General features: G+C 41.3%; 2 protein-coding genes across 2 annotated transcripts; both read right to left on the minus strand.

The window, feature by feature from the left end:
* Nucleotides 1–13,180: 13,180 nt before the first annotated feature.
* LOC110722468 (uncharacterized mitochondrial protein AtMg00240-like) lies at nt 13,181–13,621 on the minus strand. The gene has a single exon (XM_021901738.1). It carries the CDS (start codon nt 13,619–13,621, stop codon nt 13,181–13,183), a length of 441 nt encoding a protein of 146 aa, XP_021757430.1.
* Nucleotides 13,622–17,688: 4,067 nt separating this feature from the next.
* On the minus strand, nt 17,689–22,150 carry LOC110722396 (phosphoglycerate kinase 3, cytosolic). The gene is made up of 7 exons (XM_021901663.1): nt 21,994–22,150; nt 21,675–21,882; nt 20,222–20,299; nt 19,828–20,088; nt 18,727–19,044; nt 18,460–18,618; nt 17,689–18,285 (listed from the first exon to the last, which is right to left on the minus strand). The coding sequence occupies exons 2-7, from the start codon at nt 21,867–21,869 to the stop codon at nt 18,091–18,093; spliced, it is 1,206 nt and encodes a 401-aa protein (XP_021757355.1). The 5' UTR covers nt 21,870–21,882; nt 21,994–22,150; the 3' UTR covers nt 17,689–18,090.
* Between the last annotated feature and the right edge of the window lie 49,939 nt (nt 22,151–72,089).

Consider the following 72,089-nt stretch of genomic DNA (forward strand, 5'->3'; position numbering starts at 1 on the left):
TCATTCGACTTAGAGTCGTTTGAAAATTGCGAAGGATGCTTATTAGGCAAGATGATAAAACAACCATTCTCCAAGTTGGGAGAAAGGGCAAGTGACTTATTAGGTCAAATACACACGGATGTATGTGGACCAATGAGCACACCCGCAAGACAAGGTTACCGATATTTCATCACTTTCACCGACGATTATAGTAGATATGGCTATGTCTACTATGTCGAATAAATCTGAATCCTTTAAAAAATTCAAAGAATTTCAAAAAGAAGTTGAAAATCAACTTGGCAAGAAAATTAAAGCACTTTGATCGGATCGAGGTGGCGAATATTTTAGCCATGAATTCGACGATCACTTGAAAGAAAATGGCATTCTTTTAGAATTGACACCTCCCAGAACTCCTCAATGGAACGGAGTGTCCGAACGGAGGAATCGAACCTTGTTATACATGGTTCGATCAATGATGGGTCTTAGTGAACTCCCTATCTCTTTCTGGGGACATGCGCTACAAACAGCAGCACTAACACTGAATAGAGCTCCGTCAAAAGCTGTTGAAAAGACTCCATATGAATTATGGCCTAAGAAACCTCCTAGGTTGTCTTTTCTCAAGATTTGGGGATGCGAAGCATATGTCAAGCGATTAATTTCGGACAAACTTCACCCCAAATCGGATAAGTGTTTCTTTGTGGGATATCCAAAAGAAACCAAAGGGTATTACTTCTACAATAAATCCGAAAACAAAGTGTTTGTTGCTCGTGATGGTGTATTTTTGGAGAAGGATCACCTTTCCAAAATGACAAGTGGGAGGAAAATCGTACTCGACGAAGTTCGAGAGGACGAGCAACAATGTCAACCTGACAAAACTGACAATCTAGATACTTTGGAAGCATCTAAGAAGATTGGTCAAAATCAAACAGACAATGAAAATGTTCAACCGATTACCCTTCCTAGGTCGCAACGGCAAAGATCTCAACCAGACAGATACGTCGGTATCGTCTTATCCGATGATCAGGACATCCTAGTCATGGATGGTGATGAGCCGGCGACATACAAGCAAGCTATGACGAGCCCCGACTCTGCAAAATGGCAAGAGACCATGAAATCCGAGATGGACTCCATGTCTGAAAATCAAGTCTGGGACTTGGTGAATTTGCCCGAGGGTTATACACCCATTGGTTGCAAATGGATCTTCAAAGTGAAGACAGACAAGGATGGAAATGTATCAATATACAAAGCTAGACTGGTGGCAAAAGGTTATAGACAAGTCCACGGGATTGACTATGATGAAACTTTTTCACCAGTTGCAATGCTAAACTCCGTCCGGATCATCCTAGCGATTACTGCATATTACGATTACAAAATATGGCAAATGGATGTCAAAACCGCCTTCCTTAATGGAATTTTGGAAGAAACTGTGTATATGACACAACCAGAAGGTTTTGTCGATCCAGACAACGCTGGAAAGGTTTGCAAGCTAAAGAAGTCCATTTATGGACTAAAGCAAACCAGCAGAAGTTGGAATCTGCGATTTGATGAAGCCATTAGCAAGTTTGGTTTTATCAAGAATCCAGATGAGTCTTGTGTATACAAGAAAGTTAGTGGGAGTGATATTGCATTCCTAGTCCTGTATGTCGATGACATACTGCTCATTAGAAACAGCACAAAATTGTTGGATTCTGTAAAGGGCTGGTTGGGAAAGTGCTTTTCAATGAAGGACTTAGGAGAGGCGTAGTACATATTGGGCATCAAAATCTACAGGGATAGATCTAAGAGGATGATTGGATTAAGCCAGAGTACTTACATTGATAAGGTACTGGCTCGATTCAACATGGAAAATGCCAAAAGAGGGCATTTACCCATGTCCCATGGCGTAACTCTCAGCAAGAAACAGTGTCCACAGACACCTGTTGAGCGAGAAAGAATGAATCAGATCCCATATGCTTCGCTAATCGGATCGATCATGTATGCCATGATATATACAAGGCCACATGTATCGTATGCCCTGAGTGCAACGAGTCGATACCAATCGACGCTAGCTTCCAGACTGACAGAGACGACTTCAAGTCGATACCAGTCGATACAAGGCCAAAAACATCCTTAAGTACCTGAAAAGGAACAAGGATAAATTCCTGGTGTATGGACGCCACAAAGAACTGGTTGTTGAAGGTTACATCGACGCTAGCTTCCAGACTGACAGAGACGACTTCAAGTCACAGTCGGGATATGTATTCTGTCTGAATGGAGGAGCGTTCAGCTGGAAGAGTGCCAAGCAGAGCACCACTGCAGACTCTACAACTGAAGCCGAGTACTTAACCGCTTCAGAAGCTGCCAAGGAAGTTGTTTGGATTCGCAAGTTCATTAGGGGACTTGGTGTTGTACCCTCAATCAAGGGGCCGATAGACCTCTATTGTGATAACAATGCAGCTATCGCTCAGGCCAGGGAGCCGAGAGAGCACCAGAAGGTCAAACACGTACAAAGGCGATTTCACATGATAAGGGAATGGAAATCCGAAGGTGAAATCAGAATTTGTAAGATCGGCACGGATGATAATGTAGCCGATCCTTTGACTAAACTTTTGCCTCAAGTGAAACACAACAAGCACATTGAGGCAATGGGAATCAAGCATGTTGGAGACTGGCTTTGAAATTCCCTGTACATGTGTTTTAATTAAATAGGGTATTTAATGTAAGACACTGTATTAAAACCATTCATTAATGGAGTAATTAATTTTTGTGCAAAATCATCATTCACTCCATTACTATATAATTGTGGTTTAGAATTAAATAATGAGTCCATGCGATTTACGGAAATATTCAAAACAGGGTATCAAGACCGTGTCTTGGATAAAGAAACACCTGTTAAGTGAACATTGAATATTAAATCGAAAATTGTCCCTAATCGAGGTCATCTAATAGATGGACGATTGATGACCGCCATAGATTAGTGTGTAGTATGATTTACAGCACCGTTTCTTGTGCTGATGTGACAGTCATAAATCATTTGCACAGGTACAGTTTGGAACTGTACTGGATAAGACCTACGAGAGTACTTTAAGAAAATTTAAATTTTTCCATATGTACATTTCTCATTATGACTATCGGAACTTGTTTCCTCCGACCATGAGTACTGTGAAGTTTTCTTGTTTGAGTACTAGGCTCTTTGATGTTTCCAAACGTCTATCGTAACTGGGGATCATAACGGGAACACTCAGGAGACTATGTCCTCTTAGTAAGAAGAACTTACAATACAAGACTGGGATTGTCCCCATACTAACAATAGGGAAAATGTTTTGTTGTTTACAAGGCCGCTCGAAGAGCGAGACTGTGAAAATGCTTGGCCGTGCTCAGATGGATTTTAGAAATCATCTGCTTATTGACAATCGAACTCGGAGATCAAGAAACACTTCTGAACGTAATAAGGATGACAAAGAATCTTACCTTATAGTTCACGAAAAAACATTAAGTGACATAGGAAATGAGCTATACACTGTATGCACACTTGTCCGGAAGGACAAGTGGGAGATTGAAAGGAATGGTGTCCTTCCAACAAGTGTATTCTTTCGATAGAGGGTTCAGAATTATTACGGAGCTAATTCTTCAGTAAGGTCAAGTGATCGGAATGCCTAGGTGGAGGCCGCTTCCGATCAGTAATATCGAGGTAAAATTGATATTACAGCTTGATCTTAACCGAACCCTTCGCGTCGAACACAATCGAATCACCGATCCGAGACGACGAATTAATCCGAAAGGATTTAATGATTCAGCAGAGTTTTACGAATATAGACGTCGGAAATCGAGCCTAGGGCGTCGAGACCGAGCGTCGCAAAATCACAAAGCGACAAGTACGAACATAGCCCTAGCACCACACTGGCCTAGCCATGTGGATGTTAGGCTAGTTCAGGCTAGCATGCACCTAGCATGGCTAGGCGCAAGCCTAAGCACACTAGGTGTGCTAGGCAGCCCATCGCAAGTGCTATGCGCACCATAGCACACCATCGCAGCCCATCGCAAGTGCTATGCGCACCATAGCACACCATCGCAGCCCATCGCAAGCCAATGAGCATCACTAGGCGCACCATGCGTGCCCTATGATGGCCTGGTGCCGTAGCGGCCCTAGCACAATGCTGGGCGCATGGCAGGACCACACGAACCAAGCACAGCTAGTGCTAGGCACTGGCGCATGCGTGGTACGTGGTGCTTGGGCGAGGCATGTGCGTGCATGGCCGAGGCTGATGCGTGTGGCTGTGCGAGTGTGTGCGAAGGGGCTAGCAAGCTAGCAGCGTCAAGCCAAGAATGCATGGCTTGCTAGCAGCACGCATGCCAGGCATTGCGTGCGAGAGGCCAGCATGCGTGGCTCACGAGCAGCACGCATGCTGGGCCATGCTATCAATGGTGCGAGGCAATGGTGCGATGCATAGCACCAGCGCCAGCACGCACCAGCGCATTGCACTGGCACGCACCAGCGCCAGCACGTAGCACCAGCACAGCCCAGCAGCAGCATGCACTGGCTAGCTGGCTGGGTGCTGGGCAGCAAGGCGATGCTAGCTGGCACGCTAGCCAGCTAGCTAGCTCACCTTGACCCGGTTTTGGGCATTGTGTGTGGGGACCAATTCATGGCCTTGGGGATCAAGGCAATGGTCCCCCAAGCCTTGGTCCTCACTTGGCTTTCTCTATTATTGTGACATGTGTCAATTTGTGATTGAATTGATTAATCATTTAATTTTGGAATTAAATAATTATCATTTTACCAACTCTCCCACATTGATGGGAGATTGGAAATCAAGGGATCATTTCCCAATAAATACCAAGCTTGGGTACTAGGAAATGAACAACCTTGGGTGGAATTAAAAAGGCAATTCTAAGAAAGAGTAAACCTTTGATTCGTAAAACTCATAGTTATTTTTGTCCGGGTTTTGACTAACCTTCAAGACTTAGGATGCTCGGGTCGGGTCGAGGGTACGATCCGTCGGAGATCTCGTCTTTTCGGGATTTTGAAGTAAGAGCTCTTTGGAAGCGAAGCACGCGTCAAAGGTATAATTCTTAATCTTAATCTTGTTTGATTAAGTTTATTATGCTTGTTAATTGCTTTAATTAAGGGGCGGGTCTTGGTGGGTTTCCTTCCGCGTAGTGTCGGGTCACTACGAAACCCTACACTTGACTATTTACATCATTCAAAAATAATACTTCTTTAGATTATCTACATTCCAGGCTCGAGGCAAGGGTTGGCCGTCTGGTGTTTCCAGACGGTAGGTGCCGTCCCGGACTTCTTCATAGATTCGGTAGGGTCCTTCCCAGTTGGGAGTTAATTTTCCTGACTCATTAGCCCTACCGACTGCTTCCATTTTTCTTAGTACAAAGTCCCCCACTTTGAGTGGACGCCTGCGCACTCTTTTGTTATATGACCTTGTCATTCTCAGGTGGTAGATTTCATGGCGCAGGGCTTCACTACCCCTTTGTACTGGAAGTGAATCCAATGCCAGGCGCATGGACTCCCAGTTCGCCTCTTCGTCATACAACATTACTCGAAGCGTCGGCTCGTAGTGTTCAATTGGAAGAACAGCTTCTTCACCATAAGTTAGGAGGAACGAAGTTTCTCCAGTCGACCTTTTTTTAGTCGTCCTAATGGCCCAGAGAACATGTGGTAGTTCGTCTGCCCATAGGCCGCCTGCTCGTTCAATCTTCTTCTTAAGACCGTCTGAGATGATCTTATTGAAAGCTTCTACTTAGCCGTTTGCTTGGGGACGGCTGACTGATGCAAAGCAGTGTGAGATGCCTTGGTCTCCCAGCCAATTTTTGAGAACGGGCGTCTCAAATTGGGGACCGTTATCAAAAACCATAGACATGGGCACCCCAAACCGAGTGATGACATTTTTCCAGATGAATGAGATCACATCCTTCGTCTTGATTCCCTTAATAGCCTTTGCCTCTACCCATTTGGTGAAGTAGTCTACTGCAACAAGTATGTACCTCCTGCCGCCTGTAGCAGGCGTATAGGGACCAAGGATATCCATGCCCCACTAAGCAAACGGTAGTGGGCTATGGATGGCAGTGAGATCAGCAGCCGGTCGGTGAATTAGTTTGCCAAACCTTTGACACTTGTCACATTTTTTCACCATCTCCATGGCATCTGCTTTTAAGGTAGGCCAAAAGTAACCCTGCCGCCTTGCTCGTTGAGTAAGCGACCTGCCGCTTACATGAGAGGCGCAATATCCAGAATGCAGATCTTCTAAGACCTCTCGTCCTTTTTCTGGGGTAACACATTTCAAGAGGGGTTGAAGGTACCCTTTCTTGAAGAGTTCCCCTTTTCGTATCCCAAAACTGGACGCTCGCTTTTTCAATAAAGCCGCCTGGCAATGATCATCCGGCAAGGTGCCGTCTATTAAGTATGCCCTGATTGGGTCCATCCAGGTTGAACATCGATCTAGAATTCCAAAAGGATCTTCTTCAATACTTCTCTTCTCCATAACTTCCTAGAAGACAGTTCTTGGAGTATCACAGGAGGCCGAGGAGGCCAATTTTGAGAGAGCATCCGCCTGGTTATCCTAAGATCTGGGCACTTGAGTCAGATGAAACTCTTCAAGGGACCCGACTGCTTGTCGTACCGCCTGCAAATATTTAATCATGGTCGGATGGGTTGCTTCGTATTCGCCATTATACTGGCTCACTATCAATTGTGAGTCAGAGCAGGTGTCTATTCTTCTAGCCCCAACCGCCTTGCACATGCGGATACCGGCCAGTAAAGCTTCATAATCTGCCTCATTGTTCGAGGCTTGGAAGTTAAAACGTAGAGCATACTCATACCTGTCGCCTTCTGGCGACTGACATATGACGCCTGCTCCACAACCATTTGAGGTGGAGCTCCCGTCCACATAGACCTTCCAGACTTGGTCTGGAATTTGAGAATCAGAGGGCCGAGTCATCTCTACAATAAAATCAGCAAATGCTTGCCCCTTTACTGCTTTTCTTGGCTCGAATGTGATTTCAAGGCTCTGAATCTCTATCGCCCATTTGATCATCCGGCCTGACGACTCCATGGTTGTCAGTGGTCGCTTGATCGGCTGATCTGTGTATACGACGACTGAATGTGCCAAGAAGTAAGGCTTCAATTTTTTCACGGCCATGAAGAGAGCAAGACCGAATTTTTCCACTAAGGGGTACCTCAACTCGGCATTCTTCAACACATGGCTGACAAAGTAGACCGGGAGCTGGCAGCCGTCTCTTTCAGCAAGGGGGACGGCGCTTAGAGCATGGTCAGATACTACCATATACATGTAGAGCACTTCTTTAGGCAAGGGACTGACCAGCCTTGGCAAGGAATGCAGATGAACTTTCAGCTTTAAGAAGGCCGCCTCAGCATCCGGCCCCCATTCAAACCTTGCCTTCTTCTTTATTGCCTGGAAAAAGTAAAGGCACTTGTCGCCTGATCGGCTGAGAAATCTTCCAAGAGCTGCTAGACAACCTGTTAATTTCTGAACCTCTCGGACGGTGCGAGGTGACTACATGTCAATGACCGCCTGCACTTTCTCAGGGTTCGCCTCTATACCTCTTTGATTAATAAGGAATCCGAGAAACTTCCCAGACTCAACCCCAAAAACACATTTCTTGGGATTGAGCATGACATGGTGCCGCCTGAGTGTGGTGAATGTTTCTCGGAGGTCCGCCAGATGATCCGTCTGAAGTTTGGACTTAACAATCATATCATCTATGTATGCCTCGACATTACTTCCAATTTGGTTAAAGAAGATCGTATTTATCATTCTTTGAAAGGTAACTGGGGCGTTCTTCAAACCAAACGGCATGACCGTGTAACAATACAGCCCTTGATCAGTGACGAATGCCGTCTTCTCCTAATCTTTCTTCCACAAAAGAATCTGATGGAAGCCAGAGTAGGCGTCCATGAAGCTCATTAAAGCATGGCCGGCTGTTGAGTCGACCAGGTTGTCAATATTAGGCAATGGATAGCTATCTTTGGGGCATGCTTTGTTCAAATCAGTGTAGTCCACACATATTCGCTAGGTACCATTCAGCTTCTTTACTAGTACCACATTTGTAACCCAGTCAGGGAAGTAGCATTGCCGAATGAACCCTGCATCAAGCAGCTTTTTAACCTCGGCAGCAGCCGCCTGACTTCTTTCTTCACCATGGTTCCGCTTCTTTTGCCTGACCGGCTTCTTTTTCGGATCCACAGCCAATTTATGTACAGCCAGGTTAGGGCTGATGCCTGGCATTTAATGAACTTCGAATGCGAAAATATCTTTGAATTCCTTCAACACTTGGTGAAAATCCTCACCTAAAACTCCAAGAGCAGTCGTCCCAACCTTGACTGTTCGGTCAGGAGGTGAGTCGTCCAAGACAACATCCGTGTGGTCGCCAGCCGGCTGAGGGCGGAATTCGTCCGACCACTCCTTTGCCAGTGATTGCTATCTTTTTTCTTTTCTCTCGTCCCCCAATTGGGTAGCCTTCCTTTTCTTGCCGCCTGCCATTTGAGTAGGCGCATCCTCCTTGATGAGTTCAAGGTCAGTTCTTTCACCACTTGGGCCAGCAGCCGCCACAGTGGGTTTGATATCCGAGAGGTAACACTCTCGTGCCATCTTTTGATCTCCCCTTAGGGAGCCGACTGTTCCATCATCCCTCTCGAATTTGAGCAGCATAAGAGAGGGTATAATGACAGCTTTAGAGTTATTCAGGGTGGGCCGTCCCAATATTATATTGTAGGCAGACAGTTTTTCAACTACCAAGAACCGAACCACCATGTGATGACCCTCCCCTTTCTCACCCAGGCGGATGGGCAGATCCACTCGTCCCACTGGGTGTACAACACTTCCTCCAAACCCTACTAAAGGGTGAGATACCGGATGTATGCAATCAGTTTTGTACTTGAGCTTTGCCAAGCACTTGTTGCTGATGAGATCAGAAGAACTACCAGTATCTATGAGGATTCGGCCAACTCTTTGGTTGGCCACCTTACATTCAATGACAATGGGGTCATCATGCGGCCCCTTAACACCTCCTAGATCCTCTTCTGTGATGACAATTTCTGGGAATGAACTCTTGGCGGTCCGTCCTTGGTGAACGGAATTAACATCTAGCCGCCTGATATTGTCTTTGTTGCCCCTTATAGTGGGGGCGGCTTCTGAGAAGCCGTCGGCTATAGTGTAGACGACTACGTCATCATTATCAGAACTGTCGGTCGGCCGGTGATTCTTCTTAGCCGACTGCTTGTTCTTTGGGTGAGTATTCCCCTTGGACTTCTTGACATAGGAGTCAAGGTCGCCTTTTTCAGCCAGGCGGTCCAGGTAGCGCATAAGGCTAATACATTCATTGGTTTCATGACCATCTTCATGAAAATGGCAGAATTTATCCTGGTTCCGATTGCTTACAGAACCCTTCATGGGGGCCGGATTCTCGATTGAGATCCGGCTCTTGATTTCTTTGAGGATAGCTTGGCTATCCTTGTTGAACGCATACTTGGGAGAGTATAGTTTGAATTCTTTCTTCTTTATCTGGGCCGGCTGTCCAGATGAGTCGGCCGCCCAGACTTCTTTCCTCTTTTTCTCATCTTTATTTGCCGACTGCTTTTGTCGGCTTTCTTTTTTTGTCAGATCTCCTTCCATCTGACTGTTTTCCAGTGTTTTATAGATCAGTCGCCTGTATATAGGCTTCAGCTTCAATCAATGCTTCCTGGAGAGTCGCAACCCTCTTTCGGACCAAATCGAACTTGAAGGTCGACCCATCCTTGAGACCTCTGAAAAAGTCAGTGTAGGCTACCTCATCCGGCAACCCTTGTATTTGAATCATCATCAGGTTCAACCGCCTGATGTAGGAACGGAGTCCCTCCTTCTCACCCTGCTGAATTGTCCCTAAGTCAAGGGTCGTCTTCTTAGCAGGGATGTTCATAGCAAAATTGGAGGTGAACAAGTAGGCAAGTGTTTTGAAGTTATTCACACAACCAGTCGGCAGGTTGCCGAACCATTGTTGTGCAATTCCCTTGAGAGTGGCTGGGAAGCACTTGCATCAAGTGGGATCATCCAACCCTTGGAGGTACATTAGGCTGGTGAACGCCATTTAATGATCTTCTGGATTAGTGGTGCCATCATAGGCGCCTACTAAGACATTCTTCACCTTAGCCGGCTGGGCGGCCTCAATAATTTCCTTGGAGAAGGCGGACGACTGTTCTCCAAGTCTGAGCAACCGTAGTTGCCAGTCCAATGGTCGCCTGCCCTCCAAACAAAGGAGGTTGCAAGAAGTATTGTTGTTGCGGTACGTATGGTACATTTGGTACCGACTAATTGTTATGAGTTCCGGACCGACGGGAGGTACCGCCTGTCTGACTCTCATAATTTGATTGAGTATACCCCATGGAGGTATTATGAAAACTATCTTGAAAATCTGAAGTAGAGGCCGACTCTGACAGTCGGTCATTCTTCTTTTGCTCTAGCAACAGTCGAGCATCTGAATAAGTTTTCTTTGACCCATCCGCTTTTACATGACGAATGGGCTTTCTTTTCCCTGGTGAGGGAAAGCGATACTTTGTTAAGTCAATCACAGGCGGTTCCCACTTCCTAGAATTAGGGTGAGGAGTCGCCTCTCGACCCTGCACAAGTTTCCTTCTTCCAGACTGAGAAGGCTTTCTAGCCGACTGCTCCTTGGAGGGAACAGGCGTCTTCTTATTAATCAACTCTTGGATCTCTCCCTTGAACACCCTCATGAAAGTCATGAGTTCGTTCCTTGTAATGGGAGCGGATCCTTCAGCCGCCTGTTGTTGCTCAGGCGATGGGTCGGCTGGATTGCTAGGTCCAGCTTGGTAATCTACCCGTTCTTTCGTTTCGGTGTGACGGGTGTGTCGGGCCCTTAGGGTCCCATCTGAGGCCGTGTTGAAAGGAATGGTGTCCTTCCAACAAGTGTATTCTTCCGTTAGAGGGTTCAGAATTATTACAGAGCAAATTCTTCAGTAAGGTCAAGTGATCGGAATGCCTAGGTGGAGGCGGCTTCCGATCAGTAATATCAATGTACAATTGATGTTACAGCTTAATCTTAACTGAACCCTTCGGGTCGAACCCAATCGAATCACCAATCCGAGACGACGAATTAATCCGAAAGGATTTAATGAGTCGACAGAGTTTTACGAATACAGACGTCGGATGTCGAGCCAAGGGTGTCGAGGCCGAGCGTCACAAAATCACAAGCGACAAGTACGAGCATAGCCGTAGCACCACAACGGTCTAACCATGTGGATGCTAGGCTAGTTCGAGCTAGCATGCACCTAGCATGGCTAGGCGCAAGCCTAAGCACACTAGGTGTGCTAGGCACACAATCGCAGCCCATCGCAGCCCTAACATCATGCCTAGGCGCTATCGCAGCCCTAGCATGATGCCTAGGCACCATCGCTGACCATCGCAGCCTAGGCGCACCATCGCAGCACAGCAACGTGCTTGCCTGGATACTTAGGTGCGCATGGCAGGGCCACACACGCACCAAGCACAGCCATCGCAGTGTTAGGCACTGGCGCATGTGCATGTGCGTGTGCGTGCCTCGCATCAAGCACAGCCATAGCAGTGCTAGGCACTGGCGTGTGCTAGTGCGAGGATGCCTGGCAGCATCGCCCAGCACGCATGCTGGGCCCTTGCGTGCCTAGGCTTGCTGGCTGGGCTAGCAAGGCGTGCGAGGCATATGCGTGTACGAGAGGTGCAGCGAGGGATGCGAGTGTATGTGCAAGGGTGGTGCGTGTGGCTGGCAAGGCAAGGGGCCAGCATGCGTGGCTCGCTAGCAGCACGCATGCTGGCTATGCGAGCATGTGCGAGAGAGGCGAGGGCCAGCACCAGTGCCTAGCACTGGCACGCAGCAGCAGCACAAGCATCGCCCAGCGCCAGCACGCATTGCCTGGCTGGGGATGCGAGGCTGTTGGCTGGGCTGGTGCTAGCTGGCTGGGCTAGCTGGCACTGCTAGCTGGCGTGCTAGTTGGCAGCAGCCCAGCAACCCCTTGCTTAAGGCGGTTTTGTGAGGGGTGGGGACCAAGGCTTGGGCAAAGCCTTGGGGAGCAAGGCAATGGTCCCCCCCCCCCACCTCTTCATGGTCCTCACCTAACCTTCTCTCTCCCCTTGACACTTGTTGCATTGTGATTGAATTTAATTATTAATTTATTTTGGAAATAAATTAATTATCAAATTTATTCATTCTCCCACATTGGTTGGAAATGAAGTTCAAGGGTGCATTTCCCTATAAATACCAAAGGCATGGTATTGGGAAATACACAACCTTGAGTGGAATTAAAAAGGCAACTCTTGTAATTAGTGTAAACCTTTGATTCGTAAAACTCATAGTTTTGTTTTGTCCGGGTCTTGACTAACCTTCAAGACTTGGGACGCTCGGGTCGGGTCGAGGGTACTATCCGTCGGAGATCTCGTAGTTTCGGGATTTTGAAGTAAGAGCTCTTCGGGAGCGAAGCACGCAACAAAGGTATAATTCTTGTTCTTAGTCTTGCTTGATTAAGTTTATTATGCTTGTTAATTTCTTTAATTAAGGGGCGGGTCTTGGGGGGGTTTCCTTCCGCGTAGTGTCGGGTCACTACGAAACCCTACACGTGTGTGCTTCAACCTCGACCTCATTTTCAGTATCTTGATCTGAGTAGACTTGAGGGTCGTCCACTGGACGCCTCTCTTCTGGATTCGGTACAGACTGTGATTCCATCTCGAAAGTACTCTCCCCACAGACGGCGCCAAAATGTTTCGGGGTTTTCTGATGTCCTGCGAGAGAGTTACAATTCCGGGACTGAAACCGTGCGCCTGTACCTGCAAAACAACGGAGACTCCGGGTGGTGGGATCTCCGCCTCCGACGGTCAAGTTAGTACTTGTTTTAGGAGAAATAAATGCGGAAAAAGTAAAGGTTTTCTCTAGGTCAGAGTAATTAATTGCCTTTTTTTCATTAATGAGGATTAATTAGAGTATTTATAACCTTGGGAAACGTGTCAAATCCTAGGTTTTGGTTAACCTAGGGCTGACTGGGCTTCCCTCGGAATTTGGGCCTAGGTGGCCTGCTTGGCATACGGAGGTCACGTGGCGTGACACAACTGGTCCATGGTGGACATATCAACGCCTGACACGTGGCAAACTCCTATTAGCCCATGTGGCCGACACATGGTAGGCCATGATTGGTCCACTTGTCAGATGATGATTGGTAGGGAAAAATCCCCTAATTAGCTGCAATGGTTTGTTTCATGGAACGCCAAGAAATGGCAGTACCACCGTATGTGAACACATATCCAGTTTGTGATCGAGCATTATGTGGATCAGACAAATAACCTGCATCTGCAAAACCAACCAAATTTTCTTTGGACAATTTAGGGAAAAATAAACCCATATCCTTCATACCTTGGAGGTAACGAAGTATATGTTTAATCCCATTCCAATGCCTTCGGGTTGGACATGAACTAAATCTTGCCAATAAATTAACTGAAAATGATATGTCGGGTCGTGTATGACTTGCAAGGTACAGTAATGCTCCAATTGCACTAAGGTATGGTACTTCAGGACCAAGAAATTCCTCATCATTATTCCGAGGTCGAAAAGGATCCTTCTCTACATCAAGGGATCTTACAACCATAGGGCTGCTCAATGGATGCGCTGTATCCATATAAAATCTTTTTAGAACTTTTTCTATGTATGTTGATTGATGCACAAGGATTCCATTCTCTAGGTGTTCTATTTGTAACCCTAAGCAAAATTTTGTCTTTCCAAGATCTTTCATTTCAAATTCTTTCTTTAAACAATCGACGGTTACTGAAATCTCTTCAGGAGTTCCAATGATATTCAAATCATCAACATATATACACTGCAATTATAACAAATCCTGATCCAAATTTCTTTATAAAAATACATGGGCTAATAGGATCATTCTTATAACCTTCTTTCAACAAATACTCACTTAGACGGTTATACCACATACGCCCAGATTGTTTTAATCCATAAAGAGATTTGTTTAATTTAATACAGAATTGTTCTCGAGAACTAGACTTTGTTGTTTCTGGCAGCTTAAAACCTTCTGGGAGCTTCATATAAATGTCATTATCAAGTGGACCATATAAATAAGCTATTACTACATCCATCAAACGTAAGTCAAGTCCTTCTCTTATTTCCAGACTAATCAGAAATCTAAAAGTAGTCGCATCCACCACAGGAGAGTATGTCTCCTCATAATCAATACCAGGCCTTTGTGAGAATCCTTGTGCAACTAATCATGCCTTATGTCTTACAACTTCACCCTTTTCATTTCTCTTTCGCACAAAGACCCATTTATATCCCACTGGTTTTACACCTCCAGGTGTACGGACTACAGGTCCGAATACTTCTCTTTTTCCTAGAGATTTTAATTCCGCTTCAATTGCATCTTTCCATTTTGGCCAATCATTTCTTTGTTTACATTCGTCAATGGATTTTGTTTCATGATCCTCATTATTAACCAAAACATTTAATGCTATGTTGTAAGCAAAAACATCATTGTCGTCGATTTGATTTCGGTTCCATGTAATTCCAGACATGATGTAATTTATTGAAATTTCTTCATTTTCAGGTACCTTAATTTCTTCTTGTATCATGTCTAAAGTCTCTTCTGGAGGTCCTTCGAAAAAAATTTCTTCAATTTGACCATCATCAGTCACTTTCCTATTATTTTCCGAGGATTCTTATCTTTGGAACCGGGATGGCCTAACCGGTCATGCCAAACAACAAAGTTATCAGTAAACTTCAGGTTTAATATAGCATGAGATTCAATAATATTGATTTTTGTGTAGTACAAACCAATGGAGAATGTAGGTAGTTTCTCCAAAACATGTATTGTGCCTTGAGTTACAGTCGTGATTTGAAGAAATTCATTATTTTCTTCACTTACTGTCTCAATATGATAACCATTATTGCGAATATCCTTAATAAATTTCTTTGAGACAATGGGGAGTATAATGCATCAATTATTTTAATTTTAGTTCCCCAAGGAAATTTTATGTTGGCTCTTCCGGAGCCTTCAATGATATTTGTACTACCCGATATGGTACTCACATTAATTCTTTTCATCATCAAATGAGAAAAATATTTTTTATTTTTAAATATTGTATGAGTAGTTGCACTGTCGGCAAGACATAGTTCTTCACCATTCATAGTAAATTGAACTTGAGTAGTATCCATGTTCTCCACGAAGTAAAATACATGTAGAAAATTAAGCATAAAATTAATGATAATAAAATAATAAATCAATTAAAACACCCAAATAGTTTATAAATTTACAAAGCATATAATGTCCTTATTACAATCATAGAAATTAACATAAGTAAATCACTAGATTGAGTCTATTACTCAAAATTCATACAAATAGATATAATTTTAATTATTCCCTTCTGGAGTAGTGAAGAAATCAGCAACTTCTAGATGAGTTGTATTGCCAAAATCAAAAGTATTCCCTTCCGGGGAAGTGAAGAAATCAGCAACTTCTAGATGAGTTGTATTGCCATAATCAAAATCATCATTACCATCTTCAAGAACAAGGTTTGCCTCAAATTTCTTTCATTTTTTCAATGATTCTTGGTAAAGTTCAACAAGATGCTTTGGAGTTCTACAAACCCGAGACCAATGTCCTTTCACTCCACAACGGTAACATATATCAGTCTCACTTCTCTCTTTATTAACTTTATCATCCCTACGTTCCCACTTCTGGTGAGAATGTGAGTTTTTAAAGTGACCTCCACGACCTCTACCATATCCATGCCCACGACCACGACCGCGATCGCGACCTCTACCTCGACCACTACTGCTGGAATGGTCTCTGTTGATAGTTTCTTTCCCGTGATGGGTTGTCACATTCGCTTCAGGGAATGGAGTAGAGCCAACAGGACGTAATTCATGATTTTTCATTAATAGCTCGTTATTTTTCTCAGCCACAAGAAGGCAAGATATTAATTCAGAATATTTGGTAAATCCTTTCTCTCTATATTGTGTCTGCAGGACAACATTGTTTGCATGAAAAGTGGAGTATGTCTTTTCAAGCATTTCTAAATCAGTAATATTTTCTCCACATAATTTCAATTTGGAAGTTATCTTGAACATAGCTAAGTTATATTCACTAATAGATTTAAAATCTTGCAATCTCAAATTCAACCAATCATAACGAGCTTTAGGGAGTATCATTGTTTTTTGGTGGTCATATCTTTCCTTTAGATTACTCCAAAGAATTTGTGGGTCTTTCATAGTTAAATATTCATTTTTGAGCCCTTCATGTAGATGATGGCGAAGGAATATCATGGCTTTAGCCTTATCTTAAGATGTTGCCTTATTAGGCTCTTTGATTGTTTCACCAAGCCCTTTAGCATCTAGGTGTATTTCAGCATCTAACACCCATGATAAATAATTCTTTCCGGTAATATCAAGGGCCACAAATTCAAGCTTGGCAAGGTTCAACATTTTTCACTATACAAAATAATATTACAAGATAAATTATATCAGTAGCAATCATGATAAAATATAGTAGAAAATAGAAATTACTAGTGCACTCACAACAAATAGAAATTACTAAGTTGGGAAATTTCAAATATAAGTCTGACATAACAATATGTAAGAGTTTAATAATAAAAAAGAGACCTATATTACTTATCGATTAACATTATATCATATGATATCAAAATTAGGGAAGATATTACGTATGCATGATCCTTCAATGTGTGTGCGTACGTGAATGACCATACTGTGCAACATAGTTGTATGAAATTATGAAATTAGTAATGGTGTAATACATTAGACATCACTACAGTGCTATGGAAAAGGGAGGAAGACTTCCTGAAGTAGGGATTTAATTAAATGCACAAGCCCATAGCCCCTAAAGTAAACTGTCATAACATAGGACCCAGAAAGCTAATTGCATGATGGAGGGATGAAGTAAGCAGAGGGAGCATAACATAAAGTAAACTGGCATAACGTACAATTTTTTTCAAAAACTCTAGTTCATAACGTGAATAAATTTGTGTGTACGTGAATCAATCTATGTAAAAAAAATAAAATCATAAAATAAAAACCTTACATAGATGATTATGTTCCTCTGTTATATTATTTGACTATGATTTCTTTCGATTTTCGATAGCTAAAGCAATGGTGCTGATAACGTGTTATAAAATAAAAGGAAAGGGAGAATATTAGAGAGGATGTAGAAAGTAATTGTGTTGATCATACCATTTCATTAGACCATCCTACATATATACATGATGAGAATATGTAACCTATATGGACCATAAAGAGTCCATTCATGTCATCAAGTGGGAGTTACAATGTATATGGACTAATGTATATGGACTAGTGGGAGTTACAATGTATATGGACTATAAAGAGTCCATTCATGGGAGTTACAATGTAGAGTAAAGGCATATGGGGGTTACAAGGAGAATCATAATATTGGCATACACATTTATTATATTTTGTAACACAAGTCAATTAATAACATAAATATCCATTTTCAAACAAAACTACAAAAGTACACAAATAAGTGGTATGATATTTATCGTATGTCGAAATATCATGCATCATCAAAAGAATTATAAAATCGTATTTAACATTCAAGCCAAAAAATTTATCCTACAATTTTATTAATAACCCTACACATCGTCCAAGCACAAAACTAGTAAATAAATATAAATAAAAAAAAAAAAAAATGTACATCACATTTGATTTGTCAAACGACACTGACTTGGTATTAAATTTTGTCACGCAAATTACACCAAAGCAGACCGTCTGATTAACCTTACAAAAAGGAGCCTCAACTTGAGCCAAAAAGGAAAAAAATTCAAGTGATGCATGATAATTTGATACGGAGTATTTCCCACAAGAACAGCAAGCGTGAACTTGAACAACTTAAATTATTAACGACTGTTTCAAATCCAAGACACTACCATGCACATCAGTCCATATACTTCCGTTACAAAAGTTCAAAAATGATTTATTTTCAGACCTGCACTAATACCACAACAGGTCCACACTCCTAAAAGTAGCAACACTGGCAAAACCAGTTGTTCATAAACTTTGGGCAAAAGACCACAAGGCAAGATTTAAACAAAAACAAAAAAAAGGCACTTAAGCATCATCAAGGGCAAGAACTCCAGGCAGTGGTTTGCCTTCCAAAAGCTCCAAGCTGGCACCGCCTCCTGTAGAGATGTGGCTCATCTTGTCTGCAAGACCAACCTTCTCCACAGCAGCAACAGAGTCACCTCCGCCAATGATTGTGGTTACGCCCTTTCCACTAAGCTCGGCCAACTGCCTTGCTATGGCCTACAGATAAAAATGTCAAGACTCGTTTTAATCACACCATATCCATCATTTCATAATAGCTTTCAAGAATAAAAACTGATGTAGGACAGGCTTTTAACAATTAACCAATACAACAGGAGAAAATTATGGTTCAATATGGTTAAGAATCAAGACAACTTATAAAGATCATTTTACCTCAGTCCCAGCAGCGAATTTCTCAAATTCAAAAACACCCATAGGTCCATTCCATATGATGGTTTGGGTTTTATCTAAAGCCTCGCTGAAAGTGTTGATAGAATCTGGTCCAATGTCCAATCCCATCCAACCATCAGGAATAGCAGAGGCAGGTACAACCTATAAAACAGTACAATCATGAGACCACATCAATGCCATACGGTCATACCACTACTACAAATACAATGAGAGGATATCACATAAGCAAAAATAGTCACATGTACGAACCTTGCTATCAGCATCAGCAGCAAACTTGTTAGCAATTACAACATCGGTAGGCAGCATCAGGGACACTCCTTTTGCTTTTGCCTTCTCCATGAGAAGGTTTGCAAGTTCAAGCTTGTCTTCCTCTACCAAAGAGGATCCAACCGGGAGTCCTTGGGCTTTGTAAAAAGTGAATATCATCCCTCCTCCAAGTAAAAGATAGTCCACCTTAGCCAACAATGACTCAATGACACCAATCTTGGTTGACACCTTCGAGCCACCAACAATAGCAGCAAAAGGTTTCTTGGGGTTTGCCACAGCTCCAACTAGGTAGTCAAGTTCCTACAATCAATAAACACAAAAGCAATTAACAAAAATATCCTTTAGGTAAGACTTCCTTCTAGTTCAAGCTCTCCTAATGCAGGCAAGAAATTATGCAGCACAATGGTACCAATCAACAAACGGCTTTTTTGAAAAAGAAAAATAGAGAAACCAAACAGCACTTGCATAAACACGTGAACAAAAAATTACAAGCCTTCGATAAGCTTGGAAGAGGATGGCTTGTTTCTTCGTTATATTGCTGATCTACTTGCATTGACCTTAATTTAGCATGCAGTTATATGAAACTGGCAGTATATTCAACCCGTTTTCTTTTCTTTCTTTTTTTTTTATTTCATAAATCCTATTGGTAAATTCAATTCAACGCTTTACATTTTGTTCTAGACCTTACCAATGTAATCCATCTCAGGTACTACCTAGACTAAAAACCTGACTGAGCGCAATCAGGTATGAATATTTTTTTTTCTAAAGTAGTTAGCATGGCTCCAGCGTAATTTATCACATACAGATACACGCCAGATGCACATCTAAGCATCCTCATATGACAAGTATTGGACTTTTTAAAATCAACAGTAAAGAGCATGTAACACCAAAAAGGATGAGGCTGTAAAGTATGAACAGTAAACATTTTATGAGTGAAATGAATGGGCATTGACTCGAGTGATCAAACATAAGGCCAATAGTTAGCATCAACAAACACTATCAGCAACAACAAAGACCAAAATAGTGGTTGATACACTATCAGCACAATCACTCTACTTATTGCCATAGTAATGAAACAAGTACCTTTTGCATCAAAAAGCCTGCAACAGAAGGCTTTAAATACTTGGCAACACCTTCAGTAGAAGCATGAGCCCTGTGGGCGGTACCGAAAGCATCATTCACATAGACATCTGCTAGGGCAGCCAATTTCTTTGCGAACTCAGGATCATTCTTCTCTTCCTCTTTATAGAATCTCACATTCTCAAGAAGCAGAACACCTCCTTCAGGCAACTCAGCCACCAATTTCTCGACTTCCTCGCCAACGGAATCATTTGCCATTTTAACCTATACCAAATTACAGATGAAGATGAAGTGAGAATGGAAAGTGTCAGTGATATAATCAGACACCTTCCTGAATTCAACTTTTTTGTTACGGGAGGAATATCCATAATCTTTAGAGATCAACAGAAAATCATACCTCAGCTCCAAGAAGCTCAGAAAGCCTTGGGACAAGGGGCTTCAAGCTGTACTTAGGTGTAACACCTTTTGGACGTCCCTGGAAACAGAAAGGCAACCAAAGTGATAAGCAACAGCATAATAAGCAATATAACAGCCGCAATATAGTAAATCCACATACATGTGCATTCTATTGTCCAGGCACTACTTTAATACTATATTAATATCCATTGTGCCTAAGATGCAATAGTAAGCTTGTATTCCCTAGCGTGCAATGGAAATTCTACTTATCAGGAAGCACACCTTTTGCACAAATAAATCTCTGAATGAACATCACCAAGCACAAGTGCAATTTATACAACAAGGAAGTTAGAAAGCCATATAACATCGTAACTTTGTTAATCATTGAACTAGTATGAAGCAAATAGAACATAAAAAGGTACGTGTATTGATACATACAACTCCAGTATCAAATCTCACTAAAGCAATAAAATAATTATAAAACTTCATTCCGGTCAGGTTTATACTGTTTCAATTTGTTCTTGATTAGATGTAGGCCAAATGCAAGAAATTTTCAAGGCAGCTGACAATTGACAATTATAAATTTTTCGAAAATGTTATTCACAGTTGATATTCCCGAACTTCTCTTTTTACACTGTCTTGCTGGTTAAGAAGGGAACCTATACACAAATCAATGTAACTTTTGTTCCCATATACTTCGTATTACATTCCTTAAAAGTCCTAAAAGTGACCCGACACAACCCAAACCCTGAACCAAATGGCTTCTCACCTGCCAACCCAAATTGAGTTACCCATTTGCTCCCTTTAGTTACAAAGTAACCCAGTTGAAAAAATCAAAAATCATATTACTATCTTAAAAACAACATACATTGTTACACTATACAATCAACAAACCCCAGAATTACATTTGTTCTAATACACACATCAATATTACTTATGTTCCCATATACTTCGTATTACATTCCTTAAAAGTCCTAAAAGTGGCCTGACACAACCCAAACCCTGAACCAAATGGCTTCTCACCTGACAACCCAAATTGAATTACCCATTTGCTCCCTTTAGTTACAAAGTAACTCAGTTGGAAAAATCAAAAATCATATTACTACCTTAAAAACAACATACACTGTTACACTATACAATCAACAAACCCCAGAATTACATCAAAACAGAAATACATCATCAAATCTAAGGGATCATTGGCTATCATTTCCAGATTATATTTATATTTTTTTCAAAAACAAAATACTGATTTTAGACCTATATTATAAATTTTAAAAACAAATACAAAACAAAGGAAACCCAGATGCAAAATAACATCAAATAGCAAAACAACTTCTAAGGGAGAAGAACACATACTAATACAAAACAAAGGAAACCCAGATTAAAAATAACATCAAACAGCAAACCAACTAAAAAATACTTGAAAAAAATGAAAATAGAGAGAATAAATATACCAGATGACTGCAAAGAATGACCTTAGCGCCATAACCAGACAAGTATTTAATGGTGGGAATAGCAGCACGAATCCTTGTATCATCAGTGATCTTAGAATTATCATCTAATGGAACATTTAAATCAACACGAACAAATACTCTCTTTCCCTTCAAATCTGCCTCTTTAAGGGTTGATACACTTCTTTTCGTCGCCATTTTTATCCAAAATCTAATCAATAAACAAATTATTCGAGATAAAAAAAATAAATAAAAAAAAAACCAGAAAAACAGACAAACAATCAATCAGAACACGAAATGAGATTAGATCTATGGAACTTACAGAGATAGTGTGGATGTGTTGAGAGTTATGAAAACTGATGAAGTCAGAAATGAGAGATAGACGGAAGGTTCGAGAAAGTTTATATGGCAGTGGTACGGTGCAGCGTAAGCAGGTGGGTGCTAAATTGAGCCGCTTTCGTGTCACGCAAGAAGGTTTTTTTTTTTTTCCTGTGACCTTAAGATTATTAAAAAGTTTCTTACTTTTCAATTAATTAACCCCTCAAAAATACAAAAGTATATTTATAATGCGGAAAACGGAGTGATTAAAATAAAAATGACGAACCCTAACCTAAGTGATGTATAATGCTGTTTTATTCTTCAACTTTTTTCCGTTGACAATTGTAATTGTTGTTCGGTGGTCTATTTTATGAATATACTAGATGGAAGTCCGTGCGATGCACGATTTTTTCATCTAAGATTTTTAATTATTTGATTTTTGTGTTTAATAATTTCAGACAAAATTACAAAAGTTTAATATTTATTTTTTTTACTATAATTTATAATGAATTTATTAAATATAAATAAAGTGTAAATATGATATTTTTTCCATTATATAAAATATTTAATGTGAAATGATAAATTTTTAATAATTTAAATCCTAAATCATTATTCATTGTTTTACCATATCTTTTATTTCGATAGAATCACCAACCTCGTCCACAACCAACCTACTACATCAATGGATAAATTGAATTGTGAAATGTTAGCCAAACTGAAATTGATATAAATTAAATCTTTACATTTATATTAAATAAATCAATATATTTACCAATAAATGAAAAAATGTTGCGATATAAAATCAAATCTATACATTTGAATTTTTTCATCATCTCCAAAAATAACCAAAGACATCAATATATTAAGTATACAACATCTAATCGTATGCCATTACATAAACAAAAAATCGTTAAGTATTCTAAATAAATAATGTAACTAATAATTACAAATATAAATTTAAACATAAGATTTTAAAAATTATCCGGACATTGATAACCTAAAACTAACACAAAATTACTAACACAAAATTCGTTTGATGGGGTTTTTTATTTATACGAAATTTTATTTGTGTCGTACGATGTGTTAGATCTGCATATAAAAAAACATTTAGTAAATAAAACATAAACATATAATCGTTGAGTATCCCAAATTAATACAGTGTAAGTAATAATTAGAAATACTAATTTAAATATAGGATTTTAAAAATTAAGCTAAATATTACCTGGTCATTGATGACCAAAAATTAACACAAAATTACTAACACAAAATTCGCTTGATGGAGTTTTTTATTGATACGAAATTTTTGTTTGTGTCGTATGATGTGTCAATTTATAATGGTAGGTATCACAATTTTAATTTAATTATAATTAGCGAACAATTTGTATTTCTTATCATAAATACTATCAAAATTTATCTTAAAATGATAGGTATCAAACTTCATTATAACCGTTTATTGAAAGGAATGGTGTCCTTCCAACAAGTGTATTATTCCAATAAAGGGTTCAGAGTTATTAGAAAGCTAATTCTTCAGTAAGGTCAAGTGATCGGAATGCCTAGGTGGAGGCCGCTTCCGATGAGTAATATTAATGTATAATTAATATTACAGCTTAATCTTGACTAAACCCTTCGGGTCACACCTCAATCGAGTAACCGATCCGAGGCAACGAATCAATCCGAAGGATTAGATGAGTCATTAGAGTATTACGAACAAAGACGTCGGATATCGAGCTTAGAGTGTCGAAATCGAGCGTCGTAAGTCGAGTCGAATTGGAATTCGACAAGACGAGAAAAATCAACAAGCGACAAGTACGAGTTAAGCCGTAGCCTCGCATTGGCCTAGCCATGCGAATGCTAGGTTAGCTTAGGCCACGCACCATACCAAGCTTGCTAGCATCGCTGGCGCGCTAGGCGTGCTAGCATGCTAGTGCCTCGCACATAGCAGCCCAGTCGCAGCATCGCAAGGCCAGCAACACGCAAGTGCTGGGCCTCGCTAGCAGCGCGCTTTGCGTGCTTGTGCTGTGGGGCTATGCGTACTTGCGTGCTTGGCATTGCATAGCACTCGCATCGCAGCCTCACGCACCTCGCAGCGCTAGGCAGCACAGCAACACGCACCAAGAAACAGCATCGCAGCAACACATGCGTGGCCTGCTTGCTGCACGCATGCGTGTGCTAGCTGGCTGGCTGCGCTTCCCAGCCTTGGTGCTAGGTGCTAGCTGGCAGCCTTGGCAGCCAAGGCAGGCTACCAGCCAGCCATGTGGCGTGGTCAACCGGGTCAAGGGAGAGGACCAATTGCTTGGTGTTTGGCTTGGGAAGAAAGGTGTTTTGGTCCCCTCTTTGGTGGTCCTCACCAACCCATGCTCTCCATGTGACACTTGGAGCTTGTTGATTGCTTTGTATTTTAATTATTTTTTTATTAAAATAAATTGGTGGAAAAATGCAATTCTCCCACATTGATGGGAGAAGGAAGATCAAGTCTCCTTTCCCCATAAATACCCAAGTTTTGGGTTTGGGAAAAATCACTTGAGTTGAACTCGATAAGGCATCTCCCTATAGGTGAGTGACAACGTGCTTTAGTGCGCGGTTTTAGGGTGATTTAGTGCTCACTTATTGCCATATTCTAGCTATTTTGCTCACTTATCGCTCTGTTTCCGCACTTTCATCATATTTGTCATGCTTCACGGGTTTTGTTAGTGTTTTGATGCACTTTTAGGGATGGTTGGACCCCTACGGGACATCCCGATGGTTAGGATAGAAGCCATGGCCTTGAGGTATCCTTGGCTAAGCTTGAATTTCATTTGAAGACCTCCTGGAAGCTGCACGACCATGCATGATGCTTGGCACGGCCGTGCAAGGGAGTTTGAATATTGGCAAAGCCCTCTGAGAAGGATGCACGGGCGTGCAGAGATTGGCACGCCCGTGCTGGAAGCTGCATGACCATGTAAGGTATTGGCTTGACCGTGCAAGTTAGCTGCTAATAACGTCGAAGCTTCTGCCCTGGATGCACGCCCATGCCACAAACTGGCACGCCCGTGCCAGGCCCCTGCTCCAGTTTTCAGCTCTTCTGACCCTGCTGCACGGCCGTGCAGTGTTTGGCACGCCCGTGCCGATCTATTTCAGAGCAGTTTCTTGTTCTCTCCGCCCCCTTTGTTTTGGACTATTATAAATAGATTAATTGCCTCACTTATGAGGAGAGACAGATTTTAGAGAGAGAAAAGGCTTGTAATATCACCCCTTGTTGGGTCTTAAACAATTTTCTTAAAATTTTAGCTTAGATTTCATCAACTTTGACATTTTTGTACTAGTATTCAAGATTATTACCAAGATTTGGTAACATTTGTAATCAAGATTTTGAAGCTTCATTTTAGTAACTTTTCTCTTCTACTTTACTTGTTTTCTTATTTATCATGCTATACCTTGTTATTTGAATCCTTTTTAGTTCTTTGATGATTGTTGTTGAATGTTAGTTCTTTTTTTAGTAAGATACTATTCCAAGTTTGTTGAGCAAGATAGAACCCTAGATTTTGATTTTGTGCTTTTCAATATGATGTGTGAGTAGTTCCTTAGCTAGGGGTTGGGTGAAACCCAGCCTAATGGTGATTATGTGAGTTTGGGAGTGATTTTGATGATGGATCGTGATTAAAATGGATTATATGGGATTGCTTATTAGTTCTTCATGATAGGAGTAATTAACCTAGATTATCGAACTTGATGGCATGAAATGTTTGGTTCGACATGGAAATGTGAGTTGATTGTTTCATTACCTATTACAATATGATTATGTATCTTTTGTTGCTAAGTTAATGAGGGATCTAAGCTTAGTGATTTGAGTTGTTTTCATATCGTTTGAAGTTGGTCTTGCATGTGGTCTTTGCTACTCCATTATCCTTGCTCCTCCCTATTTGTATAATTGCTATTGGTTGAGTGAATCCCATTCCCCTAGTGTTTTAATTCCTTGAATTCAATCCTTAGTTGTAGTTTGTTAGTTAATCACCACTTATACCTTGACTTCGATTTAGCTTGAGCGTTAAGATTATTTAGCAATTGATTCCCGTTCTCCGTGGACCGAACCCTTGCTTGCCATTGTACTTGTTTGAGTGAGGTGTTTGTTATAAATGTGTTTGACCTAGCCTAGATTGTGCGACCGATTTAGCGCTTGTCAAAATGGCGCCGTTGTCGGGGAACGGTGTCAATGCTTGATTGTTTTTGATTGCTTGAGTCTAGGTCTTTGTGTATAATTTTGTTTTTATTTTTATTTTTTAATTTATTATTTTTTTGTTTGTTTGATTGTTTTTGTTAAAAAAAATAAAAAATAAAAAAATGGCATGTTTCTCATTTCCTCAATATGATAATGAGCCTTTTTGTGACTATTTCAATAGACTTGAGGGATTTGTAGATCATAATTATTGTAGTCTTTGGGAGGCTTGTGTGATTTGTTATTTTGGTTTGAATGAGCAAACTAGGGATATTGTTGAAAGCATGTATAATGGTGAATTTAGAGCATTATCAATTGATGATTCTTGGGATTTTTATGTATGGTTTGCTAGGGATGTTTATAATAGGGGTAATCATGTTTCTAATATTGATGTGCAATGTGTCAATTCTTCTAATGTTAGCATAAATTCCCATGATTTGTCACATGATCCCATTAGTGAACCTAGAACAAATTATTTCAACTCTATTTCCCCTATTGTTCATGATGATGAGGTGCATTCCAATGTTGATGAGCATGGTGTGTTTCAATATTCTTCTTTATTTAGCATGCCTTCTTGTGATGTACCTTTTTCTTCCAATAATGAATCTTATATGCTTGATTGTGCCCCCTCTCCCCATGATGATGATTATACTCATCCTTCTAATGTTGATGCTTACAATCTTGGTTGTGATCCTTCTCCCCTTGTTAACCCTCAATTTTCTTCATCTAATGAATCTCCGATTAATTATTTAGAATCCCTTATTAGGTGTGTTGAGCTTGATTCTACTTTTGGGCCAAGTAAGGAGTTGTTTTTAAATTCTATGAGAAGTCAATTGGAGATGATGAATATGAGTGAAGAGCGTATTGAGGAGGTAATAAGGAGAAAGGAAGAGCTAGAAAGCCAATTGTTATCTTTATTGCAGGATCTTGAATCTTTCAAATCCCACGTGTGTATTGAGGATGATGATAGTGATGATGATGTTTTTGTGCAATCAAAAGAGTGTGAGGAAGACATTAGTGAGCTTTTGAGTGAAGGAAAGAGAGTTGAGAATGAATTAAATGATGATTTTGTGAATCCAAACCCCCTTTCTTATTTTGATGAAGTGCATGTTTGTGATTCTTCTATTCATGAGTATTTGGACTCATTTGAGGTTATATCCCATATATTTTGTGAGGTTCAAATGAAAAATCATAGCTTTTTGAGTGAATTCATTGAGAATGCTTCATGGGAAAGAGATGAGTTTGAGATGAATTTGCATCCATTCATACATGGTTTTGAGACTTTGGGCTTTGGGATTTCTAAGGGGAATATTGTTCAAAAGTCAAACACATTCAAATAAAGCTATTTGAATCAAATGAGAGTCAAATACATTCAAACAAAGCTAATTAAATCAAATAAAAGTCAAATACATTCTACAAAGCAAATTGAATCAAATGAAAGTCAAACACATTCAAACAAAGCTATTTGAATCAAATGAAAGTCAAATACATTCTACAAAGCTAATTGAATCAAATGAAAGTCAAACACATTCAAACAAAGCTATTTGAATCAAATGAAAGTCAAACACATTCAAACAAAGGAATTTGAATCAAATGAAAGTCAAACACATTCAAATAAAGCTATTTGAATCAAATGAGAGTCAAATAAATTCAAACAAAGCTAATTAAATCTAATAAAAGTCAAATACATTCTACAAAGCAAATTGAATCAAATGAAAGTCAAACACATTCAAACAATGCTATTTGAATCAAATGAAAGTCGAACACATTCAAACAAAGGAATTTGAATCAAATGAATGTCAAACACATTCAAATAAAGCTATTTAAATCAAATAAATGTCAAATAAATTCTATAAAGCTATTTGAATCAAATGAAAGTCAAACAAATTCAAACAAAGCTATTTGAATCAAATGAAAGTCAAATACATTATACAAAGCTAATTGAATCAAATGAAAGTCAAACACATTCAAACAAAGCTATTTTAATCAAATGAAAGTCAAATACATTCTACAAAGTTAATTGAATCAAATTAAAGTCAAACACATTCAAACAAAGCTAATTGAATCAAATAAATGTCAAATACATTCTATAAAGCTATTTAAATCAAATGAAAGTCAAACACATTCCAACAAAGCTATTTGAATAAAATGAAAGTCAAATACATTCTACAAAGCAAATCGAATCAAATGAAAGTCAAACACATTCAAACAAAGCTATTTGAATCAAATGAAAGTCAAATACATTCTACAAAGCTAATTGAATCAAATGAAAGTCAAACACATTCAAACAAAGCTATTTTAATCAAATGAAAGTCAAATACATTCTACAAAGCTAGTTGAATCAAATGAAAGTCAAGCACATTCAAACAATGCTATTTGTATCAAATGAAAGTCGAACACATTCAAACAAAGGAATTTGAATCAAATGAAAGTCAAACACATTCAAATAAAGCTATTTGAATCAAATGAGAGTCAAATACATTCAAACAAAGCTAATTAAATCAAATAAAAGTCAAATACATTCTACAAAGCAAATTGAATCAAATGAAAGTCAAACACATTCAAACAAAGCTATTTTAATCAAATGAAAGTCAAACACATTCTACAAAGCTAGTTGAATCAAATGAAAGTCAAGCACATTCAAACAATGCTATTTGAATCAAATGAAAGTCGAACACATTCAAACAAAGGAATTTGAATCAAATGAAAGTAAAACACATGCAAATAAAGCTATTTAAATAAAATAAATGTCAAATAAATTCTATAAAGCTATTTGAATCAAATGAAAGTCAAACACATTCAAACAAAGATATTTGAATCAAATGAAAGTCAAATACATTCTACAAAGCTAATTGAATCAAATGAAAGTCAAACACATTCAAACAAAGCTATTTTAATCAAATGAAAGTCAAATACATTCTACAAAGCTAATTGAATCAAATGAAAGTCAAACACATTCAAACAAAGCTATTTAAATCAAATAAATGTCAAATACATTCTATAAAGCTAATTGAATCAAATGAAAGTCAAACACATTCAAACAAAGCTATTTGAATCAAATGAAAGTCAAACACATTCAAACAAAGGAATTTGAATCAAATGAAAGTCAAAAACACATTCAAATAAAGCTATTTGAATCAAATGAGAGTCAAATAAATTCAAACAAAGCTAATTAAATCTAATAAAAGTCAAATACATTCTACAAAGCAAATTGAATCAAATGAAAGTCAAACACATTCAAACAAAGCTATTTGAATCAAATAAAAGTCAAATACATTCTACAAAGCAAATCGAATCAAATGAAAGTCAAACACATTCAAACAAAGCTATTTTAATCAAATGAAAGTCAAATACATTCTACAAAGTTAATTGAATCAAATTAAAGTCAAACACATTCAAACAAAGCTAATTGAATCAAATAAATGTCAAATACATTCTATAAAGCTATTTAAATCAAATGAAAGTCAAACACATTCCAACAAAGCTATTTGAATCAAATGAAAGTCAAATACATTCTACAAAGCAAATCGAATCAAATGAAAGTCAAACACATTCAAACAAAGCTATTTGAATCAAATGAAAGTCAAATACATTCTACAAAGCTAATTGAATCAAATGAAAGTCAAACACATTCAAACAAAGCTATTTTAATCAAATGAAAGTCAAATACATTCTACAAAGCTAGTTGAATCAAATGAAAGTCAAGCACATTCAAACAATGCTATTTGTATCAAATGAAAGTCGAACACATTCAAACAAAGGAATTTGAATCAAATGAAAGTCAAACACATTCAAATAAAGCTATTTGAATCAAATGAGAGTCAAATACATTCAAACAAAGCTAATTAAATCAAATAAAAGTCAAATACATTCTACAAAGCAAACTGAATCAAATGAAAGTCAAACACATTCAAACAAAGCTATTTTAATCAAATGAAAGTCAAACACATTCTACAAAGCTAGTTGAATCAAATGAAAGTCAAGCACATTCAAACAATGCTATTTGAATCAAATGAAAGTCGAACACATTCAAACAAAGGAATTTGAATCAAATGAAAGTAAAACACATGCAAATAAAGCTATTTAAATAAAATAAATGTCAAATAAATTCTATAAAGCTATTTGAATCAAATGAAAGTCAAACACATTTAAACAAAGCTATTTGAATCAAATGAAAGTCAAATACATTCTACAAAGCTAATTGAATCAAATGAAAGTCAAACACATTCAAACAAAGCTATTTTAATCAAATGAAAGTCAAATACATTCTACAATGCTAATTGAATCAAATGAAAGCCAAACACATTCAAACAAAGCTATTTAAATCAAATAAATGTCAAATACATTCTATAAAGCTAATTGAATCAAATGAAAGTCAAACACATTCAAACAAAGCTATTTGAATCAAATGAAAGTCAAACACATTCAAACAAAGGAATTTGAATCAAATGAAAGTCAAAAACACATTCAAATAAAGTTATTTGAATCAAATGAGAGTCAAATAAATTCAAACAAAGCTAATTAAAACTAATAAAAGTCAAATACATTCTACAAAGCAAATTGAATCAAATGAAAGTCAAACACATTCAAACAAAGTTATTTGAATCAAATAAAAGTCAAATACATTCTACAAAGCAAATCGAATCAAATGAAAGTCAAACACATTCAAACAAAGCTATTTTAATCAAATGAAAGTCAAACACATTCAAACAAAGCTATTTGAATCAAATAAAAGTCAAATACATTGTACAAAGCAAATCGAATCAAATGAAAGTCAAACACATTCAAACAAAGGAATTTGAATCAAATGAAAGTCAAACACATTCAAATAAAGCTATTTGAATCAAATGAGAGTCAAATACATTCAAACAAAGCTAATTAAATCAAACAAAAGTCAAATACTTTCTACAAAGCAAATTGAATCAAATGAAAGTCAAACACATTCAAACAAAGCTATTTTAATCAAATGAAAGTCAAATACATTCTACAAAGCTAATTGAATCAAATGAAAGTCAAACACATTCAAACAAAGCTATTTAAGTCAAATAAATGTCAAATACATTCTATAAAGCTACTTGAATCAAATGAGAGTCAAATACATTCAAACAAAGCTAATTAAATCAAATAAAAGTCAAATACATTCTACAAAGCAAATTGAATCAAATGAAAGTCAAACACATTCAAACAAAGCTATTTAAATCAAATAAATGTCAAATACATTCTATAAAGCTATTTGAATCAAATGAAAGTCGAACACATTCAAACAAAGGAATTTGAATCAAATGAAAGTCAAACACATTCAAATAAAGCTATTTGAATCAAATGAGAGTCAAATACATTCAAACAAAGCTAATTAAATCAAATAAAAGTCAAATACATTCTACAAAGCAAATTGAATCAAATGAAAGTCAAACACATTCAAACAAAGCTATTTGAATCAAATAAAAGTCAAATACATTCTACAAAGCAAATCGAACTAAATGAAAGTCAAACACATTCAAACAAAGCTATTTTAATCAAATGAAAGTCAAATACATTCTACAAAGCAAATTGAATCAAATGAAAGTCAAACACATTCAAACAAAGCTATTTGAATCAAATGAAAGTCAAATACACTCTACAAAGCTAATTAAATCAAATGAAAGTCAAACACATTCAAACAAAGCTATTTTAATAAAATGAAAGTCAAATACATTCTATAAAGCTAGTTGAATCAAATGAAAGTCAAGCACATTCAAACAATGCTATTTGAATCAAATGAAAGTCGAACACATTCAAACACAGGAATTTGAATCAAATGAAAGTCAAACACATTCAAATAAGCCATGTCCTTAGCCGTCTCAGATCATTCCTTAAGTGTCGTTCTCCTTGCTGAGAAAGACGACAACCAGCTCCCGGTCTACTTTATAAGCCATGTCCTCCGGAATGTCGAACTTCGCTATCCCATGATCGAAAAATTCGGTCTGGCTTTGTTCAAAGCAGTCAAGCGATTGAAACCTTATTTCCTGGCTCATCCAGTTACCGTCTATACTGACCAACCGCTCAAAAGGCCTATGACCACTTTAGAGTCATTCGGAAGAATGATTAAATGGGCTGTGGAAATTCAAAGTCTAGAAATCACTTTCGAACCTAGGCGGGTAGTGAAGGGTCAGGCGTTTGCCGACTTCATTGTTGAAATGACAAGGCCGATATAGCTGGATAAAACTGATCAAGTTTGGAAAGTATATATAGACGGGAGCTCTACTGTGAACGATTGTGGGGCAGGCGTAATTTGTCATTCCCCAGAGGGGGACAAATACGAGTATGCTCTACGATTCAAGTTTCAAGTTTCAAATAATGAAGCAGAGTACGAGACCCTGCTGGCCGGTATCCGCATGTGTAAGGCAGCCGGGGCAAAGAAGGTGGACGTCTGCTCTGATTCTCAACTCATCGTTAGCCAGTACAACGGTGATTATGAGGCCACCCATCCAGTGATGATTAAGTATCTTCAGGCGGTCAAGGAGGAGGCTGGGGCATTTAATGAATTCAATCTAAGTCAAGTACCCAGGTCCGAGAATAATCAGGCGGATGCACTATCAAAATTGGCATCATCCGCCACATGTGATATGCCTAGGTCAGTCTTCTGGGAAGTCATGGAAAAGAAAAGCATTGAACATGATCCCATTGGAGTTCTAGATCGAAGCTCCACTTGGATGGACCCCATCCGGGACTACTTGGTAGACAGCACTCTACCGGGTGTCTCATCAGAGGCGGCTGCTCTTAAAAGATGAGCATTAAGCTTCGTAATGCACAAAGGTGAACTCTTCCAGAAGGGTTACCTGCAGCCGCTATTCAAATGTGTTACCCCAGAAAGGGGAAAGGAAATACTAGAAAATCTGCATGCCGGCTTCTGTGGATCACACATTGGCGGGAAGACTCTTGCCAAAAGAGCCAGACGTCAAGGATACTTTTGGCCCACTCTCGAGGAAGACGCATTAGATCTGGTAAAAAGATGTGACAAGTGCCAGAAGTTTGGCCGCCTGATCCAACAGCCGGCCCACTGATTTAACGGCTATTCACAGCCCTATTCCCTTTGCCAAATGGGGCATGGACATTTTGGGGCCATACACTCCTGTCCCAGGCAGCAAAAAATACATTTTAGTGGCTGTTGATTACTTCACTAAGTGGGTTGAGGCCGAGGCGGTAAAGGGCATCAAAACTAAGGATGTCATCTCATTCATTTGGAGAAATGTCATCACCCGGTTCGTTGTACCTATGTCAATGGTCTTTGACAATGGCCCCCAGTTCGAAACGCCTGTCCTAAAGACTTGGTTGCAAAATCAAGGGATTTCCCATTACTTTGCATCTGTTGGCCGTCCTCAAGCAAACAGTCAGGTTGAAGCTTTTAACAAGCTCATCTCAGGCGGAATAAAGAAGAAGATAGAAAAAGCAGGCGGTCTTTGGGTAGAGGAACTTACTCATGTTCTTTGGTCTATCAGAACTATTGAGAAGGGGTCAATAGGATAAACTCCATTTCTTATGGCATATGGCACAAAGGCGGTGCTTCCCATTGAATTATATGAGCCAACACTTCGAATCATGTTATATGATGAAGAGGCAAATTGGGAAGCCATGCACCTGGCTTTGGATACTCTTCCTGAAAGAAGAGGCAATGCCGCCTTGCGTCATTAAATCTACCGTCTGCGAATGACGAGGGCCTACAACAAAAGGGTGCGCAAACGCCCCCTCAAAATTAGTGATTTTGTTTTACGATAGCTTGAGGCAACCGGTAGGGTGAACGAACAAGGGAAACTGACCCCAAACTGGGAAGGACCCTACCGGATTTTTGAAGAAGTTAGAAACGGCACATACCGCCTGGAAACCCCAGACGGAATGCGGCTGCCTCGTACCTGGAATGTAGATAACTTGAAAAAGTACTACTTCTAAGGAATTTGTAATTTTTTGTAAATAGTATTGAAATGTGAAAGCATATAATTTCCATTCATACAATTGTATTAGCACCTATCTAGTGTAGAAACACAGACGGAAGAACACTTATTAAAAACCACTGCTCCAAAAAGAGCAGTCATCCGGCGACACCCATCCGGGTGAAATCGTTGAAGAGAACAGCTCCCTTCCGGGTGGTACATTGTTCTAGCGATCAAATGACTCAAACGACATTTACTTAAAAGAAACTCGCAGCCGTTAGAAATGATCCTTCGCATCTAGGATTCATCCGGCAAGGACCCAAAAGTGGTCCATCCGGCAAAGTAAAAATCCTAGTGTGGGTTAATGCAACCGGGTTTTATCTAAAAGCCACCCAAACAGTTTTTGCAACCCATCCGGCTGCCAATGAAACGGTTGCCTATTTACCGTTGGAGTAAACAGTTGGCCATTTCAGGGGCATTTTATTGTACCAGCCGGAGTAGGAGTAGATCAACCATTGATCACCCATCCGGCTGCCAATGAAACGGCTGCCTGTTTACCGTTGGAGTAAACAGTTGGCCATTCCAGGGGCATGTTATTGTACCAGCCGGAGTAGGAGTAGATCAACCATTGATCACCCATCCGGCTGCTAATGAAACGGCTGCTTGTTTACCGTTGGAGTAAACAGTTGGCCATTTCAGGGGCATTTTATTGTACTTTCCAGAGTAGGAGTAGATCAACCATTGATCACCCATCCAGCTGCCAATGAAACGGCTGCCTGTTTACCATTGGAGTAAACAGTTAGCCATTTAGGGCCATATCATGGTATCATCACTTCATCCGGCGTAAAATAGAACGGCTGCTCATTTACCGTTGGAGTAAATAAACAGCCATTCTACTTTGGAAGAATATTAACCAGATGAGTAGTAAAAGCTTTGTAATACTTGTAGAAATTGCATAAATAAAAATTCAATAGAGAGAATATAAAATAGAAAAACCGACTGCGTCGGCCAGTAGATTAGAAAAATTTTCAAATGTTAACCGGACCCTTGTCCGGGAAAAGTACATTGATGCACACGGCACGCAGGCCGGTAAAAGAAGTTATATATAAAAAAAGAAGAGAGAGATTCATTGCTGCTCCTGCTGCTGTTGTTGCTCCTGCTGCTGCTCCTGCACCTGCTCTTGAGCCGGCTCTTGAGTCTGCGCTTGCTGCTCTCCCTCTTGCTGCTCTTCTTCGACCAAACCGACCCACTCCTTGAAGGAAGCAGGCGGGTCCAGTCCAAGGACCTTGGCATCATATACCTCTGAGGCATACTTATACCTAAGGTCGAAGAACTCGTAGTCATAGTCTGGGTGTATGAGCCCCCAGGCGAGCTTCATGCGCTCCTCATTGTCGGTCTCGTTCTCAGCAATCAGGCGGCGTTGTTCTTTTTGGAGCTCTTCTTTATGAGCCGCCTGACTAGAAGCTAGTTCATTTTTTAGTCAATTGTTGTCAGCACGAAGGTCGGCGTTTTCCTTGTCAGCTCCTTCCAAAGCCTTGAGATCGGCTTGGAGATTTTTGACCTTCAGATCTAGCTCATCCGCCCTCGCCTTTTCCGCCTCAGCAGCCTCAATAGTTTTCTTCAGCAATTCCTCCTGTTCCAACTCTCACCGTTTAGTTTCCATGTCATATCTAATGGCATTGTATTGGGAAACATCAATGAGCTCAAATGCCCGTCTCTGGGCATCCCTTACCTCCTCTTGCTTCTTGCGCAAGGGGACTTGAAGCCCGTTAACTCTCAGCATCACCTGTGATATCAGCCGGTAGAGGAATGTTAGAATTATTTTTAAACAACAACTAAAGCGCGAACAAAGAAATTACAAGGAGGTGATGCATCCGGTAAAATTACTTCAGCCAGGAGAGAAGTGATCCGGTCAATGTTGACTCTATGCACAGCCGGCACAACCTCTTTCTCGGTCCGGGTTAGGGTCCGGATCATCCTCTTGGCGTACTGTTGATAGTTTGGCCGGCTGGAGGTAGCATCTGCAATGAGAGATTTATCTGTCAGGTGTTGGGCATACGCGGCGCTAATATTCTGACGGCTGCCAAAAGAATCCCCGGATTGGCAAGCTTGGGTCTTTACTTGCATAGGCCCAAGCGGCCAGGGGGGATCAAAGACAAAAGTCATACCTTTGTCGGACTGTGGGGTAGTATCACCCCCAGCCGCGTTTGAGCCAGTACCCGTTTGAGTCTGGCCAGCCGGAGTCACCGCCTCCTTTATACCCTCATCCACCACTTCAATGGTGGGAACAATTCCACTAAGGCTCTTGCCTGCAGTGGTAGGCCTGCCTCCTGCAGGCGGTTTTGGAATAGACTTAGCCGGCGGGGGAACCGGCATCTTCAGTGCCTTAGCAGCAGGCAGAGGAATGTCCCCCGCCGGTCTTTTGACCATCTTAGACAAGGAGCGAGGAACGAGGAACGACTTTGTTCCCGGCCTGCAAATATACAAAACCAACCGGTTAATGTCAACACAGCATACAGATGCTACAACCAGTGAAGTAGATGAAATAAATGTTACCCCGCTGTCTTTAGCCGCCAGCTGCGACTTTTTCTTCTCAATTTGCTCCTTCCGAAGCAAAGCGGCTGAGGTAGCCGGTGTCTTTTCTTTTGGTATCTTCTCCATCGCAACTTCTGCAAAAACAAAAGAAGAATGGTTAATATGCAGTATAAAGTACCAATATCAGGCGGCAAAGGCCGGTGAATAATAAAAACCTACTCTTAGGAAACATGGTGCTAAGGTTGCAGACGGAGAGAAACACCTCATCCTTCAACCAGTCCGGGTGGGGCACCCAGAATTGAGGAACTATTATCTCGCTCCCATCATCCAGGCGGAGGGTTGTCTTTTTGAAGAGACCCTTCTCCATGATTTGGTCCCATGCCTCGCTTGGCACTCTAGGCAGAGCACACTTCCTACCAAGCAAAGCTGGGTATTTATTGTATCTACGCAGCCGGCGATTAAGTTGAGGAGATGGTGAAGAGACGGCATAAAATTTGCTCTTCCAGCTACTCCATTTGGACAGTTTGTCCAACATCATCATATATTCCGGGTGCGTGGTTAGAGTATACCATGCATTCCACCCACCCGGCGCCCTGCTGAGATAATGCATGTGTGCAAAGGCTTCCCAGCTTGGTTTGACCTCCTGCATCTCCCAGGTGGCAATGTATCCAAGAATGTTGACCCATGAGTTGGGGGTCAACTGCCATACACCCAAGTCATACCCCCTTAGTATGGCTTTAATGCAGCGGTGAAGGGGGAAACGGAGGCCGGCTGTGAACGCCGCCTCATAGCAGCCAAAGTAGTTGTCGGCATTGTCCACGTCGTCGGTCCAAACGACGCTTGCCTCTACAGGCGGGACAACCACTTCCCAGTCCTCCCCTACCGGCTTCTTCTCCAAGAAAGCAGGTAGTGTTGCATTTAGAGTAACCACATCCCTGGCGGACATGGTCATGTCGGTAAGGTCGCCTGCAGTCGGCCACTTATAGGCTTCCTCATCAATAGGGGCAGCCGTTCCAGGAGACTCCTCATCAGAGCCGGACCCCTTTTCATCTGATTCTTCGCCGAATTCCTTGGCATTAGAACCAGAGCTACCCAATATGCTATCACCCGGTGTGCTAGGTTCACCCAGGGAGTCCTGCGGAGTATTTTCATTTGGAACCCTCTCAGACGGTCCCTCCATCTGATCATCATCTAAATGGTCATCATGATCTACGGTTGTGTCATCAGACTTGTAGTCAGGATCTACTGCCGTCCATCTAATCCGGGCCATTCTGTCCTGCACATGAACAGAAACGGTCGGTTTCGAAGTAGGAGAAGGTTATCCCAAGCACCCCCAGACGGCAGTCCTAGTCCTAGACTCAGCCGTCCCTGGTGACCGGCTGACCACTGTCAAAGGCTGTGCCGTGTTTATATTGGTGGAGTCCATGTCCTAACTCTATATGCACAGCCGGAAAATAAAGGGAAAATAATTACTAAGGATACAGACGGTACCTTAGAATTTGAAGCTTGGTATGTGGAAATGGGCTTGAAGTCACCTCAGGTGGAGAACTCCACGAATGTGTTTAAAGCTGAAAAGACAAAAGCACAAGTTAGCCAGTTATTCATAAGCTTAGTCAAAGACACCACAGACAGCATTTACCGCCTATGGTTGTTTAGAACTAGCTAGATAATTGTAAAGATCACTCAACGATACCCCAGACGGTATTCAGTGAGCTAGGTCAGAAGTATCCCAGACGGTGTAAGACCAGATGGGGGTTTTTTTGACAAACATTTGTAAAGACTAGCTAGATAATTGTAAAGCTCTCTATAATACCCTAGGCGGTATTCAGCGAGCTAAGTCAGAAGTACCCCAGACGGTATAAGTGAAAGGAATGGTGTCCTTCCAACAAGTGTATTCTTCCGATAGAGGGTTCAGAATTATTACAGAGATAATTCTTCAGTAAGGTCAAGTGATCGGAATGCCTAGGTGGAGGCCGCTTCCGATCAGTAATATCAATGTACAATTGATATTATAGCTTAATCTTAACTAAACCCTTCGGGTCGAACCCAATCGAACCACCGATCTGAGACGACGAATTAATCCGAAAGGATTTAATGAGTCAGCAGAGTTTTACGAATACAGACGTCGAAAATCGAGCCTAGGGCGTCGAGACCGAGCATCGCAAAATCACAAGCGACAAGTACGACTGTAGCCGTAGTACCACAATGGTCTAACCATGTGGATGCTAGGCTAGTTCAGCCAGCATGCACCTAGCACGGCTAGGTGCAAACCTAAGCACACTAGGTGTGCTAGGCGCACCATCGCAAGCTCAAGGTGCACCATCGCATCCTAGGCGCACCATCGCAGCCTAGGCGTGCGCATGGCAAGCTATCGCAAGCGCCACAAGCACCAGGCAGCCCATCGCAGCTAGCAGCGTGCTAGCCTGGGTGCCTGGGTGGGCAAGGCAGGCTATCGCAGCACCCTAGCACCACGCACAGCACCATCGTAGTGCTAGGCACATGCGTGTGTGCGTGTGCGTGTGCACCGTCGCCCAGCAGCACGAAGCTGTGTGCTTGTGTGCGTGCTTTTGCATGGCAGCACCAAGCACAGCGAGCTAGCAAGCAACGCTGGCCTTGCGTGTGTAGGCACCATCGCAGGCCACGCACCAAGCACAGCACACCTATGTGTGTGCGTGCCTCGCACCAAACATAGCAGTGCTAGGCACTGGGTGATGCGTGTGCGAGCGTTGCGTGGTGCATGGTGCGTAGCGTGCTGCGTGCATGGTGCGTAGGATGATGTGAGGGAAGGGCCAGCATGCGTGGCTCGCTAGCAGCACGCATGCTGGCTGTGCTAGCAATAGCGCATAAGGAAATTGTGTGTGGGCTGCTGGGGGCCAGTGCCAGCACTATGTGTTAGCAGCGCCCAGCGCCAGCACACAAGCACCAGCACCAGCACCAGCCCAGCAGCAGCACGCACTAGCTGGCTGGCTGGGGTGCTGGGCAGCAAGGCAATGCTAGCTGGTAGCCAGCTAGTCCTTCCTTAACCCGATTTTGTGCAAGGTTGTGGGGACCAAATCAAGGCCTTGGGGTGCAAGGCATATGGTCCCCCACCTAACCTTGGCCACCACTCTCTTGCATGAGAACATGCCACTTGTCGCAATATGATTAACTTGATTATTTATTTAATTTGGAAATTAAATAAATCATTGATTTTCAACACTCCCACATTGGTGGAGGATGAAAAACCAAGGGTTCATTTCCCTATAAATACCATGCTTGGGTATTGGGAAATGAACAACCTTGAGTGGAATTAAAAAGGCAACTCTAAGTAAGAGTAAACCTTTGATTCATAAAACTCATAGTCATTTTTTCCAGGTCTTGACTAACCTTCAAGACTTAGGACGCTCGGGTCGGGTCGAGGGTACGATCCGTCGGAGATCTCGTGTTTTCGGGATTTTTGAAGTAAGAGCTCTTTGGGAGCGAAGCACGCGACAAAGGTATAATTCTTGTTCTTAATCTTGTTTGATTAAGTTTAATATGCTTGTTCATTGTTTTAATTAAGGGGCGGGTCTTGGTGGGTTTCCTTCTGCGTAGTGTCGGGTCACTACGAAACCCTACAATAAGACCGGATGGGGGGTTATGACTTGCATTTTTGTAAACTTAGATAAATTGTAAAGCTCTCTATAATACCCTAGGCGGTATTCAGCGAGCTAAGTCAGAAGTACCCCAGATGGTATAAGACCAGATGGCGGGTTATGACTTGCATTTTTGTAAACTTAGATAAATTGTAAAGTTCACTGAATAATACACCAAACAGTATTCAGTGAGCTAGGTTAGAAGTACCCCCAAACGGTAAAAAATCGGATGGGGGTTGTGATAAGCATTGGTAAAAATAGTAAAAATAATTGTAAGGCTCACTCCATGATACCCCAGACGGTATCAAGGAAGTTGGGTCAAAGGTACCCCATCCGGTAAAAATACCGAATGTAGGTGCTGCAAGCAACATTTAAAGTCAACCATACCCCAAACGGTAAAATACCGGATAAGGTTATAGTAAGACCTGTTTCAAAAAGGCCTGTTCAGACAATACCCAGACGGTGACTCACCGGATGGGGGTGCATTGAACGCATCTAAAATTTGAAAAGGTCATGGAAAGGCAAGGATGATGACCCAACCGGCTTTAAAAACCGGTTGGGGTTTTGAAATCATCTCTTGACACAAGTACCCAGGCGGTGTAATACCAGATGGGGGTGCTTTGAAATCCTTGTTATTTGAAAGAAAAAGAAAGGGTATTGTAGTCTAAACTTGGAAATGGGTCTAGGACCCCCCAGGAAGCTTACCACCCGGATAAGGAAAACATTCAACAAATCCTCAAAAAGAAAGATGTAAAAGAGAATGAAGAAAAGGATTCGGCACCTTAGAAAATTGCAGAGAAATTACCCAACCGGTAGCCGGATGCACTTGATCTCACAAGGCCGGATGCAAGAAAACTTGAAGGAAATTAGCAGCTGGTATCAGAGCTCTCAAGAAATTTTTGAAAAATATGCAAAGTGTGGAGGAGAGAGAGAGAGTCTCTCATTTATAGAAAAGGAGCAGAAGGCGAAACGATGCCCTCTGCCCTAAAAACTTAAAATTTGAAAAATAGAGGGAAGAAGACGAACCGTCACCTCCCATGCGTCTGACACTTGTCACAGGTGACACGTGGACATTCCACGTCACACCTGTGAGGGGCAGATGTTTAGGGTAAAAATACCCCTAAGACACGTGGCCCTATAAAGGCTTGCCACGTGTCAATATTGCAACGGTCAGCAAAGGCCCAATACCTTTGCGACACGTGTCATTGTACCCTAATTGAGGTACAGCTCTCCCCTACTATAAATAGTAAGGGCAGACCTCATTTATGGGGATCGAATCATTTTCCAAACACCAACCAAACACAAATCCCCTTGCAAACGCTCTCAAATCAAGAAGCATTTATTGTCTTATTTCCTCATTAAGAAAGATACTAACTTAATCTTCGGAGGCGGAACACCCCAGCCCCAGCCGGAGTTTTCCGTTACTTGTGCAGGTACAGGAAAAGGAAGGAGCATACTAGGAAATTGTAACTCTCCCGTAGGACACATAAAAAACCCCCAAACAGGATCCATAGGTCATCATTGATCCCGAGTTTTATCATATGTTCCCTATGATAATGTCTTGAAGGTCTCAACTTCCTTTTTTACATTTCTGAGTACATCAAAGAATGACTTTTGTTCAAAAATTTAAGAGGGGGTAGTGTTTGGGGTTGGTCGGGTTCAAGGTTTTGGGACGATTGTCTCGATTTTGATGTTTTTCGCTTCTTCCCAATTCTTGAACTCATCGCTACCCCCTTTCTTCCCCCCCCCCTTTTTTATTTTTTTTTTTCACTCCTTTTTGCAGGTCAACTCCTACTATTTCCAACCACAACCTCCACAACTATAAATTGTACCTGTTCCAGCAATCAATAATATCCAACGACAACAACCAACAAAATCCAACAGCAATTCCAACAATAATCAACAATTCTAGCAATAATCTCAACAATATTCAACAATACTCCACAAAAAAAAAAAAATAATAAAAAAAAAATATTAACAGTATCTCAATACTAACATAAGGTAATCAAAATCTTTGCTTCAAAATAAATCAAAAGTTATAAAGAGAGCAATAACCTAACCTTTTTGTGCGAAAATTTGTTGTTTTTATAGGCTTAAAGAACCGGATTTGAGTGATGTTGCTGCGATGTTTGTGTTGATGAAGATTTGGGATGAAGTTGTTGCGATGTTCGATGCTCGTGATGATGGCGCGGTGTTGAATATTGATCATGAGAGATGGTGATGATGAATGCTGATGATGATGACAAATAGTGATGAATATGATGAACGGTGGTTGCAGAAGATGAGAGAGATCTTGAGAATAGGTCGTGCGTTTTAGAGAGAGGAAGGTTATGCAGGAAGGATATTATGTTTGTGAGGGATAAGGGAGTCTAAGGCGCGAAGACAATTTAGAAATTTTCGGAACCCAGATAGGCAAGCCCGCTCCATTTCCCTTTCGCAACTCGCTCCTTGATCGCGACAAAATCGCGAGCACTCCCTGGATCCATCAAAGTTTTCAACCCCAATGTATGGCACGCCCGCGCCAAAACGAGCGCGCCCGCGCCCTTTGAATTGCGCGGCTCGCTTTCCCGGCGCGACCAAATCGCGCTCATCTTCTGGATTCTTCAACTTTCAGACCCCCAACATATGGCGCGCTCGCGCCAAAACTTGCGCGCCCGCGCCTTTAAACTTTCGCCGACCGCTCCTAGGGCGCGACAAAATCGCTCCAACTCTCTGGAATGTGCAATTTTTCAGACCTTGATTTAGGCGCGCCCGCTCCACATTTAGCGCGCTTGCGCCACATTGTTCTCGCGGATTTCTCTCCAAGCACGACCAAATCGCGTAGACTCTCTGCCTTTGGTCCGCATTAGGCCTCAAATTCTCAAAATTTTCATTTTGCTTCAATTTTTATCTCTCTTTTCTCAAAAACAAACACAATCACATCTACATCACAATAAATCAAGAAAAGTGTTCGATAGACGATTTCGAAAGTTTCACAAAGAAATAAATTAAACTAAGTTAGAAACCGGGTTGCTTCCCGTAAGCGCTTTGTTTCACGTCGTTAGCTCGACTTCCTTGAAATGAAATCAAGAGGACTTGAACACATCAATAAGTGACAAATTTTCTAGCTTCTTAATTGGTTGACCCTCAATATATGGCTTGAGACGGTGTCCATTCACTTTGAATGGAGGGTACTTATCATTGAAGATTTCAATTGCACCGTATGGGAAGACCTTGGACACTTGGAATGGGCCGCTCCATCTAAATCGTAGCTTCCCGGGAAAGAGCTTGAGCCTTGAATTGTAGAGTAGGACTTTTTGTCCTTCCACAAACTCCGTCTTGAAGAGCTGCGCGTCATGCCATGCTTTTGTTTTAGCCTTATACAAACTTACACTATCATAGGCATTCATGCGGAGCTCTTCTAGCTCATGAAGATCGAGCAACCTTTGTTCACCCGCGGCCTGGAGATCAAAATTGATTTGCTTAATGGCCCAATATGCCTTATGCTCCATTTCCACCGGGAGATGGCAATTCTTCCCATACACAAGCTTATAGGGAGTTGTTGACGATCCTATAAGCCCATAATGAGTCAATGAGCTTACTAGACCAATCCTTCCTTTTTCTAGCAACGGTCTTCTCCAAAATAAATTTCAACTCCCTATTTGTGTCCTTCGCTTGACCACTTTTTTGGGGGTGGTAAGCAAGGCCTCGCTTGTGTGATACACCATACTTTGAAAGAAGCTTGTTGAATGTATGGTGCTTGAAGTGTGAACCTCCATCACTTATGATTGCCTTAGGAACACCGAATCTTGGGAAGATGACTTTCTTGAACAAATTGATAACCACCTTTGAGTCATTGGTGGGAGATGCCATGACCTCCACCCATTTGGAAACATAGTCAACGGCAACAAGAATGTGCCGGTTCCCTTGAGATGAGGTAAAAGGGCCCATGAAGTCAATTTCCTAAACATCAAAGATTTCGAGCTTAAAGATCGGATTTTGAGGCATCTCGTCACGCCTTGAGATGTTTCCCGTCCTTTGGCACCTATCACATGTCTTCACAAAGGACTAAGCGTCCTTGAACAAAGTCGGCCAAAAGAGCATCGATTGCAAGACCTTAGAGGCGGTCTTTTGGGCACTCATGTGTCCACCACAAGGGGATGAGTTGCACATTGAGAGCGCACTTTGGAATTATTCATCGAGAACACACCTCCTCAAAAGCCCATCCACCCCTCTTTTCAACAACGTTGGATCATCCCATATGTATTTCTTGGCTTCATACTTAAGCCTTCGTTGTTGTTGAGGAGTGAAAGTTGGTGGTATATCACTACATGCAAGTTGACGATATCGGCAAACCAAGGGGTTTCCTTGGCTTCAAGAGCATATAGCACATCGTCCCTTAAAGCATCTTCAAACGAAAGGTCATCTTCAATCATTCTTATGCTTCCCAATCTGCTTGAAAGATGATTGGCTACCAAATTCTCGGCTCCCTTCTTATCTCTTAATTCCAAATCGAAGTATTGAAGGAGCAAAACCCATCTCAACAACCTTGGCTTTGAAAGGAATGGTGTCCTTCCAAAAAGTGTATTATTCCGATAGAGGGTTCAGAATTATTACAGAGGTAATTCTTCAGTAAGGTCAAGTGATCGGAATGCCTAGGTGGAGGCCTCTTCCGATCAGTAATATCAAGATACAATTGATATTACAGCTTAATCTTAACTGAACCCTTCGGGTCGAACCCAATAGAATCTCCGATCCAAGACGTCGAATTAGTCCAAAAGGATTTAATGAGTCGATAGAGTTTTACGAATACAGACGTCGGAAATCGAGCCTAGGGCGTCGATACCGAGCGTCGCAAAATCACAATCGAAAAGCATGAGCGTAGCCATAGCTAAGCTAGGCTAACTCATCGCAAACCTAGGTGCACCATGTGTGTGCTAGGATCACCATGGTGTGCTAGGCACCATCGCAGCCTAGGCGCACCCTAGCAGCCCATCACAAGCTAGCATGGGTGCCTAGGTGCGCATGGCAGCCATCGCAGGCCACACAGGAACCAGGCAGCCCATAGCAGCTAGCAAGCATGCTAGCGTGGTGCCTGGGTGCATATGGCGCCTATCGCGGGCCATGGCATCACCAGGCGCACCATCGCAAGCACTGGGTGCTGCGTGCGTGCGTGCCTGGCCTGGCAGCACCATCGCAAGCACCAGGTGCTGGCATGGCTAGCTGCCTGGCAATGGCGCGCCATGTGCATGTGCTTGAGTGCTAGCCTTCGCATGGAAGCACTAAGAATCGCAGCACATGCGAGGGGCTGCGCGCCAGCTCGATGCTAGGGCCTGGAACTCGCAGCCTCGCACACTAGCCTCCCACAAGCAGCCTCGCATGTGATGCGTGTGGGCTGACAGTGCGTGGTGCGTGGCGCATGGCTGGTGCGTGTGCGTGCAATGCCTGGCTAAGTGCTAGGCAGCAGCGCCACGCATGCGAGTGCGTGTACGTGCGCACATGCCTCGCATCAAGCACAAGCAGTGCTAGGCACTGGCTAGTGCTAGCGTAGGCATCGTGCTAGTGCGTGTGTGCGATGGGGTATGCGAATGGTGCGGGGGGCAGTATGGCCAGCATGCGTGGCTCGCTAGCAACACGCATGCTGGCTGTGCTAGCAGTGAGGCGCGAATAGTGAGTGCGTGGGCTGCTGGGGCTAATACCAGCACTAGGTGCTAGCAGCGCCCAGCGCCAGCACGTAGCACCAGCACAGCCCAGCAGCAGCGTGCACTGGCTGGCTGGCTGGGTGCTGGGCAGCAAGGCACGCTAGCTGGCAGCCCCAGCTGGCACGCTAGCTGGCAGCCCCAGCTGGCACGCTAGCTGGCAGCCAGCTAGCACACCTTTACCCGGTTTTGGGCATGGTGTGTGGGGACCAATACATGGCCTTGGGGATCAAGGCAATGGCCCCCCCAAGCCTTGGTCCTCACTTGGCTTTCTCTATATTTGTGCCATGTGTCGATTTGTGATTGAGTTGATTAATTATTTAATTTTGGAATTAAATAATTATCATTTTACCAACTCTCCCACATTGATGGGAGATTGGAAATCAAGGGATCATTTCCCTATAAATACCAAGCTTGGTATTGGGATTTGACACAACCTTGAGTGGAATTAAAAAGGCAACTCTAAAAGGAGTAAACCTTTAATTCGTAAAACTCATAGTTATTTTGTCCGGGTCTTGACTAACCTTCAAGACTTAGGACGCTCGGGTCGGGTCGAGGGTACGATCCGTCGGAGATCTCGTCTTTTCGGGATTTTGAAGTAAGAGCTCTTTAGGAGCAAAGCACACGTCAAAGGTATAATTCTTGTCCTTAATCTTGTTTGATTAAGTTAATTATGCTTGTTTAATTGTTTTAATTGAGGGGAGGGTCTTGGTGGGTTTCCTTCCGTGTAGTGTCGGGTCACTACGAAACCCTACAGCGGTATCGGAGCCACGCTCCTTTTAATTTTTGCAATTATTGTTTAATTTAGGCGTTTTAAAGAATTTATTTTTCTGGTTCATGTTCATCTAATTAGATTAGATGCTCGTTTTAATTAATTTTTAAAACTCGATTTTATTATCGATTTGGCTGTCGAACCCAGATTTTGGCTCAAAAATAGTGATTTTTGGGTGGAATCGACATTCTGGAACTGTTCGAACTAGAAACCCACTATTTCTGGGGTTTTTCGTTTTTCAACGAAAGTTTTAATTCTTTTTAAGCCTTGATTAATGCAAGCATTACATGGTTAGATTAAATGCACATTTGCATCACTAATCTACTGGTTTTAAAATATCCTTGAGCATAATAATGGAGTGTTTATTATTACTTAAGTTGATATACCAAGTAATCACATAAACTTGTTTTTCACAATTTTGCAAATAAATTGCAATAAAGTGTGAAAAACTTGTTGTGATTTTGTATTTTGAGTTCCCAAGTAATGTTAAAGTTCTAATCTTTAAGTGTTTAAATGATTGGAACCCTAACCCTAAATTCCATGTTGAACAAAGTTTGGATTTTTCATATTTTGGTTGATTATCCATTATGTTCAATTACTTGTGCGTAAAATTTGATTAATCTTCATATTGGAAGATGTAATTTTGGTATTTTACACAAGTATGCAAGTTGGAAAATTTTATCATTGGATGATTAATTAATTTTTCCAACTCCCCTTTTGTCAAATCCATTATTAATTTGCATATTGGCAAGATTAATTTTGGACATAGCTCATTTTATTTTAAGCATAAAGGTTGACCTAATTTTGTTCAAAATTGATAATTTTGGATAAATTTGGGCTTGTGCACCAATTAAAATAAAATTGTTTAAGTTAGACTTAACATTTGTTTTATTTTATTTTTCCCTCAAAATTAATTCTAAAATTTGATTTAGAATTGATTATTGTCGCACACAAATCGGAATTAAATTCCGAGTTAAATGCACGCAAAACGATGCAAAACCGTAAGCGTCACCAAGGCTAGTCGGGCTGCCTAGCAGCCCACGTGTAGGCTGCCTGTGGTGCGCATATGGCTGTGCATCGCTTGGTGCGTAGCTGTGTGGCGTGGAGGGGCTGTTGTGTGGTGTATGTGCTGGCATGCAGGGGCCTTAGGCTGCTGGTATGCTTGTGCGGCTGCTGGGCAGCGAGGCAGCAAGCCCCAGCCAGCCAGCCCCTGATGCTTGTGCCAGCAAGCTGCTGGTGCTAGCATGCGTAGCATGCTGCTGGTGCTAGCATGCTAGGCAGGTTGTGCTAGGCGCACCTGCTAGCTGCCAGCACCACGCACCATGGCGCAGGGGCCATGGGCTGCCTAGCAGCCATGGTGCGCCAAGCATCATTGGATGATGCTCTTCTTGCTTAAGGACGAGCTATGATTTTGCGATTTTTTCCGTATTAATAATTTTAATTAATTATTTTAACGAGGCTAAAAACCTCGATTTTCGATTTTGCAAAATTTTAACAAATTATGGGTTATGCCGACTTAATTAATCGGATTAATTAAGTACGCATGCGGAATTTAGTGGGAGCTTAATTGAATGCGTTGGCATTTTGCGTTTAGAAATAATGGATTAAACCACTTTGACTAGTTTTAATTAGGTGCGTTAATTGGATTAACGACCTAAGTTAGTTACTAGTTTTGCGTGTTTAATTATGTATTTCGTAAAATTGCATGGGAAATAGTGAACGGGTGAATGAAAAATTGCTTTCCAAACAGGTAGTTTGAAAAATGGAAACTAGTGGGGCCCGACTAGGATAGAAAATACGGACTGCGTTCCGTTATGTATTTTTGTAAATCTAAATACGGTCTGCGAACCGTTAAGTATTTTTGTACTATTTAGATTGATCTTAGTCGTTCTAGCTAGCTTCTTTTATTTCATTTTGGCTAAGAAGTCTCAAGACGGTGTTTCGAGGAAGACGAGCCAAGATGAAGACACATGGAAATTGAAGATTTCAAGGGGTCATGCTAGTTGCCAAATGCATCTATTTTTATGCCTTATATATTTTTATTATATATATGTTTGCTAGATGCATGTCTAGGATTTCTATGATGTTGCGATGATTAGTTAAGTTCACTTAAATCAACCAACATAGAAACCCTAGGTCCCTTAATAATATTGAGCTAAAATTTGCCATTCCAAGGACAACACTTACCGAACTAATGCGCGTACGTGATGGATTACGCCAAAGCGAGGCATCACTACTTCCCTAGGAACGTAAGGTATACTAGGTATACAAGTTGTCTTGGTTAAGCTCAACGATATCAGTAAGGAGTCCTTAGATGTCGTGGCAAAAGAGATAAAATGTCAAGTATGCATTAGATGCGACATTTTATCAAACCGAGAGTAGCTTGGAGCTATTAGCAATTGAATTGCTTACCTTAAGATATTTAATGGTTAAGACAAGCCAAAGCATGCTTATCCATTTCTTGATCTTTGGGATCTCGGAATCATTTTATTCTCGTCCATAAGGGACAATCTTAAAATGCGTGGATAAAATGTTCAATAAGTGTGAATAAATGCATAAATTTCAACTTATTGATGTATGAATGGTTTTTTCACTTCAAATTCTTTCAATTGTAGAAATCATGTCTGCAAGTAACACAAACAACAACCAATTCTCTTTGCGCTCAATTCTCGACAAGGAGAAGTTGAGCGGGCCAAACTTTCTTGATTGGCAAAGAAATCTCCGCATTGTGCTACTGCAAGAGCAAAAGGAATACGTCCTTGATGAGGAAATGCCCGACGCTCCCAATGAGGAGGTCACTCAGGCAGCCCTTAACCGATGGCATAGTGCCAATCGGGATGTCAAATGCATCATGTTGGCCACAATGTCTCCGAACCTTCAAAAGACTTTCTTTGAAAAGGAGACAGCTTTTGAGATCATTTGTGAGCTTCAGAATATGTTCCAAGAGCAGGCCCGAACTGAAAGGTTCGAAACCCACAGGCAGATCCTTGAGAGCAAGCTCAAGAAAGGAGAGCCAGTCAGCCCGCATGTTCTCAAAATGATTGGATTATTTGAAAACATGGAAAGGCTCGATGCTGGGTATTCAACTGAAATGGCAATTGACATCATTCTCCACTCCCTTCATAAAGGCTATGATCAGTTCAAGATGAACTATAACATGCATAATATGGAGAAAACCCTCACCGATCTTCATGGTATATTGAAGTAAGCCGAGCAAACCCTCAAGGATGAGGGCAAGCATGACATGCTCATGGTGAGGAATGGCAAGCCGTTCAAACGTGCGGGCAAAAAGAAGAGCTTTAAAGGGAAAAAGAAGAAATTCCCGCCTAAGTCAAAGTTTGCCAAGGGCAACAAGGACAAGAAGGCAGCTTCTTCTAAGTCAGATTCCGAATGTTTCTACTGCAAGAAGAAGGGACATTGGAAAAAGGACTGCCTCAAATTCAAGGAAGATAAGAAGAACGGGAACGTTGCTTCTTCATCAGGTATTTTCGTTATAGACTTAAACTTCGCTAGCAAAACATCATGGGTATTAGATACCGGATGTGGCTCACACCTTTGTTCCAATGCTCAAGGACTAAGGATAAGTAGGAGGCTAGAGAAGGGAGAGGTCGAGCTTCGGGTCGGCAACGGAGCAAGGATGTCTGCCGTCTCCGTTGGAACTCTCAGTTTGTCTTTGCCCACAGGGCTTGTTCTGGAACTTGAAAATTGTTATCATGTTCCTAGAGTGACCAAAAACAATATTTCAATATCGGCGTTGGACGCCAAAGGATTCAAATTTCGAATCAAAAACAATAGTTGTTTTATATATTTTGATAATGTTTTATATGGAAAGGCACATTCAAAAAATGGTCTTTATGTGCTGTCACTAGACAAACAGGTCTATAACATCGAGAATACTGCCAAAAGGGCTAAGACCATCGAGTCGAATCAAACCTACTTGTGGCATTGTCGTCTTGGCCACATTAACATTAAACGCATCAAGAAACTTCTTCAAGAAGGTGTTCTTGACTCATTCGACTTAGAGTCGTTTGAAAATTGCGAAGGATGCTTATTAGGCAAGATGATCAAACAGTCATTCTCCAAGTTGGGAGAAAGGGAAGTGACTTATTAGGTCTAATACACACGGATGTATGTGGACCTATGAGCACACCTGCAAGGCAAGGTTACCGATATTTCATCACCTTCACCGACGATTATAGTAGATATGGCTATATCTACTTAATGTCGAATAAATCTGAATCCTTTGAAAAGTTCAAAGAATTTCAGAAAGAGGTTGAAAATCAACTTGGCAAGAAAATTAAAGCACTTTGATCGGATCGAGGTGGCGAATATTTGAGCCATGAATTCGACGATCACTTGAAAGAATGTGGCATTCTTTCAGAGTTGACACCTCCTGGAACTCCTCAATGGAACGGAGTGTCCGAACGGAGGAATCGGACCTTGTTAGACATGGTTCGGTCAATGATGGGTCTTAGTGAACTCCCTATCTCGTTTTGGGGACATGCGCTACAAACAGCAGCACTAACACTGAATAGAGCTCCGTCAAAAACTGTTGAAAAGACTCCATATGAATTATGGACTAAGAAACCTCCTAGGTTGTCTTTTCTCAAGATTTGGGGATGCGAAGCATATGTCAAGCGATTAATTTCGGACAAACTTCACCCCAAATCGGATAAGTATTTCTTTGTGGGATATCCAAAAGAAACCAAAGGGTATTACTTCTACAATAAATCCGAGAACAAAGAATTTGTTGCTCGTGATGGTGTCTTTTTGGAGAAGGATCACCTTTCCAAAATGATAAGTGGGAGGAAAATCGAACTCGACGAAGTTCGAGAGGACAAGCAACAATGTCAACCTGACAAAACTGACAATCTAGATACTTTGGAAGCATCTAAGAAGATTGGTCAGAGTCAAACAAACAATGTAAACGCTCAACCGATTACCCTACATAGGTCGCAACGGCAAAGATCTCAACCAGACATATACCTCGGTATTATCTTAACTGATGATCAGGACATCCTAGTTATGGATGGTGATGAGCCGGCAACATACAAGCAAGCTATGACGAGCCCCGACTCTGCAAAATGGCAAGAGGCCATGAAATCCGAGATGGACTCCATGTCTGAAAATCAAGTCTGGGACTTGGTGATTTTGCCCGAGGGTTATACACCCATTGGATGCAAATGGATCTTCAAAGTGAAGACAGACAAAGATGGAAATGTATCGGTATACAAAGCTAGACTGGTGGCAAAAGGTTATAGAAAAGTCCACGGGATTGACTATGACGAAACTTTTTCACCAGTTGCAATGCTAAAGTCCGTCCGGATTATCCTAGCGATTGTTGCATATTACGATTACGAAATATGGCAAATGGATGTCAAAACCGCCTTCCTTAATGGGATTTTGGAAGAAACTGTGTATATGACACAGCCAGAGAGTTTTGTCGATCCAGGCAACGCTGGAAAGGTTTGCAAGCTGAAGAAGTCCATTTATGGACTAAAGCAAGCCAGCAAGAGTTGGAATCTGCGATTTGATGAAGCCATCAGCAAGTTTGGTTTTATCAAGAATCCAGATGAGTCTTGTGTATACAAGAAGGTCAGTGGGAGTGATATTGCATTCCTAGTCCTGTATGTCGATGACATACTGCTCATTGGAAACAGCACAAAATTGTTGGAGTTCGTAAAGGGCTGGTTGGGAAAGTGCTTTTCAATGAAGGACTTAGGAGAGGCACAGTACATATTGGGCATTAAGATCTACAGGGATAGATCTAAGAGGATGATTGGATTAAGCCAGAGTACTTACATTGATAAGGTACTGGCTAGATTCAACATGGAAAATGCCAAAAGAGGGAATTTACCCATGTTCCATGGCATAACTCTCAACAAGAAACAGTGTCCACAGACACCTGTTGAGCGAGAAAGAATGAATCAGATCCCATATGCTTCGCTAATCGGATCGATCATGTATGCCATGATATGTACAAGGCCGGATGTATCGTATGCCCTGAGTGCAACGAGTCGATACCAATCGAACCCAGGAGCGGCGCATTAAACTGCGGCCAAGAATATCCTTAAGTACCTGAAAAGGAACAAGGATAAATTCCTGGTGTATGGAGGCCACAAAGAACTGGTTGTTTAAGGTTACACCGGCGCTAGCTTCCAGACTGACAGAGACGACTTCAAGTCACAGTCGGGATATGTATTCTGTCTGAATGGAGGAGCGTTCAGCTAGAAGAGTGCCAAGCAGAGCACCGCTGCAGACTCTACAACTGAAGCCGAGTACTTGGCCGCTTCGGAAGCAGCCAAGGAAGATGTTTGGATTCGCAAGTTCATCAGTGAACTTGGTGTTGTACCCTCAATCAAGGGACCGATAGACCTTTATTGTGATAATAATGGAGCTATCGCTCAGGCCAGGGAGCCGAGAGAACACCAGAAGGTCAAACACGTGCAACGGCGATTTCACATGATAAGGGAATGGAAATCCGAAGGTGAAATCAGAATTTTTAAGATCGGCACGGATGATAATGTAGCCGATCCTTTAACTAAACCTTTGCCTCAAGTGAAACACAACAAACACGTTGAGGCAATGGAAATCAAGCATGTTGGAGACTGGCTTTGATATTCCCTGTACAAGTGTTTTAATTAAACAGGGTTGATTTAATGTAAGACACTGTACTAAAACCATTCATTAATGGAGTAATTAATTTTTGTGCAAAATTATCATTTACTCCATTACTATTTAATTTTGGTTTAGAATTAAATAATGAGTCCATTCGATTTACGGAAATATTCAAAACAGGGTATCAAGACCATGTCTTGGATAAAGAAACACCTGTTAAGTGAACATTGAATATTAAATCGAAAAGTATCCCTAATCGAGGTCATCTAACAGATGGACGATTGATGACCACAATAGATTAGTGTGTAGTATGATTTACAACACCGTTTCTTGTGCTGCGAGGACGTGACAGTCATAAATCATTTGCATAGGTACAGTTTGGAACTGTACTGGATAAGACCTATGAGAGTACTTTAAGAAAATTAAATTTTGTCATAAGTACATTTCTCATTATGGCTATCGGAACTTATTTCCTCAGACCATGAGTACTGTGAAGTTTTCTTGTTTGAGTACTAGGCTCTTTGATGTTTCCTAACGTCAGCCGTAACTGGGGATCATAACAGGAACACTCGGGAGTCTATGTGCTCTCAGTAAGAAGAACTTACAATACAAGACTGGGATTGTTCCCCTACTAACAATAGGGAAAATGTTTTGTTGTTTAAAAGGTCGCTCGAAGAGTGAGACTGTAAAATGCATGGCCATGCTCAGATGGATTTTAGAAATCATCTGTTTATTTGACAGTCAAACTCGGAGATCGAGAAACACTTCTGAACGTAATAAGGATGACAAGGAATCTTACCTTATAGTTCACGAAGAAACATTAAGTGACAAAGGAAATGAGCTATACACAATATGCACACTTGTCCGGAAGGACAAGTGGGATATAGAAAGGAATGGTGTCCTTCCAACAAGTGTATTATTCCGATAGAGGGTTCAGAATTATTACAGAGGTAATTCTTCAGTAAGGTCAAGTGATCGGAATGCCTAGGTGGAGGCCGCTTCCGATCAGTAATATCAGGATACAATTGATATTACAGCTTAATCTTAACAGAACCCTTCGGGTCGAACCCAATCGAATCTCCGATCCGAGACGTCGAATTAGTTCGAAAGGATTTAATGAGTCGACAGAGTTTTACGAATACAGACGTCGGAAATCGAGCCTAGGGCGTCGATACCGAGCGTCGCAAAATCACAATCGACAAGCATGAGCGTAGCCATAGCTAGGCTAGGCTAGCTCATCGCAAACCTAGGTGCACCATGTGTGTGCTAGGCGCACCATGGTGTGCTAGGCACCATCGCAGCCTAGGCGCACCCTAGCAGCCCATCGCAAGCTAGCATGGGTGCCTAGGTGCGCATGGCAGCCATCGTAGGCCACACAGGCACCAGGCAGCCCATAGCAGCTAGCAAGCATGCTAGCGTGGTGCCTGGGTGCATATGGCGCCTATCGCAGGCCATGGCATCACCAGGCGCACTATCGCAAGCACTGGGTGTTGCGTGCGTGCGTGCCTGGCCTGGCAGCACCATCGCAAGCACCAGGTGCTGGCATGGCTAGCTGCCTGGCAATGGCGCGCCATGTGCGTGTTCTTGAGTGCTAGCCTTCGCATGGCAGCACTAAGCATCGCAGCACATGCGAGGGGCTGCGCGCCAGCTCGATGCTAGGGCGTGGCACTCGCAGCCTCGCACACTAGCCTCGCACAAGCAGCCTCGCATGTGATGCGTGTGGGCTGGCAGTGCGTGGTGCGTGGCGCATGGCTGGTGCGTGTGCGTGCAATGCCTGGCTAGGTGCTAGGCAGTAGCACCACGCATGCGAGTGCGTGTACTTGCGCACATACCTCGCATCAAGCACAAGCAGTTCTAGGCACTAGCTAGTGCTAGCGTAGGCATCGTGCTAGTGTGTGTGTGCGATGGGGTATGCGAATGGTGCGGGGGGCAGTATGGCCAGCATGCGTGGCTCGCTAGCAGCACGCATGCTAACTGTGCTAGCAGTGAGGCGCGAAGAGTGAGTGCGTGGGCTGCTGGGGCTAATGCCAGCACTAGGTGCTAGGAGCGCCCAGCGCCAGCACGTAGCACCAGCACAGCCCAGCAGCAGCGTGCACTGGTTGGCTGGCTGGGTGCTGGGAAGCAAGGCACGCTAGCTGGCAGCCCCAGCTGGCACGCTAGCTGGCAGCCAGCTAGCACACCTTGACCCGGTTTTGGGCATGGTTTGTGGGGACCAATACATGGCCTTGGGATTAAGGCAATGGTCCCCCTCAAGCCTTGGTCCTCACTTGGCTTTCTCTATATTTGTGCCATGTGTCGATTTGTGATTGAGTTGATTAATTATTTAATTTTGGAATTAAATAATTATCATTTTACCAACTCTCCCACATTGATGGGAGATTGGAAATCAAGGGATCATTTCCCTATCAATACCAAGCTTGGTATTGGGATTTGACACAACCTTGAGTGGAATTAAAAAGGCAACTCTAAAAGGAGTAAACCTTTGATTCGTAAAACTCATAGTTATTTTGTCCGGGTCTTGACTAACCTTCAAGACTTAGGACGCTCGGGTCGGGTCGAGGGTACGATCCGTCGGAGATCTCGTCTTTTCGGGATTTTGAAGTAAGAGCTCTTTAGGAGCGAAGCACGCGTCAAAGGTATAATTCTTGTCCTTAATCTTGTTTGATTAAGTTAATTATGCTTGTTGAATTGCTTTAATTGAGGGGCGGGTCTTGGTGGGTTTCCTTCCGCGTAGTGTCGGGTCACTACGAAACCCTACAGGCTTTGCCTCCTTCTTACTCATCAGGTACTTAAGAGCCGAATGGTCGGCGTAAACTATAGTCCTAGACCCAATGAGATAGGGCCTAAACTTCTCAAAGGCATGCACAGCCGCTAAGAATTCCTTCTCGGTTGTGGTGTAGTTCTTTTGCGCATCGTTGAGAATCTTGGACAAATAGGAAATCACATGTAGCCTACCCTCTTTTCGTTGCCCTAGAACCGACCCTATGGCCTCATCACTTGCATCACACATTAATTCGAACGGTAGTGACCAATTGGGTCCTTGGACAATCGGAGCAGAACACAAGGCTTATTTCAACCTAAGAAAAGCACTCAAACAAGATTCATCAAATATAAAATCTTTATCTTGTTGTAGAAGAGATGTGAGGGGCTTAGCAATCAAAGAAAAGTCTTTGATGAAGCGGCGATAAAAGCCGGCATGACCAAGGAAAAACCTCACTTCTCTCACATTTGTGGGAGGAGGAAGCTTCTCAATCACATCAACTTTTTCACCATCAACTTTGATGCCCGATTGGGAGACCTTATGGCCAAGCACAATACCATTCTCCACCATGAAGTGGCATTTCTCCCAATTGAGCACCAAGTTGGCACTCTCACATCTTTCTAGACAACGAGATAAGTTCAAGAGGCACATCTCATATGTACCTCCAACCATAGAAAAATCATCCATAAAACCTCCATCTCTTCCTCAATCATGTCACTAAAAATTGACATCATGCATCTTTGGAAGGTAGCCGGAGTGTTACAAAGATCAAATGGCATCCTACGATAGGCAAAGGTACCGTAGGGGCAAGTGAAAGTGGTCTTTTCTTGATCCTTTGGGTCTATTGGGATTTGAAAGAATCCCGAATAACCATCAAGAAAGCAATAGAATGCATGCTTTGTAAGTCGCTCAAGCATTTGATCGATAAACGGTAATGGAAAATGGTCTTTGGAAGTATTAGCATTCAATTGGCAATAGTCAATACACATACGCTGACCCGTCACAAGGCGGGTTGGGACCAATTGTTGCTTGTCATTGACCATTACCGTCATCCCTCCCTTTTTAGGCACTACTTGAACCCGGGACACCCAATCACTATGAGCGATTGGATAGATGATCCCCGCTTCAAGCAACTTAGAAACTTCCTTCCTTACAACCTCTTACATGGAAGGATTAAGTTTCCTTTGGCTTTGCCTACATGGCTTAGCACCCTCCACTAAATAAATTTTATGCATGCATAGAGAGGGGCCTATACCCTTAAGGTCCTCAAGAGTATAACCCAAAACCTTTCTATGCTTTTTCAAAACATTAAGCAATAGGGAGGTTTTCTGATCCGTGAGGCTTGCATTGACAATGACCGGGAAAGATTCATTTGCATCTAGGAAAGCATACCTCAAGCCCGAAGGTAGAGGTTTCAAGTCTACCTTCGGTGCTCCCTTACCATTGGAGACCTCTTCCCCTTCCGCTTGGAAGACTTCATAAGTTGGGAGTATCTCTTGGTTGGTGGTTGCTTCCACTTTGTCATCAAGCATCTCCTCATATACTTGCATCTCCTCCTTTTGATTACCCATTTCATTCTCATTCAACAAAACATTCTCAAGTGGAACGTTAGAGGCATGCACAAGAGGGTATCGAAATTCATTCATCAAATTTTCAAAAGTATCTACCCTAAATCATTCATTACTTGCGGATGGTTGTTTCATGACATTGTTCAAATCAAATTCAATAGAGTCATTATCAACCTTCAAAGTCATTTTACCCTCTTTAACATTAATGATTGCTTTAGAGGTAACTAGAAATGGTCTAGCCAAAATTATAGGAATCCTCTCATCCTCATCCATCTCTAGAACATAAAAGTCCACCGGAAATGTGAACTTACCAACTCTAAAGGGAATGTCCTCAACTTTCCCTATGGGCAATTTAGTGGACCTATCCGCTAGTTGGAGGGTGATGTTGGTAGGTGAAAGGCTTCCTACATTGAGCTTTTGGTAGACCGAGAAGGGCATAAGACTTACACGAGCGCCTAGATCACACAACGCCTTTCCTAAGTGAATCTCATTAATGGAACAAGGAATGGAAAAACTACCGAGATCTTGCAATTTTGTTGGTAGCTTGCTAGAGAGAATGGCACTACAATTTGTGGTCAAGTTTACGGTTTCAACTTCTCTCTTCCCATTCAATAGGTCTTTAGGAACTTAGAGTAGTGGGGCATCTCCTTCATGGAATCCATAAAAGGTATTGAAACATGCAAACCTTTGACTACTTCTAAGAACTTTCCAAATTGGGCATCAAGCCTAGACCTAGCAAACCTTTGGGGAAATGACAATTTCTCATTCCTAGGTTTTCGAGTTAGGGGCAAAGGTGTTTGATCTTTGTCACTCTCTTTTGTTGGTTCCTTCTCTTTTTGCTTCTCATCCCTCTCATTTTCTTTTTCTAGGACCTCACTCTCCTTAGATGGCTCATCCTCATCTTCTAGTTCTATCCTCACATTGGAACTCATCTCATCATTTGACTCACTCTCAAGGACTTTCCAGCTCCTAGTAGTGATAGCATACATAGGTTTGGGGTTGACACCTTGACTAGGAAAAGAGGAAGAGGAAGAAGGGGAGGATGAAGAACTAGGTTGGGCTATTTGAGAGATTTGGGTCTCTAGCATTTTCATATGCGCCTTGATTTGCTTCTTTTCCTCCTCTTGGCTTTTGTTAAAGCTCTCTTGATTCTTGATGAATGCTTGAAGCATGCCCATCATAGAATCTGGAGCGGCTTCCATTTGAGGAGGAGGTGTGTTGGGAATTTGGGCTTGCGGTCTGACTTTCTCAAAACCGGGAGGTCTATTATGAGGCCTTCCATTCCCGGAACCTTGATTAGAATTGAAACGTTGTTGGTTGTTGGAGTAGTGTTGTTGGTTTTGATTCCCATAGGGCCTTTGGTTTGGGTAGCTTCTTCCATTATAATTGGAAGAGCCTCCCCTACCTTGGCCTTGGTTATCATAACCACCACCACCTTGATTCCAACCACGGTTTTGGTTTTGATTCCAATTTGGCCGCATTCCCACATTTCCCTCACGGGGCACAAAATTCATGGCATTAACATCCACAATGTTATCTTCATTTTCTTGGGAAGGGGTTTGATATTCATTAATGGACATACATTGTTGAGAATTATGATCATAGTTTCCACATATATCACAAAACATACAACCGGGAGGCATAGAATTGTAATTAAAAGGAGAAGAAGTAGAAGGGCTCATACCATGGCCTCCCTTGGTAGAAGGGGAGGAAGTATTTTGAGAACTTGATTTCATGAACTCCTCCATTTGTTTCGCCATCTTTTCCATTTGGTTGGAAAGATTTGTGATGGCATTGGCTTGCTCTATGGATTGCACCGTTCCTTTGCTCGAAGTGGCTTTCCCTCTCACCTTCGTACCAATCCTCATAATTTCACACAACATCTTCTATTATGCTTTCCACCTCATCTTCGCACTTGTTCATGATTGGGCCTCCGGCCCCGGCATCAAGGTTATTCTTGCTTTGAGGGGAGAGTCCTCCATAGAATGTTTGGAGAACTTGCCAATTAGGAATCCCATGATGTGGGAATTGCCTTTGTAACTCTTTGAATCTCTCCCATGCCTCACAAAGAGACTCTCCACCTCTTTGGCGGAAGCTTTGTATCTTTGAGCGAGCCTCGACAGTTTTCTTATGATTGTAAAACCTTCCTAAAAACGCTGTAGTCACCTCATTCCAAGTTGTGAGTAAACCGGGAGGAACATCCTTGTTCAACCAATGTTCTGCCACTCCCGTGAGTGAGAACGGAAACATCTTCAACCGGATGTACTCTTGGGATACTCCGTTGATCTTGATAGTGTCACAATACTTGAGAAATTCTTTGAGATGCTCATGTGGGTTCTCAAACTTACCACCCGTGAATTGCCTCTTTTCGATCAAGGAGATGAAGTTAGGCTTGATTTCGAAATTGTTTGCTTGGGTGGTAGGAGCTAGAATCCTACTTTGGGAGGCATATGGTTCGGGTGCTCCAAGTTGCTTTAGTGACCTTTGATCACCCATGTTTTGTTGATTATGGCTATTGGCAAATGGGTTGGGAATTTGACTGTATTTTAGGTCGTTACTAAGATACCTGTATCAAATGATATTTGTAGTCCTAAACATGAAACTAAACGAGTATAGAGGAAATTCAAGGGTCGAACACAGGGAAACGATTAAGCACCGCTATTTATCTCCTAACGTCAATCTAGTTCGGTCAAGAAATATAATGGGTAAAGTAATGACTAAGGGGAATGAAATATCAATTAAAACAAGCACTAGGGGGAAGGATCAAACATGCTATGAACTCAACGAAGTTAGGCATCGGAAAATAGGTTTACATGCAATCCAAACAACTCATACAAGGCAATATCAAGAATACTCTCTAATCACCTATCGGGATTAAGAGCTTTCCTAGCTAGCATACACTTACACTATCGTCATAAGGCATACAAACTAAGGTCATGCTACAATCACTTAATGACTATTCCTAAATCACACTATCGTCGTGATTTGGTTCAAGTCACTCAACCACAACATGCATATGGCCATAAACATGGAGTAGCCAATAAGTATAAGCACAAGGAAGATTTAATCACAAATATTCCAAATTAACCTAGCCTAACATACATCAAAATCAAAGCATGCCTTCACCAAACCCCTAGCAACAAGAAACTACTCACTATCCATAACTACAACTACAATCATGCTAAGCAACATTATAACCAATGGAATAGTAAGAAAGACAAGATTTTTATCAACTAAACTAACAAAGGTAGAAAATTTAATCATAAAAACAAGAGAATATAGAGAAATATACCAAAAGCTTCATTGAAATCCAAGTAAAGAACCATACATCATCAAAGCTCCATGCTTGACCATACACCAATGTTGCAAAATACCTCTTCAAAAACTACGAGTAAACTAGTGTTGATGGCAAATGAAATTCACTCAAAACTATGAGGATTCTTCAATACCAAAGTGGCTAAAACAATAATCTAGAAATATGCCCTAAAAAGCTCTCCTACCAAGTTTCTATGCTATAGTATGCTAATGATAGAACGTTCTTGTATGCTAGCCGTTTTTTCCTCCCTTTTGTTCTTTGGGCTAAAGTCGGGGTTTGAATCCGCAGCAGACAAGCGCACCCGCTCCTAACAGTGGCGCGCCCGCGCATGAAGTGGTGGCGCGGCCGCTCCTCGATAGACGCACCCGCTCTAATCTGGGTATTAAATGGTTGGTCTAGGTTAGCAGCACGACCGAGCTCAGAAGAGGAGCGCCCGTGCCCTAAGGTGGCGCGCCTGCACCTTTGGCTACGCGCCCGCGCCGTTGCTGTGGTGAAGAATCTCCAACTTTGCTCTTGTTCCTTCCAACTCCGAGTCAATGGTGTTCACTTACAATCACAAAACAAGAAGGCAAAGCGTAATAAAACGAAAGGGAAGGGGAGTATAGACTACCTAAGCCACATGAATACACATTACGCATCACAAAGGTAGAATACTTAAACTAGGCGAATCATAGCAAAAGCATACTAAAATGGACCAAATTATCACTAAAACTACTAGAAAAGATCACCTTAGGAGTGACATAAATGTCACTCATCATTTCCATATGCTTAAGTCGTACCCCCTCAAAATGGCCTTCACTACATCGTGAAGGGGGAAGCGTAAGCCGACCAAGATGCCGCCTCATAGCAGCCGAAATAATTGTTGGCATTTGGTTGAACATCTTCCCAAGCAATTATGCCAGGCGGCACTCTAATCCCAAAATTTTCCCCTAAGGGACGCTTTGCTATAAAGGCGGACAGGCCCGTCTCCGTGGTCCCTCTATTCCTGGCAGACACATGGACCCCAAACGGATCCGTCTGCTTAGGCCACAAGGATGCTTCATCCTCTTCGCTATCAGTATCCGCCTATAGCGAGCTGCTTGATTCTTCAGAGCCCGACCTAGAGCTGGACTCCCCGCCGTTTCTGTCTTCTGACTCCTCTAAAATGGAGTCACTTGGGGTGCTTGGTGCACCCGGGGGATGGTCATAGACCTCGTCAACCGGCACCTCCAAGGTACCGTCTTCCCTATATTCTAGGTCAGGCGCCGTCTGTTTTGTCCGAGCCATAGTGTCTTGCATAGACACAGAGACGGACGAATTTGGAGAAGAACAAGGGTGGTCCAAACACCAAGAGACGGCACCTGTAATACCCTGGAAATTTCCTTCCTTAAAAATACTCTTTTTACTCTACATAATTAAAACCCTTTTTAGGAAAAAACCAAAATATTACTGCCACCGTGATAACGGCTAAGGCAAATTTTCAAAGTCACACAGTGGAAGTCTAAAAACAAAAACCAACTTTAAAAAAAAAATAAAAACTTGAGTTCACAACCTCAAAACAAATGTAGAATAAAACAATCACAAAAATTGGAACCAATTCGAACATGGCCCTTCTTAAAAACCAATTAAAACAAACATAATAATGTTAATCCATAACAAATCAATAATTCAAAAATATTAAAACTAAGAAACAAAACAAATAATTCTCTGTACTCTATCCCATCATGCTCTTCATGCTTTAAGTACCTGTTACTTCCTCTTTACTTAACTCTCTACTCACCATATAAATGGGTCATAGTAGGGCCAATCCAAAGGAAAACCAAACACATACAACAAAGTACGAAACAGCAAAGCTGAGTACATATGCACCACACTAACATGAATATCCTAGCATCAAAATAAAAATAATTAAAACATGCTCGCCACACAATCACAAGTCAACTTACCTTTGACTCATAACTAGCAATAATAATTATTAATAATAATTTTGGATTACGCATCGAATGGGTTTCTTTCCTTGAAAATAGCCCATTTTGAATATTGAGCTTCCAATAAGGGAGCTACCCCAATTGGCACCTACTATGTCACCTTGTGATGGAATTCCAGCGCATTAATAATAAAAGAAAGTACAACATCCTGTACCCCTATAGAAACTATGGTTAAATATAAAACCCCATAACTCCCCCCACTAGTAGAAAAAATGAATTACGCACCGCACCTTTCGCACCGGTTCTAGAAAACCGGTGGCAAAAAGAAATGGGCGGGATTGGAGAAATGACTTTTCGCATCGGTTCCTATTAAATCGGTGCGAAATCATCTTTTTCGCACCGGTTCAAACCGGTGCGAATTACAAACCAAAAAAAAGGGTGAAAAGGGATTTGGCACCGATTCTAACCAAACCGGTGCAAAATGTTAAAAAAAAAAAAAAAAAAAAAAACCGGTTTATGGTTTTCTTTCTTTTTCTTTCTTTTTTCCCCCCTACTTTCCCTCTTTGTTCTACTCGTAGCGTCTCTTTCCCTCCCATTTTCGCATCTCCTGCTTTCCCTCTTCGTTTTTGCATTTCCTGCTCTTCCCCCCTGCTTTCCCTCTTCGTTTTCGCATCTCCCTCTCGTATTCACATCTCCTTCATTCTATTCCCGAACTGCACTGCATTAAAGCAACTCGCTCTCTCTCCATTGAAGTGGTTTACGAGCTTTCTCACTCCATTGAAGCAGCACCTCATTCTCTCTCCATATCTCCGACCTCCATTGAACTCACGCGTGCTCTATATTCTCCATTGAGGCCGATTCTGAGCTTTCTCACCTCCATAGAACTAGCTTCGAGGTAAGATTTTTCTTGTGGTCATTCGAATTCATTGATTTTCTTTCGCAATCTAGGGTTTGTCGTTGATTTTCTGTTCAATTTAGTAATTTTAAGGTTGTGGTAATGTAGGGTTTGTCATTGAAGCGCGCACGGCTACACCTCCACCCTAACGGCCTCCTTGTCACGACGACATGGCCTCCTTGTGACTGCCTCCTTGTCACGGAAGGTAGTTCCATCCTCACATCCTTGATAGCAGTCACATGATGCAGGCCATTCAGGATACATATGTAAGATGATGGTTTTACCTTGAAATTAGTTTGCCTGATGAACCATGATAATCTATAATAAAAAGGACTATACTGGACAAACTTGAATTTTCTTTACCTAAACTCCTTAACTTGGTTGAAATGCTCTCTCTCCCCTGTAATTAGCAATTTAGCATTCCATTTTGAGCAGCCTTTTCTTCCATCAGTTGTGCGTGCTATGCTTATCAACAACAGAAAAGAAGTGTCCCTGCTGCTTGACAGCATAATAGCTAAATGTCAAACTGAACTTCTAACACCAAAGCATCTTTAAAGCTCATAAGTCTTGAGATAGGTCATGTCCTCAGTTCATACACCGAATACTTTGCTACTCCTTTAGGTTTACAATGAAATAATCACCAAAAGTCTTTTTAATCTATCGAATTCATTCGCAACGGTGAGCTTGTTATAACAGTTTCCTTTACTTGCTCTGCATTGAGTTATATGCTCGAATTGTTCTATGTCTTTAAACTTTGTTGAAAATTAAAAATAGTTTGTTTATTTCTAATAGATGTGATTTCTAGCTTATAATTTGATATGTACTCTAAATCTTTGTTCTATAAATATGTTGTACTGTTGGATTATGTACTCAGTGGTATTCATAGTAGGGCATAGGCTAGTAGCTAATAGGGTACTTCAGTTGTCTTAGGTGGTAGCAGCATGCTTATGAAATTGGGCATTTAGCATTTGACTCAAATTGGAACCCGAACTCACTTGACATGAAACCCGGACCCTACACACAAAACCGAGGAAAGGAATTGAGACAAATAAAATATAATAAATTATAAAATGAAACTGAATTTGCAAAGTCATAAAAAAATTTCAATTGACAGACATGATAGATTGATATTTTTGATAGTTCATAGTTTCCAATTGACAAATGATATTTCATACATACTAACTTTTGTTTTTTGTTTTTGTTTTTTCTTTTTAATTTTTTATAGATTCATATGTGAATTGAAGCACAAGTTTAGCTGCTTGAAGACTACATATTTAGCTCAAGTGGGAAGTTAGCAAAGAATACATCCATTTTACTTGCTATAGTGGTATAAATTATATAAATGCTTGCATCATCATATGCCTAGATACCTGTTCAAGGCTTTCTCATTAGGAGAAAGTCTTGAATAGTCCCCTGTTGGGACTGTTCTTGAACGTTTATTCTCACTTAGGTGGTGAATGTATGTCTTTTTTTCCATTTTAAGGAACATCTTGGCTTATCATTTCCTCACCATGTTCTCTGGGTACATATGTGGGTAAGTAATTATCTACATCGTGTACTTGGAGAACTGGAGGGAAATGATGCCGGATTTTCCTTAAAATTGGACAGTCGACATACATTCACTAGTGAGAATACACGTTCAAGGATGGGTTAGGTTGGAGCGATAAGGACCCTTTGGAAGCATATATGCATTTTTTTACTATAAGAATATTATATGCATGGTGTGTGTTTGAATTTTAGTTACATATATAATATATGTAGCAATTATACATTATTCGTAATATGTTGCTATGTTTATTAGTCATACTAATCAAGTTTGAACTTACTTTTCTATAGTGTTATGAAGAAGATAAATTTTCGAGCTTCTCAAGGTCCCACATGGAAATCACCAATGGTAATGCTACATGATATTGTGATTTTCGTAATAAACAATGCGTAAGACGCATCTAATTTGCTATGCATGTTTGATTCATGTACTTTGTTCCTATACTAGTGCACACAACAAGATAACGGAGTTGATTGTGGACTATACGTGATGAGATTCATGTTCGACATACTGAGTCGTTGTACAGACACACTACAGCTTGATGAGGTATGCCATTGACTTAGTTAATTTGCTCTTCCGTGTGATTTGACAAGAAATGTAGGAAATAGGCATCCTAGTAGTCATGTAGGCCTTATTTGGTTCATTTTGAATGAAATTGCGTCCTAAAACATTTGAATTGCACTTTTAATGTGATTTCAAGCCTTAGCCGCCTATATCTAGGAAATAATAACATGTTAAGAGCAAGAATGTGTTGATTTGACAAGAAATGTAGGAAATAGGCATCCTAGTAGTCATGTAGGTCTTATTTGGTTCATTTTGAATGAAATTGCGTCTTAAAACCCTTGAATTGCTCTTTTAATGTGATTTCAAGCCTTAACCGCCTATAACTAGGTAATAATGACATGTTAAGAGCAAGAATGAGTTGATTTGATGAGAAATGTAGAAAATAGGCATCCTAGTAGTCATGTAGGTCTTATTTGGTTCATTTTGAATGAAATTGCGTCCTAAAACCCTTGAATTGCTCTTTTAATGTGATTTCAAGCCTAAGTAATTAATTCTAACATAATTTTTGTATATCCAAGTTTTGCAAGGTACAGAAAGGATGTCTATTGACGAGAAAGGAACTTAATGAAGTTCGAGACATGTTGGCGTCTTTCATCACATTTAATATAATTTGAACTTGTTAACTACATTAATAATTAGTATTATTGTTTGTAAATTTTCAACATTTTTTTTTATAAGGAGTTGTAAATATATGACACTTCATTGTATTGCATTTGGGATTATTAGTTAATAGTTATGTAAGTTGTTATTATTTCAATTTAGAAATTATTATTATTAGTAGTATTATTAATAATATTATAATAATAATAAAATAATAATAATGATAATAATAATAATAATAATTATTATTATTATTATTATTATTATTATAATAATATATATTGATGGTAGAATTAATGCAGGATGTGCAGGTTCTTTTTTATTATTATTAGTATTAATATAATTAATTTATAGCCAAAAATAAAAAATTAAAAAAAAAAGGGTTTTCGCACCGGTTTAAAGAAGGAACCGGTGCCTAAAGTATTTATTCTTTTAGCTGCACAGGACTTTTGGCACCGGTTCTAAGAAAAAACTGGTGCGAAAAGGTCAGTTTTTTCAAACCTGTTCTCTCCCAGAACCGATGCGAAAAGTCTAATTTCGCACCGGTGCGAAATGTCTGGGGTTTTAACACCCCCCAAATCCAGACCGATTCAAAACCGGTGCTAAATGGGGGGTTTGAACCGGTGCGGATTATGTGTTTCCGCCTAGTGCCCCCTGTAGGGTTTCGTAGTGACCCGCACTACGCGGAAAGGAAACCCCCAAGACCCGCCCCGATAACTAAAGTAATTAAACAAGCATAAACATAATTAAGCAATAATGAAAGAAGAGAGAGAGAAGCTATACCCTCGATGCGTGCTTCGCTCGCAAATCGAGCTCTTACTTCGAAAGCTCTAGCCGCAAGTGCGACGACCTTTAACGGAGTCCACCCTCGAGACCCAACCCGAACGGCCCCTACCCCGAAGGTTAGTCGAGGCTAGACCAAGAAAGACTAGAGTATTACGAACTTAGAGGTTTTCTCACCTTAAGGGAGATGCCTCATTGAGTTCAACTCAAGTGGTTTTTCCCTAAACTCAAACTTGGGTATATATAGGGAAAGCAGACTTGAATCTCCCTTCTCCCATCCATGTGGGAGAATTGCATTTTCTTACTAATTTATTTTAATCAAAAATAAATTAATGAACAATGCAATCAATGAGTTACAAGTGTCAAATGGAGGAAGAATGGTTAGGTGAGGACCATTCCAAAAAGAGGGGGGGGACCATTGCCTTGATGCCCAAGGCAATGCCCACAAGCCTTGGTCCCCTCACCCCAACCGTGTCCACCTTGTGGCTGGGACAGCTGGCTGCCAGCCAGCCTTGGCTGCCAAGGCAGCCTTGCTGGCGCCTGGTGCCTAGGCTGTGCTAGCAAGCTAGCCGGCACAAGCATGCGCACAGCTAGCAAGCTACGCTCAGCATGCGAGCTGCTGATGTGGCATGGCGTGTCCTGGGCGCTGTGTGTGGCAAGGATGCTCTCCCATGCTACTGTTGTCCCCGCAATACGCCCAGCCAAACTCTCTCACGCACAGCCCGCATTGGTAGCAAGGCCCAGCCCTGCGATGATGCGTGCTTGCAAGAGGCTGGCTGCTGGGGCGCGCCATTGCCTGGCACCATGCGCATCCTTGCACGCATGAGCCTAGCACGCTGCTACGCGAGGCACATGCACACACGCACTGCCCAGCATGCCTAGAACGCTGCTGGCTGGTGTGTGTGTTGCTTGCGATGTGCGAGGAATGCTACTGCCATGCGATGCCTAGCACGCATGATGCGCAGCGATGCCTGGTGTTGCTATGTGCCACTGCCCAGCATCTAGCATGCTAGCCAGGCTGCTAGCGCCCAGCGTGCTAGCTAGGCTGCTAGCGCCCAGCACCATGCTCAGCATAGCAGGCTGCTATGCGATGGTGTGGGGCTGCCATGGCTGGCCAGCATCATGCGCCTAGCATGCCTAGCATACTAGGCTTGCGATGGGGCTTGCCTAGCCTAGCACTCACATGGCTAGGCCAATGCGAGGCTACGGCTAGGCACGTACTTTTAACTCGATTGATTTTACGTCTCGTCGAATTCTAAATTCGACTCGACTTGCGACGCTCGGTTTCGATGCTCTAAGCTCGATATCCAACGTCTTTGTTCGTAATACTCTAACGACTCATCTAATCCTTCGGATTGATTCGTCACCTCGGATCGGTTACTCGATTGGGTGTGACCCGAAGGGTTCAGTCAAGATTAAGCTGTAATATTAATTGTACATTAATATTACTGATTGGAAGCGGCCTCCACCTAGACATTCCGATCACTTGACCTTACTGAAGAATTAGCTTTCCGATAATTCCGAACCCTCTATCGGAATAATACACTTGTTGGAAGGACATCATTCCTTTCAATCTCCCACTTATCCTTCCGGACAAGTGTGCATATAGTGTATATCCCATTTCCTATGTCGCTTAATGTCTCTTCGTGAAGTATAAGGTAAGATTCATTGTCATCCTTATTACGTTCAAAAGTGTTTCTCGATCTCCGAGTTTGACTGTCAATAAGCAGATGATTTCTAAAATCTATCTGAGCACGGCCATGCATTTTCACAGTCTCGCTCTTCGAGCGGCCTTGTAAACAACAAAGACATATTCCCTATTGTTAGTAGGGGGACATTCCCAGTCTTGTATTGTAAGCTTTCTTACTAAGAGGACCTAGCCGCCTGAGTGTTGCCGTTATAATCCCCAGTTACGGCAGACGTTTGACAACATCAAAACGACTAGTACTCAAACAAGAGAACTTCAACAATACTCATGGTCGAGGAAAGAGGTTCTGATAGTCATAATAAGATATGTACTTATGACAATTTTGAATCTCTTAAAGTACTCTCATATGTCGATCCGGTGTAGTTCCAAACTAGCACCTGTGCAAATGATTCATGACTACTATGTCCTTGCAGCACAAGAAACGGTGCTGTAAATCATACTACACACTAATCTCTGGTGGTCATTAATCGTCCATCTATTTAAATGACCTCGATTAGGGACAATATTCGATTTAAATATTCAATGTTCACTTAACAGGTGTTTCTTTATCCAAGACATGGTCTTGATACCCTGTTTTGAATATTTTCACAAATCGAATGGACTCATTATTTGATTCTAAACCATAATCAAATAGTTTGTGGAATTTTATTAGTAAAATTTTAATTCCACCATGAAACTCTTTAATGTTTCATCTTATGATAAATGGCTTTCACCAAATGTTTCAAGAGTAATACTCTTCATTAAACATTTATAGAAATCACACCCATACTTAATATGCTTGATTTCTTTTATGCAATTGTGAATGTTGTTGTTCACTTATTGCATAGGTTTAGCCACTACTACTTTGCAAATCTTAGCATCTTAATTATCGAATAATAAGACAATAAGATTTTGAGATTGTTATGGATCATTTGTGATTTAGGATTTATTGTCCAAGTGACGACTCCCACTCATTTTCATGACTTGAGATCTTTCAACTTAACAACCTACAATCAACGTTCGACAACGAACTTTCCATTGAACACTTTCTCATTATTGCCTTCCAGGCAACAATATTCTCAATGTATATTTCAGTAGACATTCTAACGTTGCTTTGCTCGGATTTTATTCCGAACAATTCACAAAGATTTGGGAGGCCCTAATCACTTGTGATTATGGAAATTTACCTTAAATTTCCGCACATTATACATGGATTTACATCCATGTTACCATTCTCAAGCCACGACACATTCCAGTTCGTGCTCATAAGAGGCTTCCTTATTAAGGATCTAATCCTTGCTAAGTATGTGCTTGCAACATCAATTTCTTAAATTACAATTGTTTCTATGCGTCAAGAACTCATCCCCTTTTTACTTATCAAAGTACTTTGGAATTTCTTGACCATAATCTAACAATTCATCACTTAGATTTAGATTGATTGGTATTTTATACTTTTCATGCTTTAAGCGTGTAAGTTTGTGGCGCTTCCATATCACAGCGTACATGATGGTTTTAATTGCAGAACTATTCCCAATGTGATTCTATCCATGTAACTTTTAGCTCATCCAGTTTCACCGAGTCTTGCTAAATCGTTTGCTATGTGACATGGTTGAAAGTCTCTACCAGAGTCTTTCTTGTTTGACTTAGTATTTGCCCAGCTTATACTTAGTTCAAACATTTACTTAGCTTTATACACATGGGTCGAAAGCCTTTTCAAGTCCTTCATGTTTAACACGGTAAATTTCCTTACTCGTTTAAACGTTTCATTAAGTCTATCCAATAGATCTTAATTCCCATATGTACTAAGTGTCTCCTTTTGTTTGGTCCATTATCGAAAATCCTTTCAAATCTAAGCATTTAGCATTTGATAGTCATTTCACAATAGAGTTCACCAACTTCTTGTTTGGACCATACAAGATTGACTCTTACTCCCACTAAACTTCTTGTTTATGAGATTTTCTATGATTCTTCATTAGCCAAACCTTTTATTGGCTATATGAGAATACATATTCCAATTCCTTCATGCAATGCTTCATCTAATCCAACAATGGATTTCTTGAGCTTGCTTTCAAAACTAGCATTATTTACAATTACAAACCCTTAGACTATTTCCATAGTCTCTTCCAAAATCCAATTTTAGGAAGGCGGTTTCGTATTTAGCCATGTTTTATATGCGTAATTCAGCTAGTACAATCAAGAAAAGACTTTAGCGTACCGACTGGTGAATAGGTTTTTATTAAAATCAACACCGTGAATTAATTGTATCCTTTTCAACCAATCTAGCTTTGTATGCTTATGCATTTCCACATTTATCAGTTTTCTTCTTGAAAACTTATTTGCGATTGATGGGTCTGTAACCCTTCATGCAAATGAATCAAGTTCCAAACATGATTTGCAAACATGGAGTCTATTTCGGATTTTATGGCTTCTAGCCATTATTCGAAATTTGGATTTGTCGTAGCTAATTTACAAGACACTATTCCCTCACCATCCAATGGTGAATAATATGTCTGTAAGTCTTAGGTTTATTTCTAACTTAATAGAAATTTATAGGATTCAATCCAAGACTTTGGTGAATTCTATACCTGTACGGGGCAATGGGTTGAGCATTTACATTGTCCGTTTGATCTGACCAATCTTATCAACTGCTTCTAAAGCATTTTGATTGTCAGTTTTATCAGGTTGACACTGTTGCTCGTCCTCTCGAACTTCGTCGAGTTCGATTTTTGAGCATTTGCATTGTCTGTTTGATTCTGACCAATCTTATCAACTGCTTCTAAAGCATTTTGATTGTCAGTTTTATCAGGTTGACATTGTTGCTCGTCCTCTCGAACTTCGTCGAGTTCGATTTTCCTCCCACTTGTCATTTTGGAAAGGTGTTACTTTCCAGAAAGACACCATTTAGAGAAACAAACACTATGTTCTTAATGAGGTTGTGGAGGTAATGCCCGTACTCGCACTTGAATACTTACAAAGAGACATGTATATTGTCTTTGGGTAAAAGTTCGTTGTGAAACAAACAGTTAGCTCCCACTCGAGCTACCTTAGCCCTTATTGAGCCACTTAGCTCCCACTGAGTTAATGAACTCCCACTGAGCTAAGAGCCCTAGACATATACTTAAAAAGACGCTAGAAACTATTTCTATCCATAACTGAA

This window comes from Chenopodium quinoa, unplaced genomic scaffold (genome assembly GCF_001683475.1).
Source record: "Chenopodium quinoa cultivar QQ74 unplaced genomic scaffold, ASM168347v1, whole genome shotgun sequence".
Classification (NCBI taxonomy): Eukaryota; Viridiplantae; Streptophyta; class Magnoliopsida; order Caryophyllales; family Amaranthaceae; genus Chenopodium; species Chenopodium quinoa.

Coding starts and splice junctions, on each gene's coding strand:
- LOC110722468 (XM_021901738.1), bottom strand. CDS start 13,621: ATGGATACAGCGCATCCATTGAGCAGCCCTATGGTTGTAAGATCCCTT.
- LOC110722396 (XM_021901663.1), bottom strand. CDS start 21,869: ATGGCGACGAAAAGAAGTGTATCAACCCTTAAAGAGGCAGATTTGAAG. Junction 18,619..18,726: donor CTGCTGATGCTGATAGCAAG/GTTCGTACATGT, acceptor ACTGTTTTATAG/GTTGTACCTGCCTCTGCTAT. Junction 18,286..18,459: donor AATTCGCTGCTGGGACTGAG/GTAAAATGATCT, acceptor TTTTATCTGTAG/GCCATAGCAAGGCAGTTGGC.